Source organism: Ictidomys tridecemlineatus, chromosome 7 (genome assembly GCF_052094955.1).
Source record: "Ictidomys tridecemlineatus isolate mIctTri1 chromosome 7, mIctTri1.hap1, whole genome shotgun sequence".
Lineage (NCBI taxonomy): Eukaryota > Metazoa > Chordata > Mammalia > Rodentia > Sciuridae > Ictidomys > Ictidomys tridecemlineatus.
Window position 1 is genome coordinate 56,021,302 of NC_135483.1, and position 72,089 is coordinate 56,093,390.

General features: G+C 34.7%; 1 protein-coding gene across 3 annotated transcripts; it reads right to left on the reverse strand.

Annotated features, from left to right (window-relative positions):
* Positions 1–1,410: 1,410 nt before the first annotated feature.
* On the reverse strand, positions 1,411–46,865 carry Crispld1 (cysteine rich secretory protein LCCL domain containing 1). Of its 3 annotated transcripts, XM_078017005.1 has the most exons (16): positions 46,709–46,865; positions 46,359–46,552; positions 45,083–45,402; positions 21,886–22,004; positions 21,426–21,558; positions 20,339–20,454; positions 19,565–19,665; positions 17,815–17,955; positions 17,574–17,634; positions 17,399–17,465; positions 17,062–17,192; positions 14,981–15,024; positions 14,813–14,885; positions 9,314–9,389; positions 5,027–5,157; positions 1,411–2,498 (listed from the first exon to the last, which is right to left on the reverse strand). In XM_078017005.1, exons 3-16 carry the CDS (start codon positions 45,338–45,340, stop codon positions 2,447–2,449), a joined length of 1,503 nt encoding a protein of 500 aa, XP_077873131.1. In that variant the 5' UTR covers positions 45,341–45,402; positions 46,359–46,552; positions 46,709–46,865; the 3' UTR covers positions 1,411–2,446. The 3 variants fall into 3 exon arrangements, with proteins under 3 accessions (XP_077873131.1, XP_077873132.1, XP_077873130.1); XM_078017006.1 differs by having other exon boundaries at positions 45,083–45,459; positions 46,359–46,863; XM_078017004.1 differs by having other exon boundaries at positions 46,359–46,856.
* Between the last annotated feature and the right edge of the window lie 25,224 nt (positions 46,866–72,089).

Genomic DNA, 72,089 nt, shown 5'->3' on the forward strand with positions numbered 1-72,089 from the left:
GGCTCCAGTGAGTGACAGTGCATGATGGAGCTCTAACTAGGGACAAATTCAAGAAACTGTGTAACTAACAAAATTGATGGGAAGTCCCTACTGTGGGATAACAAGTGAGAAACAGAAGAATAAATTCATAACACACTATTTTAAAAGGTGGTAAAGCATGTATGTTTTAGAAAAAGTGCTCCCACAAAATCTGCTTTAAGTTTTGAATTTTTAATGTCTAAATCATGAACTTTTGGCTATTTATATTTTGAACCAGCCATCTGCCTGTTGATTCTCCAATAAGAAATTTTGGCTCATTCACAAATTTGCCTTTCTGTGGTCATATGATTCTCTTTTTTTCTTTTTAATTATCCAGCTTGCTTGCTATCCTTGACCCCTGCATATAAATGATCTCCCATTTATCTGCACCTAAACACTGCTCAATTACTCTCTAAAAATTCTTTAAGTATTTATTGTCTTGCCAAATCTTTGATAATTTCAGTCACTGCATATCTTTTGAGCTCTTTTCTTTTACTTTAAGAATACATTTCTCTCATTTTATTCAAAATTTTTTTCTTGTGAGTATACTTCTAAAACGACATGACTGTAGCTAGGCCTGGTGGCGCACACCTGTAATTCTAGTAGCTAGGGAGGCTGAGAGCCAGGAGGACTGCGAGTTCAAAGCCAATCTCAACAACTTAGTGAGGCCTTAAGCAACTCAGTAAGACCCTGTCTCTAAATAAATAAAAATATAAAAAAGAACTAAGGATGTGGCTCAATGGTTAAATGTCTCTGGGTTCAATCATTGATACCAAAAAAAAAAAAAAAAGTGTTTTCTCCTCCACATTTTAAATATACCTAAGTAATTACACTGACTTTGCAACCTTCTATTATTGTGCTTATTTATACTAATACCAAAATTATGGTTTGGATAGGAGTTTCCCCCCCCCAAAAAAAAAAAAAACTTCTGTTAATGCAGAAAAAAGTATTCAGAGGTCAAATGATTAGATTATGGGAGTGTGACCTAATCAGTTCGTCCTAGTTTGAATGGACTGAATAGGTGGCAACTGTACACAGGCAAGAATGTGTCTGGAGGAGGTAGGTCACTGGAAGGGCACATCTTCCCCTCCCCCTCATTTTTTGCTTCCAGAATGAGCCATGAGCAGAGCAGCTTTCCTCTTCTGGGCCCTTCCCCCTTGGGCCCAGAGCAACAGAGAACTCTATGAAATGAGACCTCTGCAACTGTGAGCCCCAAATAAACTTTTCCTCCTCTAAGTTGTTGTTGTCAGGTATTTTGGTCACAGTGAGGCAAAAACTAACTAAAATAGTTAATAACTCGAATTTAGACAACTTCTACCGACTGTGCTCATTAATTGCAATACTACTTCTAAATCAAAGCATGCACCATACAAACAGAACTGAAAACAATACTTTGAAACATTATTAATTTTAATATGTTTATAGGAAATGCACAAATTCACCAGCAGAAAAAATACCAAAAGTAACATTTTACAGATTTTTTAGTCTCAAAGCACAAAACATCTTTCATAGAAACAAATATGTCACCACTATTGGTACCATAATATGACAACATTTATACATAAGGCCATTTGCCACTATGAAGATCAGTAGCAATGATGATGCAATACATTAGTTCATCTTTGTTAAATGTTTTGCTATTATACTTCCTGGCCTGCAGGAGTATTTGCCAGGATATAAAAGACAATGTTGTGACCTCAATTTAAACATTGCACAGGAAGCTATAGCTACCCATGCTTAACCTATATTTATGACATGATCACTAGAAATGTTTTCATACCACTACTTTTACCTTATTCCATTTACTATTAAAACCATTCCCAAGAAACCAAACATTTTAATAGATTCATCTGAATATTAAAGAATTATTTTATACAAAATAGTAAGTGTAATAACATGATTTACTATATTCCTAAACTTAACAAAAGAAAAAAAACTGTTCAGGTATTCAATGGAAAACAAACTTGAGATTTAGTGCAGGTAACAATAGCTGAGGAAAATGTGATAAAAAGATTTCTTTTCATTTTAGAGTTGATTATTTTTAAATGCACCAGATAATTTTCTGAGGACCATTCACATTCAATGTTGAGATTTGTTTTATTAGTGGCATATACAAAGCACCATATAATATAACATATATAATGTAGAACAATCATGACTATGTAATTAACTGTAGAAATAACTGCTAAGAAAATATAGCAATATTTAACACAGGATTTCTAAAACCATTACATATTCATTACTTTTTTCAAAGCTAATGTCCCATGTTTTATTTTATAGATTTTGTCTATCAATTTTTATGCAGTTGGCACTTTTGGGGGGCTGAAAGTAGCTGCTATCTTCTGTACAGTAATGTTACAGTTTTATACAAACTTCAGAAATATGACATTTGGAATAGTCTTTATGATCCCCTTCCAAGTGTTCCATTTCACACAACAGCAAATACTCTGAATGCCTTTCCTCCTGGAGGATTCTGTAAACTGCAGAAATGAAAAAAAATATTGATGTCATCTCTAAACATAATCCTTCTAATAAATCATGCTGTCTTATGACAGTTATATGAATACAGACGGTTAACTTTCTAAGGCCACTATAATTTGTAGCTATTGGAATGTGTGAGTGAGGATGACATAATTCTTTAAATTTTGGTTGTACGCTAGACTGAAAGTTCATTAAAGAAATTGAAGATGTGCAATAGGAGTAATAGTAGTCTCTAGAAAATGTCACAAAGTCTGTATTGAGTTTTCATATTTTATTTCCTTTGATTCTAATAAAACAGAGCTAGGCACTCATCTCTCCACTTTCTTGAGGTAATACGGAGACTCAGTTTACAATTGATTTTTATAGACAAAAGTTAACTCCAAGTCAAAAAGATGTCTGATACTTAAGCAATATTGTAGAGTACTAGGTCAGTATCATTTCTGACAGAATTTAAATTATATTGCTATTGCATAGATTAATTCTTTATAACATCCACATTCTCAAGGAAAATATTAGCAGGAAAATTTAATGGTGAAATCTGAAAAGATTCAAAAATTTCTTCACCAAAATGGGAACATACACACACACACACACACACACACACACACACCACAAAGCATGCAGTGTCATTTTGGAGGTACTTTTAAAACAGAGTTAAAAGTAATGAGAACCATAAATTCTACTCTTTATTAAATTGTTTATTTTTTATTTGGCATCAATGATTAAACTACATTTTGCTTAAATTTCTAGAAATTAAAACATATTGATAAGACCATTAATCATTATTTCATCTTTCAACTAGAAGCTTTTGAAGTTTTTGCTTTTTTACATAGTTCTATTGGCTTAATAATTTTAAAAGATTTTAAAAGCAATAAATGATCAATACAATGAATGCTAAGAAAGAGATAAAGTGTAAGTGCTTTCATGTATTTCTTTATATATATGTAATAAAAGGAAGAATTTTAGGAGTTTTTAAAATTTTTTTTTTAATATTTATTTTTTAGTTTTCGGCGGGCACAACATCTTTGTATGTGGTTCTGAGGATCGAACCCGGGCCGCCCACATGCCAGGCGAGCACGCTACTGCTTGAGCCACATCCCCAGCCCCGGAAGAGAATTTTAAAGTGAGAAAAATGATGCAGAAACCACAAATGTGTATACACACACAAAATATATGGATGGACACACATGCACCAAGTTTTTCACACAAGCAAATGGTCAAGTTCAAGGTTTATCTCTGAGCCCATAGCCTTAGTATGGAGTCTGAGTTCAGGGATTATTAAGTTATGTGACCTTGGGCACGTCAATTATTTAACCAACTTGGAACATCAGTTAACATGTATATACATCAGAGTTTACAGAACTGAATAGACATTATGGGGCTTTTGGTGAAGTTGAGAGAAAATACTTAGAGTATGGTAGTGCCTAGTGTCTGGAATATTCATATCAGATACTCCAAAATTATTATTCTCAATTTTGTTAGAATGTCATTTTATAGCTTCAAGATGAATTTAAGAAATATAAGCAGTGAATGGAATCATATCACTCAGGTTAGCTTATAATGGAAATATTCTATAAACTCAAGAATTCACTTTGCATATCATATCTGATTCTCAAGGCCAGGAGGCAAGTTATTGAGAAATTCCCCTCTCAATAATGGCCTCCTGATATGATCTCATCTGAATATAGATACTAAATGCAGATTTGTCAAGAGGCTGATACCCAGAAGGTTATGTGAAAGACAATCTAGATATCCTGTATGGCATATCCTGTGGTGTTCTTTAGAGTAACTAGTTAATATACAAATCCTCCATTGGTAATTTTGGAAATCCCAGGAAACATCTAAAAGTTAGGGATTTTATTCTGTGTCTATACAAATAAGTGGGACATAACATTACTTCCAAAGTACCAATAATTTCAAAAAATCATTGAGGGTTCATTTATCTTATTATTTATTAACACTTGATAAGGTGAGCCACATGAATTTTTCTCAAATCCCCAAGTATATATAACACTAATGAGCTAAATACTATGAGAAGACCTGAAAGAGTTCGTTTACAACATACAAGGCATCCAAGTTCCAGTGCAAAAGAGAATTTGGTTCTAGGGAAAATCAGACTCATTGTTTTTGTCAAATACTTTGTCAGATAACTGGATTAGAGAAATATTCAGTGCCTTGTTCATCGAGAAAGAATTAAGTATAAAACCTAATCTAGAAAATCCAAAAGAGGATGAAAGAAATTTCCTAATTATAAGAGCAATTAACAAAAGAGTGGTTCTGACTTGTAATCCGATTTTCATGTTGATTTTTATAAGCCTGCAGGAGACAGGCACCTCTGGTACTGCAGATTCTCCCACCCCTGGAAAACCAGTTGTTACACAAGTATGTAAAGGAAACACCCAAGCTGGGTCACCTAATGAAATCATGTGCAAGTGGGTCTGCTGTGAAGCAACCATACATCACAAGGTAGGTACATGAAAACAATTGCACACACTACACATACACATACACACATACTTGTTTTTACCTTTCTGAGAAGATTCCATTCTGAAAAGAAGCCGTGTAAGTCTTCCTTTTGTCCACAGGCATAACATCAACATAACCACCATGATTTCGAACCACTCCAGCATGTACTGCTGCTCTGCAGATACTGGACAGCTGAGGAGGCAAGGAGAAAAATGTGCCACTATTAGGAAAGTACTGCGGAACTTGCCCAGCCTATTCTTCTACTTCTGACATCTGTCTATGCAGCCATTTAGGAGTTCCTGGACAATGTTTGGCATATAAAGGAATATTTCAAAAGGCACAAAGTCAAAGCCAATCCTGAGAAAGTCTGAAGGAAGATCTTGAGGGTGGCTGCCATGGTAACACCCTTCCACCATCTAATCTACAAACACTAGTGCTGTACAAAAAACAGGCTTTTATAGTCAAAGCAATAAAAAAGCAAATTAGGTCCTTTTATCTCCTCAGGGTCCTATTTGTCATTATTAAATTTTACCCTTTGCTGATGCATACTGAAATCAGTCTGCTGAAATGTTCATAGGTTGGATTATCTGTGCCTCATTCATGTTCCCTTTTGACTTCCATATAACCTTAGTTCTATATATCTCTATGGTCCATTTGCCAAAATATGGGCATATATTAAATGGAATTTTTTTCTTATTACATAATACAATTCTATGCAGAAATGTTTTGCCCTACAGAATAACACAAAGTGACCAGATTACAGATTACACTGTTATATTGTGTGCATTTACAAATATGTAGCAATGAATTCCACTATTATGTGTAATTATAATGCATTAACAAAAATATTTGTGACAAAAAAGAAAAATTATAGCTTCTACTTAGATTTGCAACAGTTATTATTACTCTGGTTTGAAGGACCTGACATGAGTATTAGAAAAATGGCTTTGTTTACAATGTACCAGTTACATAATCTGAATTTAATACAATTTCTATGAAGGAGAAAATTACTGTTTCAAGTCTAATAATTTCAAAATTTTTAAATGAATCCTAAAAGTCAAATAATTTCTTTTGGCCTATCACAGTCTTTCCTAGATTTTACTATTGGCTTTAAGCCAAATGTTCTACCAAAATTTGTCGATAGCTGAGTGCAGCCTAAGGAAATCCCATAACAGGAAATGCCTGAACTGTTTCAGTATAGAGCCACCCACCTCAAATCCCCATGGGTCTTTCCCAGTCTCATTGGCATGTTCTGTTCTTATCTCTCTGCACATGTGGGTGATTGAATATGCTTTTTTAAAGTTCACATAAGCGTGTATATCTTACGTGACCTTGCTTTCTCGCTGTGCTCTGAACTCTGTGCCATCAGTCAGTATTTATTAGCTCAAAGAGCCTGCAGCCAGGCTGTTTAATCCTTCTCAGGCTTTTCCTATCTCACAAAAATACCACACATCTGAAACCTTGTGTCCAGACTCTAAGGAGGCATTTTATTGACCATATGAAAGGCCCACACTGAATTCATAATCGTATCCAAATATAGTTCATAACACATGGAAATAGAAACAGTTCTGTACACATATTTTTGCTCTTCTGTTAAAAGGGTAATATCAGCATTTTTTTTCCCCAAGGCAACAAAAGTGCTTAGATGATAACATTCACTAAATCCAAACACTTTTACTATGTTTTGAGACTATTGTTTCGCTTACAGCTCTGCAGTCAGCAGGCATTCCAGCTGAGTTCAAAAGTCAGAAGTTTTTTGTTTTTTTTTTTCATATCCATACTTTGTAAGAATATATTATTTGAAAGAAATAAGAATTTTCTCCATGCATATAGTGGAATTTTGTAATGAATATGATATTAACAATCTGTAATAAACTACAAATAAAAATTCAAGGCAGTAAAATGTGCACGTTCTAACTCTACAGTGTAAAGTAGGAGAGGGCGGAGAGAAAGAGAAAGCCAGAGGGAGGCAATTTGGTTGACTCATGCTCATCTCTCCATATCAACCTTATTTAAAGGGATTATATATATTGTAGGAGCTGGGAACCCTGGAAATTATTGGTTTAATCTGACTCTGCACTCCCCATGTGACTGTAATTTTTATATTGCCAACTTACTCCCTAAAGAACCAAATAATGATACATATTATCTACCCACTTCACTGAGATAGGAAGATAAAATGATCTCAGGATACAAGATCTAACAAACTCTAATTCTAGAAAATGGTGGCTTCAAGGTATAGAATTGAATGGACTATTCTGAAAGACTTTTTTACAGGCATGATTAAAATTAAAAGTTCTGATGCTTAATGGGAAAATCGGAAGAAACAATGCTTCTGGAAGTCTCTGAAGAGCCCAGATAGACACATTCCTACACATTCATTAGTTGTTTGCAGCAAATATTTATGTGTAAGATATTTGCTTAGTGTCTGATGCCACTGTGTGCTCTAGGTTCTGTTAGAGCAGGAACAAGCATAACTTGGCAGATATCGAAGAAGTGATGAAGAAATGATGGACAGCACAGCTGCTGCCCTTGAGGAACTCACAAACTAATAAGACAGGGTAACCAACAGGATACCTAACAAAATAGGTAAAGTGGTAAAGGCAACACAATAGGAGATGAAAGCAGGATGAATTCATGCTTGAATTAGGAGGGCCAGCAAGGTACCTCACAGAGAAAGTAGCAATAATTTGGAATATAAGAAAAAGCCATGATTTTGACAGAAAAAAAATTCAAAAAGGGTGTATTTCAAAGAGATAAGAATATAAACACAAATGTGAGGGCTAGCAAATTCCAGGTATCTGTAGGACATTTAAGCTGCTGACAGTAATAATGCAAATTGCAAATCTAAACCTTGTAAAGCTTAGAATGGGATTTCAAAGCTGAATTTGGGAAAACCTTGGACTCAAATGAATGTTTCAAAAGAGACAAGGTGGTAATATGCATATTTCAGGCTTCTTTACACAATCAGATTCTTGTAGTATTCTATTGAATAAGTACATTCTTACTTTGGATTGTGTAGAGGGGAGTAAGAGGAGGGGTGGGGGGGTTGGCAATGCAAAAGACAGTAGAATGAGATGGATACTATTACCCTATATACATGCATAACTACACTATTGGTGTGACCCTATACTCTGTACAGCCAGAAGAATGAAAAGTTGTGCTCCATTTGTGTACAATGTGTCAAAATGCATTCTACTATCATGCATAACTAATTAGAGCAAACTAAAAAATCAAAACAAGAAGATTCTTAAATTTGTTTTTGTAACTCTTTGGCTTAGAAATCTGTGATGGTTTCTAAATGTCTACAGTATGAAATCTAAACTCATCAGCATGACTTTCAGCGTCTTCACCTGTACATTCCCAGAGCAGATTCCTCTCTCTCTTTCAGACTAATTTGGCTGTGGCCTTTCTTAGCTCTAGTTTTCAAGGTATGACTACGAGCAACACATTTAATCCATGTATTTGTAGATATCATGCACACCACCCAGAATGTTCCATAATCTCCTTTACCAACCAACACTTTAAACCTTGCTCAAAGTACATTTATCCATAAGGAAACCATCATGGTTAATATTCATTGTTCAACCCTCTTAAGTCATCTACTTACAGCATACATGCAATTAGTTTCCTTTTGTACTTTAGGGAATGATCTGATTTGTATTCTAAGCTACTTCTCAAATAGATCTTTTAAAATTTTTCAACTAAGTTTATTAGGGAATAATTTACATAGAGTAAAATTTACCAATTCAACCTTTTCTAAAAAGGCATACAGTTCAGTGACTTTGTCAAACATATAGTCATGTAACCATTAAAATACTTTCTATGTATTTAGCAAATTCTATATGTTTAGCAAATTTGTAATCATCCAATTTATACTTCAGATGTGGATGAATTAAAAGGAAGAAAAAATAAAAATGCATTTTCCTTCCCAATAATGCCTCCAAGGTTATTCCTTTAAGTGCCTGATATAAAATCCATGAAAAAGATATATGCTAGGGAGTGATATGGGCCAAATCATATTGTCATATTGTGTGTATGTAGGAATATGTAACAACAAATCCAATCATTATGTATAACTATAATGCAATAACAAAAACTGTGGTGAAAAGACATATTGGAAAGATATAAATAACAACTTATGTAAAATAAACTATTTTACACTCATATTTGCACATGAATATATTCATTTTTCAGTGATATTATTGAGTAACTGTTCCAAGAGTAAGTCTCTGGGTAAAGAAACTTTTCTTATTCTCTACATAAAGGCACATATATACATTTAAATACATGTATATATTTTTATATAAGCATGAATATTGAGATCTGTATTAATTAAGATACTTACATCAGAGTAAATTCGAGATCCAATTACACGAGCATAATGTGGATTTGCCTGCATACAGTTACGAGGACAATATACTCTGAAAAAATAAACCCATGTAATGTAAGTGGTTTACTTCAGTAATTCTTATTAATAAGAACATAGGCATTCATACACAGAACCAAACTTAACATTGTAAACCCTATTATTGTTTTCTCTCCTGAAGTAGGTCAATTGTACAAGTAGGCAATTGGCACAATTGCTTCTGTTTATTTTATCCACATATAAGTTTCAGCACAAATGTGAGATCTTAAATTTAGTCAGGAAGACATTTAACTTGGGGATTCAAAGCAGAAGAAAACATCAAAAGCACCTCTATGCAGTGGAGAATCTGCTACTCATTGTGTCTGTAGAAAAATGTAGTCAACAGACAACTAGGAAAATCTGAGTCACTGTCATAACATCTCATAGTTCCTTTTCTGTTTACATATTTTGTCTTATATTCAATTCATGGCTTTAATTATCATTTACAAACACCTGATTTCCAAATTTGTATCTGCAGTTGGGACTTCTTTTATTAAAAAATTATAGTTGGGTGAGGTGGCACATGCCTATAATCCCAGAGGCTCAGGAGGCTGAGTCAAGTTCAATGCCAGCCTCAGCAAAAGCAAGGCTCTCTCTATATATATATCTCCTGCCATTTATTCAACCCTCCTGTTAGTTTGAGGTCTAATAAATATCTCAAACTTATTTTGTATGAATAAAAATTCCTAATCTCTACTCCCCAAATCTATTTCTTTGTAGGATTCCCATCACAATACATGGTATTTTCATTATTATAGGAGTCTCAGCCAAAATCTTTATTCTACCCATGGTCTCTTTCTTTATCTCTCACCTTACATTCAACCCAGCCATTTCTATTGGCTACACCTTAGGATATATCTAAGATCAGAGAATCCCTAAGAATCTCAAGCTCAGTGACTCTGGATTCTATCATCTACTGTCAAATTGACTGCAACAGGCTCTCCAGGGATGATCTTGTTCATTACTGGTTCTCTCCAATCTATATCCATATGTACAAGTCCAAACACATCATTTCTCTGCTTCAAGTACTCCAGGGGCTTTCCATTTCATTCAAAGAAATGACAAGATGCTTAGAATGCCCAATAAGCCCTGCATATTCAGTACACCATTAACTTTCTGAGCTAAACACTCCTCTTTTCCTTCCTCACTCTGCCCCAGTCATGATGGTTTGACATGATATTTCTTAAAAAAAAAAAACAATGTGATTCTGCCTTGGGACATTGGGACATAATCATATTCTTCTTTGCATAAAAAGTTCTGTCTCCAGATATCCCATTGCCTGTTTTCTGACTGGATTAGTTCATGTAAAACAAATTTCCCAAAACTTTATTTAAATATAAAGTTCAATTATCAGTGTTTAATCAAAAATATTTTCAAATCTACTCCTAGAGTTCAAGAAACTGTCATATAGCACATTTTTTTAAGATCAATTGCTCTTCTTAGTTTATTCTCTCCCCCTCTCATGTACACACATGCACACACATGCAAGCATGCGTGCCAACACATATTCATGCACTAAAAGGAAATATAAACCAACATTGGGAAAACTACAATTAAGTTTTACATATTAAATGAGATTCTCAATATAACAACTACATGAAAATCACTGGTGGATGGTGGTATCAATGATTTTCAAAATTTTCATTGAAACTACCTTAACCAATTAAGCAGCTCTTCCTCAGGATAGCTTTTAAAAATGGCTCTAGTTCTTATTTCTAAAATATGCATAACACTGTATACTTCAGACTGTACATATTTCATATTTCAATATATAAACCAGAACTATTTAAACAATAAGAAATAAATAAATCTGAGCGTTTTATAACTTTGAATTTAAAAATTGACTGTTATAAAAGACAGTGTTGCGGGACACAATGGCACACGCCTGCAATCCCAGTAGCTGTAGGGCTGAGCCAGACTCAGTAACTTATAGAGGCCCTAAGCAACTCAGTGAGACCCTGTCTCTAAATAAAATACAAAATAGAGCTGGGGATGTGGCTCAGTGGTGGAGTGGCCCTGAGCTCAAAGCTGGTAGCCCCATCTCCCCCCCAAAAAATACAGTGTCTGGGGTTTTAAAGAACGAAGGGTGTCCCATAGACTGGAAAATGAGCTGACTATATTTGGGAACTGTTGGATATTCACTGCCCTCCTACTGGTTGTAAAACTACCTGCTATGCCCTTAAAGTCATGCTGTGTGAACTCTACCTTACTCATATTTAACACTTGGTTTACAGAAGGCCAAGGTCAATAGCTTTGAGGTCAGTTAATATCTACTTAGTTAAGTTCAGGTAAAAGCAGAAAAGACAGGGCAACTTTTTTGCTTATATCCTATATCTATTTTTAACATCTCATTACGTTCTACAGAGAAGGTAGGCAGTGATCTAGTAAACATTCCATTATCTATATTTTGCCTGTAAGCCTTGAATTAAAATGCTAACACATTTTAATGACACTTTTACATCTTAAGTATTCAATAACTTTAAATACCTAATTATTTATAGATAAATGTAAAGCAGGATAAGATTTCTAGTAATACAAATGTGCGTGCGCACACGCGTGCATACACACACACACACACACACACACACACACACACATTCTATAGTTTATTTTAGGTTATTCTGTAGCTATGAAACCTCCCAAGGACATGACTATGCAAGCAGTCCTTCATATCCTTCATTAGCTACTTTATTTATATTATCCTTGCCATTGTTCTCCAGGATATACCCTTAAGTGAAATAAAACTCTAAGGCAGATACATCAATATATAGTTCCCTAAAAGTTATAAACTATTATATCAGTGATACAATTATGACCTAATTTATGAGCTATTAAAAATTTTACATGAGAAAAGATAATCTTGGTTTCACTATTCGATAAAATAAAAAGTTAAAAAGTGTATAAGGAGGTACTTTCCAAACTACATAAGGTAAAAATCATGTATAAATTATTAACTCTATGGTTTTATTATTTGGTGAAAACATAATAAAATTAAAATTTAAAAATTTATATCATTTTCCTTTTTTGGATGCTTCCCTTCCTGGAATAAGACAAGAAGTAGGAAACTCATTAATTAATATTTCACTTGAATGATTTTTCTCTATGGGAAAAATATTGATATGCATACTGTGAGAGAGACAGGATTACCATTTGTTGAGTATTTACTAAAGAAAGGCTTTATAGTCTATGCTTCTTGGAGATTATGCTTATTATTTATTCCTACTCATTTAGCTGCATGGGCCCTAGCATAGTACTGGCAAATGGTGAATAATAAATATTTATAAATGTGTAATTTTGATGCTAAAATTCATCAACTTCACCTATCAATATATCTCTACTTCTTCCTATAAACATATAATCTGTAAGTACAGGACTAGTCTGAAAAAAATCCTGCAAAATTTTCTAAAAATTACATAATGACTTAATCAAATCAGTAAGCTTTGTAATAGCATAACTGGTGAAGCTCTAGAAACAGAAGATTATACTATTATAACAAATTTTTAACATAGCCAGGAAACAAGTAGCACATGCCTATAATCTCACTGGATTGGGAGGTTAACACAGGAGGATCATGAGTTCAAAGCCATCCTCAGCAAAATTGAGGTGCTAAGCAACTCAGTAGGACCCTGTCTCTAAATAAAATATAAAATAAGGCTGGGGATGTGTCTCAGTGGTCAAGTGCCCCTGAGTTCAACCTCCAGTACGCCAAAAAATAAAAATATAAAAAAAATGTTTAACTATATAGTTCATTTGTGGTCAGATGGTGAAAAAGTAAACAAAGAATTTCATACAGTAAGGGATCCTCAAAGTATTCCATCCATTTTGTAATCTGCTGACTTCAATAAAACACATATGTGCTGAAGAATCCAGAAGTCTCAAATCAGTATGCACCAAGTTAGCTGACCAAAAACATTACAACAGTATTCTTGCATTAGAGTAGAAATAAAAAGATTTGGTGTTCAAAAGGAAACAGGTTAGATATTCCTGTGCGAAAGAATTGATACCTTAAATTACATCAATAATTGAGAATCTTCCTTCTGACAGATGAAGTATTTGCTTTCCTGTATCAACAACATAGTCTTCTGTTACTTTGTCAACAACAAGCTCCTTCTTTAACTGAGATATTACTTCAGTTTTAAAAGGGTTTTCCTAAGTAAATAAATTTTACCATATAATTAGATTCCTTAATTTTTTTTTTTGGCGGCGGGGGGGGGGGGTGGGGTTTAGCAGGAATTGAACTCAGGAATGCTTGACCACTGAGCCACATTCCCCAGCCCTATTTTGTATTTTATTTAGAGATAGAGTCTCACTGAGTTGCTTAGTGCCTCACTTTTGCTGAGGCTAGATTTGAACTCATGATCGTCCTACCTCAACCTCTGTCATCAAACTACCGTTATTTCTCTAAATCTCATTATGAGTTTGGGAAGTAGCATATCTATGGTTAAGACAGTACGTGTAGGCACATAGTTTACTTTTCTTCTGTGTTGATGATGGCTTGTGGATGTCCTGTTCCTCTAATAGTGTTCATCTTAGCTTGGTTCAGAAAAGTGAAGACTTTTTCTTCATTATTTTATAGTAGATAAATTTCATTATAATTTTTAAGAACATATTAAAAACAAAAAGAAAAGCAGACATAGGCCTTTTGACTTATGAGTTGCAATTAGATTAATCTAATTTAGAAACTGAATAGCAATGCTAAAACTACATCATTTCAGTGTCTATGAAGGAACATTTTATAGAAAGAATGTTTTTGTATCTCAAAATTCATATGCTGAAGTCCAAAACCCATTGTGACTTTGTGATAGGACCTTTATGAAGGGAATTAAGGTTACAAGATGACATAAGGGAGGGCCCCTTACCAAATATAAGGATTAGTGACCTTCTAAGAAGAGATACAAGGGAGTAAGCCCTTTCTCCAGCCACCGTGTGAGGACACAAAATACATGGTGCTGCCTGACAGCTAGGAAGAGTCCTAATAAGTAACCAAATCATATGGCAACTTGATTTTGGATATCCCAAACCTCTAGAACTGTGAGAAAAACATTTTTGTTGTTTATACCATTTGGTCTATGGCATTTTATTATAATAGCGCAAGCAGACTGATAAAGAACTCTTTTATAGCAAATATGAACATACAAATCACATGCACAATCCTTGTCGCTAAAGAATAGCAGTAAGCACTCTGCAATTTGGAGAAGACATACTAGGAGGGCCAGGAGTGTGTGAAGTTTGTGAAGTCCCATCACTTCTTCCTGCTTAGCAGTTCAAGATCATATGTATATGATCTTATTTTATAGTCAATAAATTCCACTATAATTTGAATCCTGGAGACATAGAATTTCAGGTAAAAACAAACCAAAGCCCCCCCCAAACACACACACACACAAACATACACATGCACATATACATACACACATAAGAAAATTTAGAAAACATTACCTTGGGCAATGTGAAGCAGGCTTATGAAATGGACAGAGCTGTTCCACAGTAGTTTCACAAGTCACTGCCTGAACTGAAGAATAAAAGCACAAAACGATAAGTGACTCTGTTAGAAGTGAAAACCCAACACACAGTAATAAGGAAATGAGATTAAAAAAAAAGTCTCACCTGTTACTTTAGAGACTGTGAAGGAATTAGCAGACTGATATTTGCTAAAGATAAAAAGACAGTAATATCAATCATTTGCTTTTAGACATCATCATAAGTATAACTGCTAGGGTCTTTCAGATCCAGGCACACTTTATTTTTAAAATCTTTTTCATTAAAATACCTATGTAAGTAGAGATATAAGAATACATCACCTAGGCTAAATCCATACTACCTTCACTTCTTAACATTAGAGTGTGGTTTCTTTTCATTATAAATCTCAAAAATAGATAATAACACAAATAATGCACATACTATCTACACATTGGTTTCATATCAAAATTAAAATTCTCATACTAATTCCCAGTTTCCATGGAACCCACAGTAGTAAACACAAGACAGTGTTGTATAAAGACTACCAACAATAAGTCCCTTAAAGGAATGTGCATTAATCAATTTTTATTTATCCTCGTATCTAGTGAAGTGTCTATAGCACATGAATGAATCTTTCCTCATTTTATGGATCATTAAAAATAGGAATATAAAGTTAGGTACACCGTTATATGTCAAAATTTTAATTGCTTATGCATGTCCAGATTTTGAGATAACTACCTGTTGCAGAAGGTAAGGATTTTTGTGATGGTGTGTGTGTGTGTGTGTGTGTGTGTGTGTGTGTGTGTATTTGGTATTAAGGATTGAACTCAAGGCCACTCAGCCACTGAGTCACATCCCCAGCCCTATTTTGTATTTTATTTAGAAACAGGGTCTCACTGAGTGCTTAACTTCTCACTTTTGCTGAGGCTGGCTTTGAACTCAAGATCTTCCTGCCTCAGCCTCCCAAGCTGCTGGGATTACAAGTGTGCACCACTGTAACCAGCCTTGTGATGGTATTTTTAGCATGGATATGATGTGATCACCCTCTGAACATGTTAGCTCAGGATTGAAGGTGCAAATCTTAACAATCTTTAATTTCTTTCAGCTTCAAATTCAATATTTAATATTTATCATCTGCAATGTGACATCCCTCCCAATAACATTATTTGAGTCACAAAGTATATAACCTATCAAATGTAGTACACTTCATATTTCAAGAGAATTTCTACAACAGACAAAAAACTTAAACTTAAGAGAAAATATAAATGTTCTTTAATACAATGTGCAGAGCTTGGCTTAATAAAGCTAATAACTAGTAATTATTTATTGATGTAATTTATAAATTTTTGCTGAATGAATTAGCTAATAAATATTTATACAAATATATTTTACTAAAGAGAGTTTTGCAAGTAGCTAAAACCTACATATCAAGCCTCTGAAAAAAACTGTACACATCAAAGTTCATTCCACAAATTTTAAGGGTTTTTAATAATTTATTTCTATAACTATGAATTCCAGCTTAACCCTACTATGGAGCTTAATTAGATTAAATTGTATAGTTACAAAGAAAGGAAATTACATTTGCTAAGAAAAACATTCTTCTGAGGCTCAACAATTCTTCTGAGGTTCAAAAGACACTACACAAAGATATGTCAAAAGATTATTTCTATTTTCTATAGAAAAAATGAAGAAAAATGTAGTGTTTTAGAATAATAAACTTAGTGGGTATAACATGAAAAACACTGAAAACAGTAATCAGTGCTTCTTATGGTGTTGAACTGTATTTAGACTGACAATGGAAGAACAATATAGTATATTATAGACTTAGCTAAATGTCCTTTACCAAGTTCTCTGATTTAATTCATTAAAAATTACTGTTGCATAAATAAACCATTTTCCTTAAACAGAGCAGAAAGAATATGCAAATTAATTAGTCTTCTCTGGGGTATCACCCGCCATAGCTAAAAAATTCACTGCTATATATTAAACTGTAAATTTATACATTCTTAACAAAACTCTTGCAAATTCAGTTCATGCCATTTATAAGCAAAAAGGTTTCAACTTTGAATTTAGATCCTTTTCCTTCTTCTAATCTATGGACACTATGTAGCTAAAACACGTCTTGAAAATTACCAACTTCTCTCTTCATTAACTAAATGCTTCTACACTTTGCCCTAAAAAAAATGTTTTAGTTCATTTTTACAATTTAAAATCATCTGGGTACTTACCCAATTGTTTGGACACCGTTTCTATTGGACTTGATGAAATAATGTTTTCTTCCTTGTCTGGTGATATCAACCCAACCACCCTCATTGTCTATGATACCATAATGAATGGCAGCTCTACAGATGCTGGATTGCTTGAAGGAAAAAAGAGGAGACACCACGATGTTAAAATATTTAATCTGTGCCTAAGATAAAACTACTTGTTAGTGATATGACTTTAAATTAAATAAATATGTCTAAGAAAAATATACTTAATATAAGTGGCTATATCCCACATGCAAATCTTAAAAATTATAGGGAAGGATTCTATTTCCATAAAATTAACATTTTTGATACCTACCATTTCATAATGTACACTGCCAATGACTTTAGCTTTACTATCCAAACAGCCAGCAGGACATTCATACCTAAATGAAAGTAATGGAAACAAAATTTAGCTTCTCTGTACACCAGTTTGAAATAAAAAGATTTCTTATATATTGTCAGCTGATTTTGAGAATGATAGTAAGTATTACCTATTACAGGTTGTCCCTTTGCACTGGTCTCGTAATCTTACTTCACAAGAAACAATTTGGGCTAAAAAGAAAAGAAAAGAAATCACCAAAATCATCTAGATAATGTAAAAGCTGCTACATTTGTATGTATAATATAATGACGAGTTTTGGTTCATTCCCAAATGAACCAAATTAACAAAATCTACATGGCCCGGCCATCTAGGACAAATTTTAAATTCTTATAGTGATGCAGAGGACTTACACATTTGCTGTGTGCTGATGACCTCATTTCTGTTGCTGTCATCCGATCTTGTCCGGACGTGGGTGTCATGAACTTGTGCCTGCTGTCGCTCAATTTCATTGGTTTCCTCTTCTCGAGGAGGATAATAGCTATCTGACCCTTCTGTCAGAAAGAAAGAGATATTTGAGAAAAAAATCCCAGTTTACGTGAGCAAAAGTTACTAAATAATGAAATGCCTGTATACAATGTTTAGTATTTAAAACTAGAAAAATTAGTACTCTTTTGGCACAGATTTTATCTTAAAGTCATAATATTATGTACTGCACTGAAGTAAATGAAATACACATACGGGACTTTGAGCCCTTGATTCATCTGTGTGATTAAATGGTTAATATTTAGTGGAGTCATTTCTAAACTCTGCTTGTATTTCAGTATGTTATCAGTGTTTGGTTTTCATAATGACATCAGAAAGTATGCATAGGGATTTAATAATGCCAGGTATTAAAAATGTAAGTTTTGCTTTCCCAAATTAAATCATATTTTTAGAATTTTCAGCAGGATTACATTTAGAATTCTCCCACAAGAAAGATTGATGTGCCTAAAGAAGGATTGATATGCCCTTGTTATTTACTACAATATCCATTTCCATGGAAAACATTTTTAAAGAAGGAATTCAGTGTTCAAAAATTTCATCTTGACAATGGGAGATAGTTTCAAGCTTTAAATATAATTTTTTTCTCAGACTGTCCTATATCAAGGCTTATCAGTGGCACATTATAGAGCAGTATATTATTTTCATGTGTGTCCCAGAACTCAAAACCTAGGAAAAATTAAGTCTGAAGGCAGAGGAAAGCCAACTTTAAGAAAAATGATCTTTGGTAAAGAGCAGAGACATAGCAGGTTCATGGGTAGAGTACAAAAAAAACAAAAAAATAAACCAAACAAACAAACCCCCCCCACACACACATACACATACTCATAGTGAAAAGATGGTGCAAATGCTTCCAGGAATTTAAAAAATAATCTGACCTAGATGGGCATTTCTTAACTGCTCATTATAGCTAATGAACATTCACTCATCAAGAGAAAGCAAGACATTTCAACCAATTATCATTAAGAAAAATGTACAAGCAATAAAAAGCGTCCCCTTGGATCCTCAAAAGCATGACTTTCACAAAGCTCTGTCAAATATAATTTGTCTCTGTGTACTATAAATGTGACACCATATTTACATTTACTTTTTTAAAGATTTCAAACGCATTTGAGTGTACTAATATTATAATAGTTTCATAGTACAACAAATGCATTAATATTATAACAGTTTTATAGTACCATTATATATGTTTTTGGATATTTTGGCATAAAGAATTGTACAGCCTATAGTGAAAAGTGAAGAATCAATATGATTCATTGTGTATAAGGTACATGGAGAGTTTTGCAAAAACTCTAAATTCACTAAAAATAAACTTAAATTGTCAAAACCTTAAAAAATTAAAACAGTTATGGAAACAACTCTAGTCAACAATATATCCCAAAACAGCTATGGAAACTAAGTGTACTTTTGTGTAATTAAGTACATTTTTAAATTAATTATTATTATTGTTTTAATGTGTGTGGTGCTGTGGAGTGAACCCAGAGACTCATGCATGCTAAGTAAGGATTCTACCCTGAGCTATATTCCTAGCCCTACTTTTTTATTTTCTAGTACAAATTAATGCAGACTGAATTAAAATATAAATCAAAGTGAATATTACAAAAATATAGCACTTACCTTTGTAGCACAGATTTTCTCTACAGCCCCCTCCAAAACTAGGTGGGCAAGCAGAACAGGGTCGTCCATGTTTGTAAGGGGCATGGCCCCACCAGTTTCCCCTTAAAGAGATGATACACTCCATTAAGAGGTAGTCTAACGGCATGATTTATAAGACATTGCAACATATCACCCTATATGAATCTTCCAAGTAATGATCTTGATGTGTTACCTGTATATATTTTGGTAAGCAGTCCTTTTGGTTACTAGGTTTAAATACAGATTTCTACCTCATTCTTCTGAAAATTATCAAAGTAATTTACTATATTACTGTTAAAGATTTAAATTTTTTTACTGAAAACTAAATATTATAATGGAATATTCACCTATATCCCATATGCTTTAATCAAAATAGCTCACAAATTTAAATTTGTCCCTAAGAATAGTTGTGGAATTTTTTAGAGTATGTTCAAATGGTCTTTATAAAGATAAAAATACATTTTCTCTAATAAAAATTCTAAACATCTATGGAACAGAATAGTTCAATGAGTGAAACTTGAAGACATAAATATATGATTCCGGTCTTCACAAAGATCATATTTTTAATTTTCATAAACGCTTTAAGAACTTATTTTATGACCTATACAACAATAATCACTGTTATATTAGGTAAAGTGAATTAAAACAATGTGATTTACTCAATATATACTGAAAATGAGAAAAAAATCACAAATATAAATTATTTTCATGTTCTTAGAAAAATTTACATCTAAAGGTAATGTTTTGTCTACTCACTTTGGGGAATAATTGCACACCAAATAGACAGCTTTGGGCCATATCTGCCCCCAGATGTTCATGTTATGGCACAAATTAATGGCACAGCCTATTCTGTTACTGGTTGCCCACACCACCTACATTAGAGAAAAGAAAGATTCAGAAAAAGCAGGCTAAGATGAACTAAGACGACATATCCATGAGAAAAATGAATAGAAATTGAACTGGAGAAACCAATATTTATCAACCAACGTGAAATGAGACAATATCAAAAAGTGTATTTATTTTCCCCAAGACTTTGGTTTCTGATGAATTAAACTTTTAAAAGGAATCTAAAGGTAAATAATTCTTTCTTGAATAAAATGTCAGCATTTATGAAATATAAACTTATTAAATAATTCAAAATTTAATATCTTCACAAACCTGTCTGCCATATTAACATGTCTATGAACTGAATTTTAGATCTTAAACAGAAAGCACTCAGAAAAAAATTGAAGTGTTGAGATTTCTTATATGACAGGATCTTTTCATTGTACCACTGGTAATTAGGAAGTTCCAAGTTGATCTTATATCTTATCACATGGCAAAGACATATAGGTTTCATCTCACTGGTAGATTATTAGTCTCACTGATAATAGGTTGCAGGAATTCTAGAAACTGAAATCAGTGGTGAGTTTTGTCTAGTCAAATCTGCCTATTATTTTATTTAGAAGTTTAGAACACATTCAATACCAAATATGAACATAAAATATAAAAAATATACATAAATTCTATGAACCTATAAAATTAATTGTTACTGGTAAAACTTTGACATTAAAGATAGTAAACTGCTCCCCATATGCATTTATTAAGGCCATATTAAAAGATGTTTCATATGAAAAATCATAGAAATAATGTCTTTTTAAGTCTTTTGGACTTTTTGTGATAATTAGTTTTATTATTTAAAGAAATTTATAAGGTTTTTTCATGTAATCAGTAATGATGTGAGTTTTTAAAACAACAACCATTTCAAATAACATAATAAAGACACATACTCAGGAAACTCTGTTCTCCTCCTGTTGCTTAATTAAATTTGAAAAAAATGGAGAGAAACATACCCCAAACATACCTGCGTATAATGAGTACATACAGGGCCAGAACATCTGAATGGACAATACGGGTTACATTCATGTTCATATGGGTAGCTAAAGTCTCTCACTTCATCATACCATGCTTGCACATGAAACGTTGGGGGTCTATACCTATTAGAAGCAAATAACCACAAAGAATAAGTAAAGTTGGAAAAATTTCAAAACAAAATAAGGCAAAATAGATATATAAAACTTGGTAGAAAGATAGTTCTGTGTAAGTTGCACATTTTAAGCACTTCTGTCCATTATATTGTATCAATTATTTAAAACAAGCCTAAAAACCTACTGACAATTCTGGTATGATATTTCATTTTTGTTATTTATGATATTTTATTCTTTTAAGCATCAAGGCTTTGAAAGTCTGCAATGATAAATTAATAAGTATTTCATTTCTAGCACTTATGTTTTTGAAAACAAAAATTCACATTTTTAAGCTACCTTCCCCAATGTGCTCCCAAGTTTTGTCCGATGGATGGCAGCAGGCTTGCAGGTCCATGCTCCCACAAACAAGTTTCAGCCCAGGATTCTGCAGATCTTTCCAGCTCCACATCCCATGTCTACAATTCAAAACAGAAATAAAATAAAGTTACAAGAATATAGTGTGCATATAGAGAGTGTGGACATTTCTTAGGCTTATAGCATTCGTTAGTCAGTCCTTAGGATTTCTTCCTTCTCTACAAAGTCAACATCTTGGTCTTATCATCTTGATTTTCTTATCTAGACTTTTGTATTAGTCGACTAATTAATCTCCTTGACTATGTATTTCCTCCAGCCAATTTGTCTTACAAATGTTGAGAGCTACTAAAGTGATCACAAATATATTTTTCTGCTTAAACACACCCAATAAATTCCCATACACATAAAACCCATGGTCTTTGTTCCTTATGATGACATGCTATTCCTTACTGGTATTGTTTCCTTCACCTTAAACTTCAGTTATTGGTCATATGCACCCCTACTCTTTTTTTCCTATCCTACCTTACATAACACAGTCTCCTTGATACCTTTTCAATTCTTTTAGAAATTGAAGCTCTCAAAGACTCTTTATTTAGCACCTATGACACTGTAGTATTAATGTCTAATTGCATGTCTGATCATTTTCCTGAGACATAAAGTTGTCACAAGGCAGTTTACCTCATGCATTTTCTGAGTCTGTCAATAAATGCTGGTTGAAAACATGAATGAATAATAAATTTGATTCCTATAAAATATATATGATTTTTATACATTAAATTAAATGACAACCAATTCATTTTAAAATAATCTATAAGGAAATTATTAAAATTATAAAATGATTACAGAAATAACTTTTCAAGCTCTGGGTTTAGAATTCAACTTCGTATTAATTTGAAAAATAGGTAATGTGCTAAGCATGATAGTAAAGGCACTAAGTCAGGTAGAAAGGGGTTTGATCTTGGCACTACCTCTTCAGTGTTATGAAGACAGGGAAAGAGTTCAGGGAAGAGAACATGAGCACAACTAAAGAACTAGCAAGGAGATTTCAGAGAGTAGATGAACTGAAATGACATTTAGGAATCTAAATTCCTCAAAGTTGATGGGAGACTGAAAGTAAGTGGTAAAGAAAAAGAAGAGGTGAAGACTGACATGTTATGAGAAAGGAAAAAGGGAAAGAGAAATAGAATTATGTGTCTGTGGATTTCCCTGGCAGAATCTCAGCAGGCAGTACAAGGACTATATATCTGCCAAGTAGAGCACAGAAATACATAATTGGAGTTCTGGAGTTCTATGTGAAGAATTATACAGTTATTCATCCAAAAATTAATTTATTCAGGAAAAAAGATGTAGAATGATAAGCATAATTAAAAAAATTATAGGGTTACCAAAATCAAAAAGGAGGAAGAGCAATTAAGATTGTACATTGTGTCAGAAAAATGATCAGAAAATTGAGAGAATCTAAAAAGGACTAGATTACAGGAATGACAGAACAAGAGACTTAAGGAATCAAGAATGGGCAATGAGGCCCAGTGCCATATAAAGGTTGAGAAATATGAGGTTTGCTAAGTACCCATTCAGGATTAAGAGCAATTTAAGATCAGTGATGGGGAGAAATCTTAATAAGTTAAGTGGAAAGAAAGTGGAGAAAAGCAAGTATGGGTGAATTAATGCTTTGCACAGAAGGAAGAGAGGTGAGGTTGAAGTTGAAGAAGGGAGGATGTCAGGGTGTGGGGAGAATTTGTTACTTTGATTTTAAAAAATGAAAGAAACCATGGAGACAGACACACACACACACCAGAGTGAGGAAAAGTCTCATAATTCATTCATATAATTTTCCCTAGATAATAATTCTTCCCTTTATGTTATGAAAACATAAAGAAAATCATGTTTCAAAGTCACAAAGTAAAATATAATCAAAGTTAGAATAAGTTATATTCCTATTATTGCACACTTTTATTAACCAGAAAAATACACAGGGACATATGTTTACATGCAGCTAAAATCTTAGGAGCTGTAAGACTTTCATAAAAACTTAAATTTTACTGTTAATTAATGTCAAATATTCAAGAAAACCAGTTTTATGACAAATATGAGAAATGTATGCTACAAATAAATATCTATCAGACATGTACTTTTTGCTAATATGGGCATACTATTCATTAACTTGTAACTACTAATTAATTTGTTTGACTTAACTTTATAATTACATATTTTAACTATTATATAAAGACATAATGCAAGTTGCTATAGTTATCTGTCTAAACAAAATTTAGGTTAAAACTAACGAATTCGGCTAAAGTCCCAGAAAATGGGCAAAATGCTGATTTTCCTTTTGTTTCTAGAATGTTGAAGAAATAATCACCTCTCATGTTTCCAAGTAGAACTAAGAAATAGGTTGTCCTTAAGGAACAAATTGTCCATAATGATGGAAATCAGGGACTTGAATCTTGTTAAGTCATACTACAAAACTACACTTATCCTAAGGTGTCCAATCCAGCAACCGCCTGTCAGGAACAGACAGGAATTGGAGGAAGATCACACACAGATACAGATGGCTAGGGAAAAAATGCCTAGTGATGTTTTAAAATGCTCTCCCCACACAAGGTATAGATGAATTCCCCCCTCTTTCCTTCAGTCTGAGATGCATAGTGACTTCTAATAAACAGAATGAGGTTGTAAGACTTCTAAGGCTAGGTTAGGAAACAGAGCTTCGATCTGCTTTTGGTTTATATTTATTTTCAATTTTAAGAAACATCTTGAATACCTGAGCCAATAATTTAAAAGTTGGGCCACAGCAAAGAGATAGCTGGAAAGACAATGTGGAGAGACAACACAGAGATGGAGATCAAGAACAGCTTGCTCCATTAAGGAATTTGGAGCCTGACCCCACAATATGTAGATCGGAGCCAATTTTTTCTTCTATCAGATGCAGAGTCTCTGATTTGATATCAAGCTCTTTGATCCATTTTGAGTTAACTTTTGTGCATGGCGAGAAAAGGGGATTCAGTTTCATTTTGTTGTATATGGATTTCCAGTTTTCCCAGCACCATTTGTTGAAGATGCTATCCTTCCTCCATTGCATGCCTTTAGCCCCTTTATCAAATATAAGAAAGTTGTAATTTTGTGGATTGGTCTCTGTGTCCTCTATTCTGTACCATTGGTCCACCCACCTGTTTTGGTACCATTACCATGCTGTTTTTGTTACTATTGCTCTGTAGTATAGTTTGAAATCTGGTATTGCTATACCGCCTGATTCACACTTCCTGCTTAGACTTGCTTTTGCTATTCTGGGTCTTTTATTTTTCCACATGAATTTCATCCAGCTTTGTGAGCTCCAGCCAAGCCCTCAGGTGATGGTGGTCCAGGTCATGGAAACATGTAGGACCCCAAAGGAGCACCACCAGATGACCTGCATTAGAGTCCTGAAGACCATCATTTGAGGTCATTTTGCTCTTGTTTCATATGATTCTATAATCAATTTTTTTGGATAAAATTGAAGATAGTCCCTTTTTAGAGAAGATATACAACTAGCTTCAAATTAATAAATTTGTAAATTTTGATAGTTTGTTTATATATACTATATAGAATTTAAAATCAAATCTAAAATATTTCATTCATATGCTTTTGGCTAATTTTTTTTATTTGTAAAATGTCAGCTGAAATTTGGTTACTCAGAAAGACAACTTTGAGGACTAAATTCATTTATTGTGTATACACAATGTGTAAGTTGCTTCTAAGTTGCAACTTCAATTTTTGGTTAGCCCACTGAAAATAGGAGGAAAATATATTGAATAAACTATAATATCACCAATAAGGTCATTATTATTTTAACATAAGGGCTGAGGCAGAGAGGGCATACAGCAAAATTCAGTCCTTTAAATAATTTCTTTTAAATTGTCACTAATTAATATTTATTAAATATTGATAAAGAATGTAATCAAAAATAGGTATTTAGGTCAGATTCAATAATACAAATCAAAAAGATTATTAGAACACAAGGTACTGGAAATATAACACTTCTGGAAGAAATACTGTCATGACATGATGACAATATGGTATGTGTATATTTTCATTCTACAACAAGTTATTTCAGGTTTTAAGATTATCAATAATTCATTGTACCCATTCTGTTTAAAATGAAGGTTGGTCTTTAAGAATTGCTATTTAAATTCAGGTTTGAAAATTAAATCAAGATGGCCTAAGGGACTTTGGTTTTGTTTCTTTCCCTCTCTGAACTATTCACCCAGCATTCAAGTCAAACTACACTAAAATTACCATTTTATAAAATGGATCCCGAGGTATATAGAAATGAAAACACCTTTGTTTTCCAGCAACATTTATATGTTGTTCCTTCTTAGAACATAGTAATGTCTTCAATGAAGTTTTATTAATAAAAGAAACATTGAGAATACTATTGACATTCTTCATTTCATTAGTATTTTTTTCCTGGTTTTTGTTTCTGTAGTATTGGGGATTGAACCTAGAGTTTGCATAATACTATTGACATTCTTCATTTCATTAGTATTTTTTTTCCTGGTTTTTGTTTCTGTAGTATTGGGGATTGAACCTAGAGTTTGCATACTCTAGGCAAGTGCTCTACCACTGAGCTACACTCCCAGCTTACCATTTTTAAGCCAGTCCAATATGGCGGCTTACTTATTCCAAGTATGTGTGTGTACAAATTTAAATCTTAACAAAAGACTTTGAATACATAATGACTTTTGTATTAAAATATTATATTTGTAGAAAGTAGAAATTCATAGTTATCTGGACTAACATTAAACTTTGACCACTATCCTTTGTGAAATATGAATGAATATGAGCAGTTCATATTCCCACCAGGTTATCTGCTATCTTGCTCAAATAGAGTATTCAATAGTAGTTGGAAATCATTCAAGAAGATGGCTTTAGTAGAGGTAATACTACAAGCTTACCATTAAGTTATATCACTGTATATTAGGCAAAAAGACTCCTTGGAAATTTAGTGTTTTCTCTGTCTTAAGTATGGAGAAGTTTTCTCTTTAACAGTTTTAAGTATTTTCAAGTATATCTTCTTGAGCATAGTAAATTTATAGCTATTTTCAGATTTATATAATTTGGAAATTGATGTTTTGGGAATTCACTCTTCATAGCTTCAAATTTTTTATTGCACTATGTCATACAAGAGTTTAAGATGAATGTTGATTAGTCACTACGATCTGTTTGGAGATGAGCATTATCTCATGACTAAGTCTTTGCAATTGGTAGTTGCTATGGTTTGAATATGAGTAGTTGTCCTCCAAAAATACATATATGACAACTTGGTGCCCAGAGCAGCTCTGTTAAGAGGGGCTGTGAAACTTTTAGGAGATGGGGCCTTATGAGAGGTTCTTAAGTCATTGGGGGTCATACCCTCATAGGACTGTGGGCTGTACTTATCTTCTCTGCTTGATATGTGATTGCCTGTTTCATGATGTGCTCCCACCATTGCTATGGGCTGCCCTCAACAAAGGCCCAAAGCAATGGGGTAACCTAATCCTAAATTTGAGCCTCAAAAACTGTGAGCTAAATAAACCTTTTGCCTTTATCAATTGCCTCAAGTATTTTGTTTTAGTAATGTAAAGCTAACACAGTATTAAAACTAAAGTGGAAGACAGAGCATATTCCACATAAAAGTTAAACATCCACTTCATACAGAATATGTTATAATTGATAATTGAAAAACTGTAAATAGCATAAAAATATATAAGACTAAATTTGTTATGTTTTCACAAAAGTGATATATCATTAATGTAATTCCAAGATAAATGTGAAAAAAAAATCATAATTGGTTCTTAAGTATCATCCTATTAGGTAACCTAATGAAATGACAAACACAAGCCCATGACATAATTTACAACTTAATGTGGACTTTTAAAATATGCATTGCTTTCTAGCAAAATAATAATCTAACATAAGCACAGTGGCATTAAAAAAGCAGTAATGCTGGACATCTGGATCTATGTTGGATGCTCTGGCCTTGCCTTCCCACCACTGAAAATTTCAAGTAACATGATAAAACTATTTTCTAAAGCTGTTTGAGCATTTGGACTAAACTCTGAAAAATGAATTCCACGGTCAAGGGTGATGTGTTTTTCTCTCATATGTGGAAGCTAGAAAGGAAAAGGGGGAAAAGATAAGTCTTTGATCTCATAAAAGTAGAAAGGAGACCAGTAGAATAGAAAAAGAGGTCAAGTGGGGGAAGAAAGGGAGGAAAACAGGGATATATTCAATATAGCAGAATGATATATACTCAATATAGTAGAGTAATATTGACCAGATTACATGGTTCTATCATTGGCACATATGTATAATTATAATACACCAATACAATATAGGAAAAATTAACAAATAATAAAAATCAAAAAATGATTATGGAAGGGGTGGAAATACTTCAATTTAAGGAAAACTAATTAACTTCACAAACATCCTGCATTGGAGACCCATGACATACTTAATTTGGAAAACCACTCCTGTATCTCCAATACTACCCACCCCGTTTCTGAGCATACTGTCAGAACCAATGAGAGCAGCTTTCTGTGAGGCTAAAATGTCCCTTCCGGAGGGCTGTGTGTTCTGGACAAATACCTCAAGGGCATGAGTAACACACTTTCCTTCTATTTTCTTGTGTAGGCTGAGACCAAGGTAAAAATTACTCAACCATAAGTAATTAAATACCCCATAAATTAGATACTATTAAAATTGTACCTTTTCATCTCTATCCCTTTGATTATGTCAAATTTGGTTTCTGTTTTTCTTATCTGTAACATCAGAGAAATGAAAAATATCTTTTTCCTTCCTTTTAGCTTTAAATGCTATTATTTGGACTTACATTCCCTTGGAGATGCCCTGTAGTACTCTGCAGCACCCATAAGAACATACTAACAGTAAAATAATACTTCTGCTGACAATAAAGAGATTCTCTTAACTAAGGGGCAAAAGCAGTTTTGTGACTTCCAAGATCACATAACCAAGTAGGCTTCAGATGTTCTAATTATGAGTAATTATTAAAGCAGAGCACAATTGTTTCTGAGCCACTTGTATTAACACTGTTCAAAAAAAAAAAATATATATATATATATATCAAAAGGTACAAATTTCCAATTAAGGGAATAAGAAGATATTTTTAATCAAGATGTTAAAACTAGGCCTCTCTTTAGCCTTGTTCTGAAAACACAATGGTAATATATTTGAAATAAGACACAGTCCTCTTTGTGTAATTTTTCTGACAGTTAACAGGAACACAGTGATTTTTGTGTCAACTCATGAACATCAAAGTAATTTAAATATATATATATATAAAATATATTATATATAATAATCTTTTATAATAACACCTTTACAAGATTATTCTTGCTATCTCACCACTTCTAAAACACAGGTTCTTAAATTAATCATCTTACTTCAAAAATTAAATACCTCCTCAAATCACTTGTTCTTTCTTATTTAAATCAGAAACTGCAATAAAAATAATCTGATGAAATGTGTTGTCCATGTGATCCTTTCTTTAACTGGATCACCCAGATATCCCAACAATTCATTATTCTATGGAAGCAACATCAGACAGTTTAAAAGTCATCGGATTCAAATTCCAAATACAACTCTTCATTCTAAGTCTTTCAGGTAACTTTCTTTTCTTCCAAACAGACATCAGTGAAATAAATAAATAAATAATTCTGTGCTGAAAAGACATCTGATATTTTAGTTAGCAAGTCACCTGGTATTAAAAAAGCACTATGGAAAAGAGCTGCAATTTGCCCCTGGCCATTTGAGGTTACTGCAGGTATTCAACTGCTCTGTTTCACCTGTCCTGAGAAGACTTTGTAGTTGTGGGGAAAATGCACAAGGCTCAGGTTTCAAAGGAAGCACTTAAGTCACCAGCACAGAGGCACTGCCAGCTTCTAAGAGAGCAGGATCACCTCAAGGCCATGCACACACTGAGGTCTCCAGGAAACTGCAGAGACTGTGAGGCAGGCCAGGCAAGGTTTCTTTAAAATTGACTCTAAAACAAAGCCACATCACTAAAAGAAAAGTATGTAACCCATGAGAGAAATGCCTAAAATTAATTAATTTCTGATATGGAAATCTGAATTCCAATTAAACACCCATGTTTTAATATTATACTAATAATATACATATACATATTTATTTCTGGGAGAGGGGGGAGTTTACAGGGGATTGAACTCAGGGGCCTCAACCAGTGAGCCACATCCCCAGCCCTATTTTGTATTTTATTTAGAGACAGCATCTCACTGAATTGCTTAGTGCCTCGCTTTTGCTGAGGCTGGCTTTGAACTCACCATCCTGCCTCACCATCCTGAGCCACTTGGATTATAGGCACATACCACTGGGTCCACAGGTACTATATTTAATATTGTAACAGATGAATAATATAGGGCAGACTGTCCTCATGGTGCAATAGAGCCATTAATTTGAAACAACACTTACATTACATTTTGTCCAGCATTTCTATTAATTAACCTCATCTCATTGCACCATTGAGGCCCTTGTGACCCAACCATTCTCAACATGGGCCCTTTATAGCTGCTCTAATAAACTTTTACTATGGCTCCTAATATAAAATTTGGCTTAGAATAGATCACAAATAAACACTTATTGATTATTTCTAGTCTCACATTTGGCCTGGGACTGAGCAATAGCTTAGGTCAGATGTACCAGAACCTGAGTTCCCAACCTTAGATAACCATGCTTAGAAACCACTAGGGAATTCTGTCAAAATATAGATTATGACTCAGTTGATCAGGAGAGAAATGCTAAGTCTAACCTGGTGCCAGGACTGTGCTGAGAAGCCATGCTTTCAGTAGTAAGGTTCTAACACCTGTCCATTCATATTTCTTGGTCACACCAGAGAAAACCACAGGTTATCTTCAACAGGACTGTTCTCTCTATCCTCTCTTCCTTAACTACTTAAGCCTTATCCTTTCTCTTCTTGGAAAGTCCCTTCTCTTGGAACCAACTGCAACCACAAAACTCCCTTTATCTCACCCTCCTCTAAATCTTTTTTAAACATATAAGTTACCTATTACTATATGTTATGGCTTGTATGTGCTGTGGTTTAGATTGCGAGTGTCCCCCAAAGGCTCATGTATTATAGGCACGGTCCCCATGAAGCAACATTCAGAAGTGGATGTCTGGAGATAGGACAGGATTGTGAAGGCTCTCATCTCACCAGTGGATTAATCCATTGACAGATTCATAATTTGAGGATTTTATTGGGAGGTGATGGTATATAGAAAGTGAAGCCTAGTAGGAGGAAGTAGGTCAGTGTGGACATGTCCTGGAAGGATATATCATGTCTCACGTCTCCTTTTCCCACGCCCTCTCACACACTCTCTTTTTCTCCTCTCACTGTCTGTCTATCTGTCTCTTTCACTCTCTTGCTCTCTGCTTCATGGCCACCATGAGCTGAACAGTTTTTCTCTGCCACTCCCTTCCACCATGATATTTTTGCATTGAAGTCAGCACACAATGGCCTGAATCCTCTGAAACCATGAGCCAATATAAATCTTTCCTCCGGTCAGTTGATTTTCTCAAGTATTTATCACATTAATTAAAAGCTGACTACCACACTACATATTCTCCTAATTCTCTCTATTGCTTTGAGTCTTACCAAACCAGAATTTTAACTCAAAATTTGTGCCTTATACTTTTTTCCATGGCACCTATGTGCCTGAGACTGGGCAATAACTTAGGTCAGATACACAAGAACCTAAGTTCCCAGCCTCAGACGTACATGATGATTTAAATTTAGGTGGAAGGACGTCCGTTACATAAGGGTGAGTCCCTATCAGTTGAAGTTGAAATTTTCTGTAAATGTCATGACTTTTTATAGACTTTCTGATAAAGGCTACAGTAATGCCATTACTCTGTTCATTGTCACGTAAAGAGAAGAGTCGTTTACTCTTCAGGACTAAGCTCTCAAGATCTGAGGAGACCTCAGCATTCAGTTTTTAATATTCCATATATTTTATATTTTAATATCAAAATAATAGTAACAGGGTTTGAAACTAATTAAAACTTGCTTTAATTTACTGCACTTAGAGATGCCTACTTTAAAAACAAACATTAACATGAAAATTTTGTAAAAGAAAAAGTTGGTGGACAGATAGAAACAGACACTACAATTTAACATCAAATTTCCCACTTAAATCAATGACTAATATAAGAAACATTAAATGCATGTTACATATTTTGAAACGCCAGTATAACACTATTCATTTTACCTCTCTCACTGTATTGAGAATTCTGTGTTATTATCAATGATTCTTGCCTCAGGAATGACAGGTTGCTATGCTTCCAGAGAAAGCCATGCAAACTCTATGGTCTTCTGTTTTCTTGACTGCCAAGAAGCTGAAAGTTATTTTAATAACAATAGCATTTCTATCAGATTCTTCACTTTACTGGAGAATCTGCCTACAGCATCCTCTTCCTGACATTTAAAACAATGATTATCATGATGGTAAATATGCACATACAGCTTTCCAAAGTCTTTTTCTGAAAACCTGAGAAATAAACTTTATGTTATTCTTCATTTGTCCCCATACAGCCATCTCAGCCCCCGATGTCATGTACTATGTTTAAAAAGACTCAACTACCTAGAGTCCTCTCAGGCTCTCTGGCTTCTGGATTGTTTTGGCCAATGAAAGACACGGATGACAAATCAGGGCAATTTAAGTACTGATTATGCCTTCTGAGTCCTCTCCTCTCTGCCTGTCCATGGTGATGGTGTTCTCTCACACAGTCCAGTTCCAGGTTTTAGTCCCACTAGGTTGTGGCTCCACCACTCAAGGCTGGACATCCAACCAACTCCTGTACATCTCTCACCTTAACCCAGTCCACACTCTGCCTATAGACATCTCTTTATTATTCTTTTTCTGTAGAGCACATATTAATGTATCATTTGTTTACTGAGAAACAAATATCTGAGTATAAAAGGATCTCAAAATTTTATCAGCAAACTAACATATTATTTGACACATACCAGATCTTAATAAATGTTTTCTTCCTATTACTCTAAGAATCACAAGACTCTAAGAATCTGCTGTAATTAATATAAACTTTTAATTTTCATTTGGAACCTTGTTGATATTCACATGACCAAGGATGAATTTCAAACCCATTTTTTTTTCATCAGTGTTGGGGATCAAACTCAGGGCCTCTTGCATGCCAGGCAAGTACTCTGCTGTAAGCTATGCCCTCAGCTCCCTAAATCCAAAGTTTTGAATGATCTAAACACAGGATAATCACTGCCATCTAAAGTTCAAATGAAAGAATAATCACAGAATATGAATTAAAGTTTAGAGTAAGTTATTCCTAGCATTGCTTTGAATCTCTTAATAGTCAAATAATTGGAGACCTTGCTAACATTAAATTCCCAAGATTACATTTCTTCTAAAGCTTCTAACTTCAGGAAATAAATGATACAACAACATGTGCTCTACAGAAAAACTAAATAAAAGAGTTTAGGTGATACCAATACTATCTATCTATCTATCTATCTATCTATCTATCTATCTATCTATATACACACATACACAGAAATACATGTTTGTATATATACATGCATATGTATCTATATATGCTAAGACAAATATTTTTAAAATATGAAGAAACCTAAAGTTTTGAAATAATTTGTATTGGTTTACGGAAACCAAACTAAATGCTGCCAAACTACTCCCAATGAAATCTTTCTTTACAGGTAAGCAGAGAAAAAATTAATAGTGATATGCTGTTGCTCAAGTCTGCCATGAGTATCACTCAATAGAACAAGGTTCTCCATTGTTTGGGAAAATATCCCTTTGAATATCTACAAAATAGAGACCCAGATCAGTTCACACAGATCACATCTCCGACACTCTCCCCTTCAAAGCTGCACTCATATTTCCCTACCAATAACTACAGATAAAGTTCTCACCATCCAAATGCTCTCTACTACAGACCCTACTACATGATCACTATAACCTCTTCCAAATACCATTTCAAAATATACCTCTTCTAATATACCTCCCCTGGCCACTCCTTCGTTCTGAATTTGTTATGCTTACGCAGTTTAAACGATACTAATGTTTTCTTCTTACCACATGGTGGTTTATATTTTGAAGACAGTTCTCAGTGGAAAGCCCTGGCATTGTGATCATTCTATCTTCAGGAAGATTCCCCTCCCTGCCTTAAGAGAGGTTCTGACCACCCCACATCACATGACAGAGATGTCAGTGACCCATTGCAGCTCTGAAAAATCACAAAATCCATGAGAATTTAAAAACCTGTCATGCTTACTAAAGAAGTTTTTCCCTCTAATCAAAAAACTGCTGCACTTAAAAATGGAAAATTAAGTAAAACATAACCTCTCTACTTCACTGGGAAGAATGCCTTTGCAATTTTCTAAGGGAACTAACTTGTCAAAACAGAATCAAATCCTTTGCATTCAGTCCACTTTAAATTGTTGAAAAATCTAGTCATCTTTGTATTCATTCATCACAGTGTTTCTCCTTCCAACTAGCATAATACTGAGCTTAGAGCACCTGTGAGCTGCTCAGCTGGGGATTACAAAGATTACTACAGCACAGTCTCTAACCACAAAGGAATGCAAGGACAGGGGGGAGGGGAGACATATGGAGAAGAAGCAGAGGCACGTCTAGGAGGTTATGGAAACCAGAACTGGGGTGGAGACAGCATCTGACTCTGGAGGGAAGGTTTATTCAAAAGCTGGTTATGAGGAAAAGTAGAAATTCCTTAAAGGGAAAGAATCTGCAGGGATGAATGAGCTTGATCAGCATAAAAACCCCAAAGGCATACAGAATGAGTACAAAGATGTCCCCATGTAATAGGGACATTGTTTTTATTGTTTTGGTTTTACTCACTTTGTTCACAAAAATCTCAGCATAAGAGACCTCTTAGTCTTTTCTTCACAGACAAGATCTGATGTCCTTACTCCATCTTCATTCAAGAGCCACCCCAGTGCCTTATCATGTCAGTCTTTGGGTGACTGCTCGTTAATGTAGGGTTTGCAAAGCTCTCCCTTTGCAACATAAAAGGGAGCACTCATAACAGTAATTCCATGTTCTTGACCGGTCTCACCTAGTAGCTGACTATCCTATGGTCTAGTTTCCACTCCATCCACACCTGCCCTCTCTGAAATTCGCCTTCCTCCCTTCTCACTCATATGCCTTTGAAATGTCTCCTGTCACTGGCAGCTCTTTCACGATCCAGTAGAGCAGGGTCATTGCCTAATTTTGATGTTTCATTTCCTATTCCTCAGATGGAGCTCAACAGAAGGGCGACATACTGGACATGCTGTCCAAGCCTCTTCATTTCTGAAGTCTAAATACTTAGGAGGGTAGGAAAGGGGCTTCTCTTCTCCTGCATCAGTTGTTACACTTGCTATATTATAAAAAGAGAGAAGGAGAAAGAAATTATTGAGAGGGAAAATTGAAGAAACTGAATTCTGGAGTCAGCTATTCATGTCTGCTTTTAAACTTTGCTTCCTGCAGGAGGCAGAAAGCTTTCCTTCTACTTCATATGGGGATCCCAGCAGTTACCATAATCACCTGGAACCTTGTTAGGAATGTAGGATATGAGATCCACCCCTAGATCTACTAGGTCAATATCTGCATTTTAACAAGAACCCAGGAAAGTCCATGCACATTAAAATTTGAGGGAAATGGAATAAAGTACCCCTATTTCTACCCCACAAACCATACCTCATTGGTTTTTTAATGAAAAATACTTTCTACCCTTAATATCCTGGTAACTGATTTCAAAATATGTTTTGGTTAAATGTGTAAAATATAAAGCATCCGCTGCTTTATGCAAAAGAGACTGTGTTGGTTTTCATATTTTGCCTTTGAAGTTGATGAGCCACTAATACAGGCTATCTGTTGTCTTTCCCCCAATAAGCTACATGTAGGTAGTTGACATAGTAATACCTTATTGATTCTATTAATCAGTAGAGACTAAAGAAAACCAGTAAGATTCACAAGATCACAGCGTTAGGTTCCTCTTTCGCCAGTTAGTAACCCATGAATGCAAGTTACGTAGTTGGGTCAACCATACCTAATTGTATTTTTTAGAATTCCTATACAACTATCTATATTTAGCATTCAGTTTTCAATGTAAACCTCAAATATACTATCTGGTCTGTGTGTCCTGATCTGTATTGTCTGATATCCAGATACTTTAAAAATGGATCCCCTCCTATGATGACTTAAATTATCTCTTTTTTGCCTAGTCAAGCAGTGACACTATGGGCAGTGGCTAGATAGAGTGGTCTGAATGATGGCAAAATAGAGAAGGCACCATTATTTACCATCTCTGATTTTTTTTTTGGTAACATCATGACATACTAGTAAACTTCTCCCATATCTAATAGACTTCTGGACTTAAAGTAATGAGAGAAAAGGGAACTTGAAGTATCTCAACACCTCCCATATGTCTGACTCTATAAGTTCCCTTACTCAGAATCTCCAGAATCACTATTTCATAATAGTGATAATAGTCCTATCTTTAAACCCCTTTCTTTCCCTCCCACTCAATCCCAGCTGATGATTTTGCTTCATAGTTCACTGGAAGTAATAAAAGCATTCATATAAAAATTTCCTTTTCTTTATCAAACACACCAAATGACCTACTTCTGTGTCAACAGCCTCAGCCTTTGCTGTTTGAATAAATGAACTGACTTGTAGTTCTATTTTCTCTCTCCCACACCAAGGGCTTTCTCAACTTGTTTGTATCCACTGACCTATAAATACGTTCACAAAAAATCAAAACAAAGCTTTTTCATATGCCTCTATAGCTATAGTCTCCCATTTCTCCAATTTCCTTCACAGCAATGGTATCTTGAGTAGGTAAGTTACTTCATTTGCATATACTCTAATCTCTTCTTACTCCTCACCAGGGCTTTTGGGCACACCTCACCCCTGAAATCCCGTAAGAAGGTTACCAACAGCCTCCATATTGACAAAATTAACTTATCTTCATATCTTACAGCTTTTTCAGCAATACTGAAAAAAGTGACCTCTCCTTTGTCAATCTTTCCTCTCCTGGCTTTGTGACACCAACTTATTCTGTTTTTCCCTCCAAGTTTGCCAGCCACTTGTTCTCAACGTCTTTGTTGGCTTCTCCTTTCTGCTCGATCTTTTCATAGTACCATGCCCCTGGGCTCAATCTAAGGTGTTGACCCCTGTAAATAAGCCTTCTTCTAAAATGATGTTGCTCAGCAAGTTGAGTTCGGATAGCTCCTAACAATATCTATATGATCCCCACACTCTTATCTAAATTATTTTCATCTCTTCACTGACCTTAAAATGCAACAGAGGATGGCTCAGAACCTCAAACTAAACTTAGCCAAAATAAAACTCCTGATTTCACCTTCACCTTCTCCTGCTGTTTCTCCTCCTGTCTCATCAAATGCTTCAACTATTCACCAAGGGGCTTTTAAAACCTCAGAACAGGAGCTGGGGGTACAACTCAATTGGCAAAATGCTTGCCTTGTATACATAAGGCCCTGGGTTCAATCCTTAGCACACACACACACACACACACACACACACACACACACACACACACACACATAAGGCCCTGGGTTCAATCCTTAGCACACACACACACACAAAAACAAAACAAAACAAAACTCAGATCATTCTATATTCTTTCTTAAACCTCACTGTTTACAAAACTAGTCAACAATATTATTACCAAACATTCACTGAAAGCACATACCTCTCTCCATCTTTATCAGTCTCACCCTGGCCCAAGTCACCACTATCTTTTCCCTAGAATATAGTGATGGATTCCTAACTCAGTGAAAGGCTGACAGAGACTGACACTGGCAATAAGGCTACATCAGTTCCTTAAAAGAAACTGTCCAGTGGCTTACCATACTAGGAATAAAATCCAACCAGACCCAAAAGTTCTCTGGTCCATGCTTGTGTATCTAGTTCATCTTCACTTCCCCTGTTACTGAAGAACATTCAGTCACATTGACCTTCTTTATGAAGCTCCAAAAGATTACTTAAAGACTTTGTGTTCGGTATGTTTCTTCTGCCTAGAATAATAGTCTGTGTATCTCTGCTTAGCTGACTCCTTGTAATTCAGTTCTCATTCTAAAAGCCAGCAACTCAAAGAAACCCTCCCCGACTATTCAACAGGACTAGTCAACAGATGCTTAAATCATGTCCAATTATTTGGTTGTATGAATTCCTAAAAGGAATATCTAAGAGAATACAACCTGAATGATAACAAAGAATGAATGATCCTGAACTATCACTCTTAACCGTGATTATATATAGCTACAAATAAATATTTTCAATCTTTCATAAAGGACTTCAGTAAAGATAACAAAAAATGCAAGGAAATTGCATTTTCATATGACTGCCTGTAAATTTGAGATCTGTTCCCTCTTGAATTTCCTTTTTAAAACTAAGTTGAAAAATCACAGTTAGCAGAGCATTAGCAATACATTGTCCTGTTCTGAATCTCATGCTAAAGTTCTCATCTTCTATTATGCAGGGAACAAGGTAAATGGCTGGGTTTAGGGATTGGGGAGGAGATAAATTAGGAAAACAGCAGACTTCTTTTTTCAAGGAAGTTAAAAGGCAAGGTAAGTTCTACCACCTTAAACTTTTAGGATTGTGGTGATAACATGAGTATCAAGTAACTGGTGATATTTGGAATCTCTGTAACCACTCTGGAAGACCCTGCAAGTTGACAGATTCAGAAACTTCTCCATTAATATTTAAACCAGAATGGATAATGCCCTCAGTTTTCAAAAGCCTGAAGCCTAGGCATACAGAGATTTAGATCTTGTACTAGATGCAGAAAATCCCAGCCTACTAGCAGCAAAGTCAATTGCGTAATCTGGCAACAAGGCTTCCTTGAATTTTTCAGGATCAATGTTGTGATTACAAAAAGGTTTACATTCACACTCTTGCTGCTTTTCAACACCTTCACAGCTGCCACCACATTCCTAGCCACCTCACTCTGATTACTGCAGTCACTGTGTCTCTCTTCCCATCATCGCCCCTCTGTTCACCACTTAAATATGATTTTCAACAAATCCAAACAGTCCTGAGTAAGTATAAGATAAGCTCCTCCTCTATTCAAATCTCAAAAAAATTTTTTTAATCACTAAAAGGGAGAATCTCTATAATGACCTGTATTTTTCCTTGCTAACTAGTTCTTCAACCTCGTTTTCTACACTTCCCCAGCTTTATCAGCCACATTGCCAGGTCTGGACACTCAGGGGCTTCACATCTATTCCTTGCTAGGAAGAACGCTTGCTGAGTTCAGTGCTGGGTCTCAAACAGTGCATGGTAAACACAAACATATATTGAACAAAAGAATTAAATTATTACAATTGCAGAATTTTGTGGTATTCTTCTAACTCTGATTTTTTCATTGTAATTCCATGCCATGTCTTGCCTGTCTAAAGCCCTACTTCAGTTGCTTACCTTTAGTAACTCCCAGAACTCCAGGGAGTTCCTCTACAGTTATTATAAAGTTCAGTAGAATTGGGCTATAAGGTCACTTTATTTCAAAAGAAAACAATTTTAAAGTGTCAATGCATTTTTTAAATACAATTTTCATAAACTTTAAAATCTTATAAATGAAGATACTTAAATCAAAATGTTATTTGCTTTAAATATATATATATATATATAATAAAACATATATATATGTTTTATTATTTTAAGCATTACTGAAATGAAATAACACTTTGGGAAAATCAAAGAAGCTATTTCATCTGGATATGGTGGCGCATGTCTGTAATCCCGTGGCTTAGGAGGCTGAGACAGGAGGATGGTGAGTTCAAAGCCAGCCTCAGCAAAAAGCAAGGTACTGAGCAACTCAGACCCATCTCTAAATAAAATACAAAATAGGTCTGGGAATGTGGCTCAGTGATCAAGTGCCTCTGAGTTCAATCCCCAGGATAAAAAAAAAAAAAGCTATTTTAAATTTAGAATAAAGAAATTTTAGTTACTTTAAATAATAATATTCTATGAAACATAAAGGAGATTTCATGTACCTTTAAGTGCATGTAGGTACTGCATAAAGTTAAAAATATTTAAGTTTTGAAAATAACCAGAGAAGCACTATTCACAGAAAACTATTGCATTAGGAATCAAGAATTACAATGAAACTTTCATTGTGATAAACTGAGGATACTATTTTAGAGTAAGAAATGTGTAAACACCGAGTTATGGGTCAATGAGTCTAAAGCCATCACGTGTTCATCTGCATTTATTTTAGATATATGTTGCTGAGGGCAAATAAGAGATTTATGATAGCAAACAGCAACCCACAGCTAGAGATTTTTGCACATCATTTGTACATCCCAGATTAGCATTACCCTGTTCAAAAAACAAGGCTGCCCCATGTTAAGTTTCTGGAATTATGTGCTATGAAACACATAAGGAAAAAACCCAATTTCCAATTTTAATCATGGCCTTAGAAAGAATGCAAGGGACACACTGGAACCAAGCCACTGTTTGCCTCATCACACACCGCACATTGAAAGCACCACTGGGTTCACAGCCTCCGGTTGCTTAGCAAAAGGAGAGGCCTTCAGTGGTATTTTGTTCACATTTGGAATACAGTCCTGCCAAGCTTCTGCCCATATCCTCACCCACATTTGAGATGAGAGTAAACACATCCAGCCATCAACTCTCCCAGATGGCTGCCAACAGGTCTCAGGAAGACATGGAAACAGTAGTAATAGCGGGAAATGGTTTATATAATTGGGCAGTGTGTCGTTTTTAGGTCAAGCGCTTGATTGCTAAGGCACATTCTAGACATAGCTGCACTTTGTACAATAGTAAATGATTTTAGATTTTAGTTGATCTATATAATGTTTTAAGAGAACACACGTTAAAAATGTGTTAACAAGATGCAAATACTCATTACTACTTTTTGCTATTTAAGTTCCAGGACACTTGATAATTTTTAGCATCCCCTGAGTATCTGAAAAAACAAATTTTGAGGGGTTCTGAATTATCTGAAGTATTTATGCCTTCTTCTCAAGTTGTTTCTATTTTCCATTCAGTGTCTCTGGTGTTGGTAATATTCTTTCTTCCAGAACTTTAATTATTTAATAATAATTTTAATTCTTATTACCTGACCTCCTTAGCTATCCCACATATAATCTTACTTGTTCTTTTATCCATCCCTTCATTCAACACATATTTACTGAGCATTCAATTAACAAACACTTACAGAATACCTCTTCTATGCACCAAGCATTGGATGCTAAAGATAAATAAGGTATGATCCCTAATGTTCTGGGAAAGGAAAACAGAGAGGCAAATATTTTATTGCAATGAAACTTAAATACTATTAACAGGCTACAATGAAGTGCTTTAGGAGCAGGGTAAGGAAATCAATACACCAAAGAAAACATCAGAGGAAAGAATGTTTCAACTTAGTCTTGAGGGATAAATAGGAGTTTGCTAGGAGAAGACAAGAGTATAGGTGAGTGACCAGCACATATTTGTTTAAGGAAAATGTCAGTTTTCCTAAAAGGGAGGAGGGTGGATTAAGTCAGAAGTAAATTAAGAACAGATTGGTATGCTAGAAAGGTGGAAAACTCTACTATCCATGTAGATGTGAGGCAATGAGCAAATGAAATACAAGAGGATAAAATAGAAGAGATTCTGAGACAAATTCAGAAATATTCCTGAGACAAACTCTACTGAACTGGGCAAGTAGCTAGTATTCGTGTTTGTGTGTGGAAAGGGGTGGCAGGACTTGAGGAGGGGTCCAATTACCTGCTAGTTCATTTGTTTCTTGGGACTGAGCAGACAGACATCAGTGACATTCACTGAGAAAGATGTCAGGAAGGAATGCAGGTGGGCAAATGAGAGTGAAGGAAAAGGTAGTTAGTTTCCTTTTCAGACATCATTTGCTTGAAATCTCTGTGGAAGAATATCACACAGAGATCATGCAAGGGACAGGAAGACAAATGAGAAGATGTGCACAAAGAGAGCGCTCAGATGGAGACATGGAACACGAAGCCATGAATATCAGAGGGTATTTAAAGTCAGGGAGAAAAGTCACTGTAGAAGGAAGAAGGACGAAAAACAAAATCCTGGGAAACAAATTTTAAGGATGAGCAGGAAACAAGGACATAGGAATGTACAAGCCAAACAATGAGGTCACACAGCTCATGGACAGAAAGGCTTGAAGAAAGCAAACCTGTTCAAGAGACTCCAATGTGTCCTCTCACAGCAACCTGTGGGCTTTATATTTTTTCACCGATTTTACCAATGAAAGAAACAATATCCATAATGGTTGCCAACCATCAGAGTTAATACCAGCAACCAGCAGAGAAAAAAAATATGACCCTATTTAGTTCCAAAGCCAGTATTTTTTCCTTTAAAACCCACTGCATCTTCAGCAAGAGTTTCCTTTGATGACTAAAAGGATTCCATTTCTCAATGTGCCCTAAATTAAATATAGAAAATCTCTCTTCAGGATTACTGGTTCCTGTCATCAATAACTCACTTCTCCCCTTCCTGATTCTGCCACATGTGTGTGATTTCATCAGTCGATGTGCTTCTAGTTCCTGATAATCAGCCTGACAATCCTTGCGTCCTGCATGTGTCTGATCCTCTTCTCATTGACATATGCTCTCCAATCTCTTATAGAATTCGTGATGCTGACCACCTTCACAAAACACCAAGCAGCTCATCATTCTAACTCACAGTTAGAACATTCCACCACTCTGTGCTGCCCTAGTATTGTCCATAAACAAAGGATGTTGTGTTCTGACTTACTAGAAAAGTTTCAGGTATTTCTATTCCTTCTTCTCAATCAACCTGTAAGTTTTGCAAGGGAAGATGCAGCTTTCCAGAGTCAATGTTTAACCCTCCAAGTTAAATGAGGATAAGACTAGGGTGGGGATGTGATGCTAATAAGTGTGGATGTGGCTTGGCTACCCTGGCACTAAAATAAGCATTAATTGTAAATAAGGTAACTGGTTATTCAAACATGGAATAAGAAATGACATACATGGTATACATGGCCAAAAGTGGTGGCATCTATCATAGGACATGGCAGATTTTATGAAAATAGCTCTTTGGCCAATTTTTAATAGTATTTTCTCAGAATAAATACATTCTCAATAACAATTTGAATCAATTGTATTTTACAAGATTGATCCATATCTATACTTACACTATCATAAAATACATAAATCAACAGTATTTCCAACAAGTAATATTTTTAAACTTCCCCCTGAATGTGGATTCTAAAAATTCTGTATTCCAGTATTACAGTGAAGCACTGAACTCCTCTGAAGCCTGGTTAAAGGCCAAGACACAGTTCCAGTACTAATAGTATCTAAGGGCAACACAACATAAACCCTGGCTGGTTTCTGAATCTACATTTCAAGGACAGAATGAAACCAATGAAACTAAAAAGAAACTCATATAAACATCCCAGACCAGACATCATACAATAGACAGTTATTTTTTTTGGAAGTCAGACATGAAAGGGAATCACAGAACTGTTCTTTCATGATTTCCATAAATTTCTTAAATCACACACAAATATTTTCAGATTTCCTTTTGTGGGTTTGAACTCCCCAAGTTCTTCTTTATTTTAAAGAAAAAGCTACTGAATACCTAGCCACATGGAATAAGCATACAGTGGCCTACTTGGAAAGGTTCCCTAATTGGGAGCCTATTTGAAGGTTGGTAGATGAAGAAGTCACTCTGTCTTTCACTCTGGACACACACTTTAAGATACACAAGAAGAAGAAATAGGAAACGTTCGAGATGTTATATCCTGCACTGAATTTTGAGAAGAGTTAATGATTTCTTTAGATGATATTTTAAAACATATGAGGAAGAAATAAAATTAGTTGTACATGACATAGCAACACTTACTGAGATCTTGTGAAACACCAGTTAATGAGCTAAACATTGCACAGGTTATCTACCTCATTTAATCCTCACAACAACCGTCTAAGATTAGTACATGCATTATACATAAGGAAATGAAGTAGAGAGAAACTGCTCCACATCACACAACTAGTGGGGGTCAGTGCCAAAATTTAAATCCACACAGCCTGACTCCTGGCCCCCAATTCTCAAGTTCTCGAGTACCTTCTTTGGGGTAAAATATTTTGTCCAGTAAAAATCAAAACAATATAATGCAATATTTTCTAATGGGTAATGGAAACTTAGACTTCTCTATTTCTTGAAAGTTATCTAAATGAAGAATACCCAAGACAACTAATGTAAATGTAGAAAAAAGGAAAAACCAGAATGCATTAAAAATAACCACACCCTGAAAGGTATGCAAAGGAGAAATATTATTTCTAATGTTCCTTAAAGAATCTTTGGTGTCACCAACTTCTATTTACTATCAGCCTTTGCTAGTGTACAGCTAATTCATAGAAGTAATATCATGAATATTTGATGTTTTCTAAATACGGACAGTATACTCATACAGAAGTAATTTAGTTTCCCAAACTTGTTAATTTATGCTGAGTAAATATAAGGTTATCCTTGATAACCTTGTTATCAAGGATAACCTTATATTTTTATTTAATACTTTGGATACTTTAATATTGTGGATATTTTTATTTAATACTTTGCCCAGCTTTATTTTCATACTTGAAAGTTCACAAAAAATGAATCCAGGGAAGGGGAAAGTCATTGCTGAAGCACTGTAACATATAAAGCAACCATAGAAATATGCACTTTACAATGTCAAAGGCCCATTAGAAATAAATATATATATGGAATCCAGAAAGCTTCTTCAGAATCATTATCTTGGAACTTTCCACAACCACCATTCATAAGGTTCTATCAGATATTAGGATGTCATTATTCTATTAAGTCACTTAAAAGCCAATGTCCCTGCTGTCCAGGAGTATAGAGACTTTCAGGTAAGAGTAGAATTTGGAGCACTTAGTTACATTTGAAGGTACTTAATTCTCTGAAATTCAAAGAGCTCTTAGAAATAAGAGGAACACTAATAAGGAATGTGCAGAGGAAGATATCCTTGAACAAAAGCTTTTTTTAATTTCATACAGGACAATGGTAAAAGATTAAAGAAAAGTATGAATAAATCTAACCATGATGGCTGAAAGCATCAATAAACATTTCTTTTGTATTTACCACTTGAAAAACATCCTTACCATATACTCCATATTTGAAGCTGTTGGATACACCTGACTCCGTAATTTATTATGAAGGTCCAAGATACTTTGCATGTCATTGTCTGTGATGGCCCTTTTGCCTCTTTGCTTGGCCGTCCACCACTCACCATCCTCATCCATGTATTTTTCCAACAGTTTCTCCAATAAAGTGGCATTAGGAACCACCATGGCTGGAATTGCTCTAGCCATGAATAGCACTGTGGTTACTCTCAGCCACTCTTGCACGGTACACTTCATAATGAATGACCTCAGGATTTCCCCGGGAAAATCTCCAAGACAGGCTCTTCCACTCCTTTTGGCTATAACGACATGTCACGTGATTAAGATGAACTGTACCAGTAGATATTATTAATACTCTAATAACAAAAGCAAAACAGTAGTTACAAAGAGTATGTGCCAGTTTGTCTATATAAAACCTGCATTTTCTGAAATGAGTTATCTACTTTCCTAAATTAATTATCTCCAATCCATTTATTTTAAACAGTGCACCATTTCTATAAAATAGAGAATTATATTTTCCAAGATAACCACGAGGTCAAAAACGAATGGGAAAAGTAGTTCAGGAGAGTCTAAGCTTGAAAAAAAATTTCTTAAATACAAGACTTTAAACTTCTACACATTACATAGCCCCTGAAAAAGGTGTTATCTATCTAGAATGTTTATTTCCATCTGGAGGTTCAGTGTTCCTCTTTGGTGACTTGTAAGGTATTTTTTGTTTTTAAATTAAGGCATTATTTGATTCCAGTGTCTCATTTCTTGTTAAGAGGCATTCATAATGTCGTCACATTTCTGAAATTGAGGGTGAATGTTTTAAAGAAGTATAAAATGCAATTCATACTTGTATCCGTCGGCACCTAGAGAGGACCCAATGAATGGTTAGGGTCACTGGGGAAAGTCTCTTATCCACGCACAGGTCAAGAACTCGATCACTCTTTCTTGGAAGGTATGTGCCTAACCTGTACCTCATCCAAGAAAGCCAGCAACTTCAGAGATTTTCCTCCCTTACACTAAAGGCGCACACTTAACCCAATGGAGAGCGTGCGCCTGGGGAGGTGGTGAAACCAAAAAGTCACAAGAACAAGATCCCGCTCATCTCCACCGCCACTGCTTTCTCAGTAGCCCACCTATCCTCCATGCCGGACCATTCTTAACAAGTTGGCTTTTTATTATTCTTACTTAGAGTTAAAAAGAAAAGGGGAGCTTGGAAAAGGTAGCAGTATGACCAGTGAATGATGCGTTTTAGAAACGCCCTTACCTCTCCAGTGTGAAGTTTCCTACAGGAGCTGAGCCCAGCAGGACGGCCGGCCTCAGCAGCCGCCTCCAGTCTTCACACTCCACTGCAAACACACAGCCCTGTTGGGGAGAGACCCAGACACAGCGAGTCCCTGAGCAAGGAGGGCGATGACTACAGGGGGACGCGAGCCTCTGACTCCTCGGTTCCTTTCAAACCTGGAAGAAGTAGCAGGCAAAGCGCTTCAAGTTAGAGCAAGAGCTTTGGGGCGGAAAGAGAGCGGCTTCTTTAGCTTGCCACGGTGGGAGCCCAAGCGTCTCTAAGCGTTATCTGCAGGAGCAAGGGGCGGGGACACCAGCAGGGCTCACAGCGACCTCGCGCTCCTGCCGGCTGCAGTCTGGGCGCGCAGAGCCAGGCGCCAAGCGCTTCCGCCGCTCCCTCGAGCTCACGGGCATTTATTGCGGTCCCTGCGCGCGCACGTGACGTGGGCGCTCCTCCTCGCCCACCCCACCTCCACCTCACCCGGCCCTGGCCCAAAGCCCGCTGCAGCGCTGCAGCGGCCCGCCCCGCTTCTCCTGGCGCGGGGAAGTCAGGGCGCCCAGCCTCTGTGGGCGAGCTTTGGACCTCAGAGACCAAGGAGGGGAACGGACTGAATCCTGGGAGGTGTGTGTGTGAGGAGGTCCCCTAATTCCTCCCGCCCCTTTGGACTCCTCTACTTTGAAAGATCCTCTTAGTTCCTTTCTGATGAGATTCTAAAATGCTTCAATAGCCTTTACAGAAACGTAGCTGCCCTGCCTGAGAACAGCGGGTAGACGTGGGGGGTTATCCACACCTTAAATGGAGACACAAAGGAGAACTGGGGGAGGGATGGGGAAAGGAAGACTTTTTTTTTTTTTTTTTCATTTTCTGCAGGGGTCAGCATCTGTTTCAGGAGCTAGTATCTAGAAGAGAGAAGTTATTCTTTTTGGCTCCATTAAGTCTTTATGAGGTCCAGATGGAGAATGGGTTTCATAAAATGATGGAGCTATGGGTGGTTAAGGTTGCCTGACAACTGAGAGCCACAATTCACCCATCATATATGCAGCACTGTCTTCCCACGGTGACCGCAGAATTTTTTTTTCTTCCTATTAATGTATATACTTATGGAGTTAATATAAAGGGTACCAGCAGTTAATTTAAACAGTACTAGGTTGACACAAATTCAAACTTCAGTCCTACAATAGACAATGAAAGAGTCTCCCTGTTGTCTATGTTGTAATTTAGAGTAAGAACATTAATAGGTTACAATCCATAATGTTACAGGCTCACCCTGCTGAATACAGTGATTTCTACAGGCACGATTTTTGTTTGTTTGTTTGTTTTTGAGTGCAAAATCAGTTTGTAACTTTTATTCTTTTAAATTTATTTATTTATTTATTTTTGCATTACAATTCTTAATACACCATCCCATTACTTTTGGAAAGAGGGGTGGTACTGCAGATAAAATCTAGAGCCTTGCATATACTAGGCAAGCACTCTTAGTGAACTGCCTCTCTAGCTCTAATTCGCTTACCGTTGCTTCCATTTTGTATTGAGTTATAATCTCAATGTCTAAATACTGGAGTACCCAGCATATGATTAAAGTAAAACATTCTAGTAACTCATACCTCAATGGCTGCTTGTCTTCACCATCCAACTACACTTCTTTTTAAATTAAATTTGAAAAGCTCAGCTTTAAGCCTCATGAGACTTTGCTTCTTACAGGAAGAAAGAGGAAGCATCATTTATCTGAAGGGTGAGAAAGGTGTCAGGTTCTGGTGTACATAAGTCTTCCATAGGTATAATTTCACAATTTTATAGCAACTTAAGGACAAAAGGACTGTTAAATGCATACTTTTCAAATGATTATTTTTAGTTCTTATGCACTAGGTTCAGAAAACTTGATATCCTCCTACAAACTGATGGAAGATCCCCAAAGTCCATGGTTTAAAAAAAAATAATCATTTGTAAAAGCAATCATTTGTTACAGCAGTAAAAGAACCTGTTTCTATACTACAACTTTTACATGGCATTGAAAATAAAACAAGTATTGAGTAAAAAGCATTAAAAGTAATAATATTACTTGAAGTACTTTCAAAGAAAACTCAAATTGGGAAAAAGGAAATTAAGATAATATGGAAATTAAGTTAAATGCAGTAGAATCCTTGAAAATTTCAGTTTTAAACCTTTCCACACAATGGACAAATCTGACTCAAAAATGCTTACATTAAAGAAAATAAAATTTAGTTTTAAGATTTTAATTCCAAACTTTCTCCAGGCAAGAGAAAAAAAAAGACCCTTTTAACTCAATGTTTTCATTGGCTTTCAATTGGGGTAATACAGGTCATATTTTAATATAAAAGAATGATTTTATATAATTCCCATGTTAAACATTAACATTTCAGTGATAAATCTTGTTATTCCTGATGTTATTTTGAAAAGAAAAATCATCAATTAAATATTTTTTTAAAAAAATTAACTTAGCTATGATAAATTTTCTATGAAAGTTGATGCATAACAGTTGTTTGCCTTAGTACAAAATTAATTCCTTAAGGAAAATAAATGTGCTCCCAATTATATAGTTATTTGACATAGTTTCAAATTTTTGTTTTGATAAACACATAATAATTTTGGGTTATTTTACACAGTTTATAAGAATGCTTAAATGGTGGATATTTTTAGGACATAGTAAACTGAGTAAAACACAAATTAATATTTTCTATTTCAGAAATTCAATTTATATTTGTCTGCAATTCTGTCATTTCCTTTTTATGTAAATATATGATGTAGAATTGTCATATGGACAATTGTCATATGGACAATGAAACTGTTATGTATTATTTTGTAGTAAACTTACCAAAAAAAGAAAAAGAAAAAAGAAAGAAAAGTCAAATACAATGTTGTCAAGTACTCAAAGGGAACACTGTGCACTTTTTACTCATTGTTGAGGAATCTGTGTAGACAGAATAAATTCTCTTCTCCACACCCAATTCATGTCAAAATGGCTCTCTGGTCTGTGGCTAAACTACTACATGTAAAGACCAGCTACTTTTAGCATTACTTCTTTTTTTGTGGTAAATATTGTTGGTTGTCTGATCAATAACCAGCTTTCTATCCCTTTATTCCTGCCAAGCCCACAGCCTCAAATATACTCAGGGTGTCCACATTTTTATACACCATCAAGCTGACATCCTCAGGAGGTGCATGTTGATTAGCCAAAGCCAGGCATCTATCCTGGCTACTAGCAACTAATTCTCCATGAATAGATCATACAACCCTGGTCACTGAAAGGAAGGAAGACATCTACTTGGAAGTAAGGAGAAGTGTTGGCAAGAGTTTTCTTTTCTGATAAAAAGAAATGGAGTTTCTTTATCCATTTATCTATTGAAGAGTATCTAGGTTGCTTCCACATTTTAGCTATTGTGAATTGAGCTGCTATAAACATTGATGTGGCTGCATTACTATAGTATGCTGATTCTAAGTCCTTTGGGTATAGAAATAGGAGTAGGAGTAGGATAACTGGGTCAAATAGATGAATGGCTAAAGTAACTGTGATATATATATATATATATATATATATATATATATATATATATATATCTCACATATACATACAATGGAATATTACTCAGCATTAAAAGAGAATAAAATTATGGTATATGCAGGTAGATGGTTGAAGTTGAAAAATATTATGCTAAGTGAAGTAAACCAATCCCCCAAAACCAAAGGCTGAATGTTCTCTCTCATAGGTAGACACTGATCCATAATGGCAGGGAGTGGGGTGGGGCATGGGAAAAACGGAGGAACTTTGGGCAAAGGTGAGGAAGGGGAGGGGAGGAAGTATAGGGGCAGGAAAGATGGTGGAATGAGATGTTCATTAGTACCGTAGGTGCTACATCATGTACAATTAGAGAAATGAAAAGTTGTCCTGCAATTGTGTGTATACAATGAGTCAAAATGCATTCTGCTGTCATATGTACCTAATTAAAAAATAAATAATAAATAAACAAACAAATAAATAAATAAAAAGAAATGCAAAAAGAGAAAGTATCTCTTTAGATGCTTATATATAAGTTTGTGAAATTTAAAGATGCAGTATACCAAGAAGAGAGATAACCTGAAGGTAGAGACATATCACCCTGCTCAAACATGAAAGCAGACGTAGCCTGAATCTCTATGACATTAACCCATCATGGGTACACCTTCCCTCCATGTTCTTGTTGTAAGAGCTAATGAACATCTGAAGCATGTTGATTTCAGAATTCAGTTACTTGCAGCATAAAGCATTCTAGCAGAATGCATTTCTACAGAGATGATTTCTTCCTCTGTCAACGTCATATTTTCTTCATGCTGTTATGTGCACAGTTAGATGTTATTTTTAAATATGTGTTTTTTCCTATGTGTGTTTTCTAATTTCTGCACTTACAAAAGTGAGCATATAATCAATTTTCATTGTATATAGTTTTATGACATCAAGACTTTTCTCTCACCACATAGTTGGTAAGTCCATCTCTACAAGGAGAATAAAACCCTCATGGTAGTTAGTTTGGGAGGAGGTAGCAGTGTAGCACAATATATTAAGACATAGAATGTTAACTAAGCTACTTAAATTCATGGGGTCTTGAGTATGATACTTGACCTCTGTAAGCCTTAGATTCTTCGTTTTTAAAGGGAAATAGCCATCTCACATTGTTACTTTGTGTATTAGGATGAGTTAATATGTGGAAGCACTTAAAACAATAACATAAGTAGAAAGTACTCAATAATGAAAAAGTATTACTACAATCAAAACTAAAGAGAGACTTTGTATTTGCTATTTTATAAAGTCAATGGGCTTTAATCAAAGTGTTGTGTAATTTTAAGCATTAGAGAGAGAAGATGGGAAGGGAGGGGAGGGGGGATTGTAGAGGATAGGAAAGGTAGCAGAATACAACAGTTACTAATATGGCATTATGTAAAAATGTGGATGTGTAACCAAAGTGATTCTGCAATCTGTATTTGGGGTAAAAATGGGAGTTCATAACCCACTTGAATCTAATGTATGAAATATGATATGTCAAGAGCTTTGTAATGTTTTGAACAACCAATAAAAAAAACTTTTGAATAGAAGTAACTGGCTATACACATAATTCTTAACAAATCTTTAAAATTTTTGGTCATGTGCAGTGAATTTATTCTCACAACCAAAACAGTTTTCAATTCTGCATATTGTAGGACACAGTTTTCATTTCTATTAAAAGCAGTCATTTTAAGATATATGAATGTATATAATATGCAATATTTTAGAATGTTCTATTTATATTACATGACAAAATTTTAACACACAAAGGCTTTCTATTTTAATTGCAAATGCATAGTTGATTATTAAAAGCTCATTATTGAAATGTTGCACACATGCAGTAAAGTGAAAAAATCTTAAGTATGCAGTTAATGAAATTTTTCAAATTTAACACACCTCTATAAAGACCACTCAGTTACAGGTAGAGAACATAACCATCTCTCCAGAACCTTCCTTCATGCCTCCTTCCTCTCCAAAGATAACTTATAATCTTATTTTTGAAAACCAGTTTTGCTTACTTTAAATCTTTATATAAGTGAAATCACAGAGCAAGTAATTCTGTGACCAGGGATGTAGCTCAGTTAATAGAGTACCTGTCTGGAATGTACAAGATCCCAGGTTCAATCCCCAGTATTATGTGTGCACCCACATACACACACACACACAAAAAAAAAATAGAGCAGATGACTCCATTGTATAACTTTTGTGTTTAGAGTTTTTCATTCAATATATTTGTAAGATATATCCATTTTGTTTTATATAACAGTAATTTATTATTTTTGTTTGATGACCATACCACAAGTTATTTATTCATTATGTTGTTGAATATTAAGGTTGTTAAACATAATTAAACACAATGTTTCTACAACCATTGTTATATTGTGTCTTTTGGCACACACATTTATGCTTTTTAATATTGGCTATATAGTTAGGAGGAGAACAGCTGGATGCTAAAATATGCTTATTTAGAACTTGAGTAGATAAAGTGAGTTGTATAGCTTTTTCTTATTGACTTGTATGAAATTTTTGCAAGTGCTAGGTACATGTACTTTATTATTATTCCTCTCCATTTTTTGCCTTTTACTCTGTCTCTTAACAGAATATCTATCCAAATTTCAAGAAACTTCAATTTATTAAGCTTTCTCATTATAGTTAGTGCTGTGTCAGATCTGTCAGAGAAGCATTTGACTATCCAAAAGTAATGAAAAAAAGTACACATTTTTATCTTCTAATTCTATTATTTTACATTGTAATGTAATGAATCCATTTGTAATGAATTTTTTGTTATAATGTAACCAAAAAATATTTAACATTACAATGATCACATTAAAAAGTCTACATTACTTGCCATCATCATTGTAAAACTCTTCATGAATTATTTTTCTGCTTAAAGTCAAATTTGAGAATTCAAAGATAGAAAAAAAATCATTGGTATTTGCAATTAGAGATATAATGATGCTTCATCAATTGAATTATTTTTAAAAAATGTGAGTGCTGAGACCTACGTTGATGCTACAAGCTGGAAACTCAACCTATTTCTTAGTGTGTAGAGAAGTAACAACTTTAAACTTATTTTTAGATTTCAAAAAAAAATATTTTATTATCTTTTTTGCAGTTTGGCTGGTTTTCAATCACGAAATGCAAAGATTATGTTAAATATTATTTTAAATATTAAATAAATATAAATATTGTGTTAAATATTATTTAAGTTATCTTCTACCAGTCATGCACCCCTCTATGCACTGGAAATAGAAAATAAAAATCAGTAATTTCTATGTCTTTCTGAGCCTTTTCTTGATACTGTTTCCAGTGCTGAAAGTCTTTTTGATTCATGCTTTCCTGACTTACCCATATTCAAAGCATCCTCCTCCTCAAAGATTTTACTGTTGCAGCCAGTCTTTTTCTGTTATTTCATTTTTCTCTAAATCCAATCACATTTCGTATTGTGAATGACAGATCTTCACGTTTGTATTCCTCCAGCAATGCTAAAAGCTCCTTGAAAAAAGATATCATGTTCATATGACCTTTGTATTGCTTACAATGTATGTTAAATGCACAAATCTGGATTTTTTGAATGCTGCATATTTATCAGAAAAGTGCAAGTATGTCTGGATGGGCAGGAGAACTAGAATCTATAAAATGAACAAAGCACACCATGCTGGAGATGGTGGTCACCTAGAGCTATTTCATTTGAAGAAAACATCCCATGCTGAAGTACACATTAATATCATAAATGTGCACTAGTGAAGACAGGCAATTCAGTTTATTTTAAAAAGTAAAACCTATGTGCAAAATAAATACTGTCTACAATATCTCCAGATCCACTACCATTAGCTCCTTTTCAGTAGTTAAGCAATTTAAGGAGTACTGGCCTAAGCCATTTATTTGGGTTAAAATATATGTTTTTAAGTCCTTTGGGTATAGACCGAGGAGAGAGAAAGCTGGGTCAAATGGTGGTTCCATTCCCAATTTTCCAAGGAATCTCCATACTGCTTTCCATATTGGCTGCACCAATTTGCCATTCCACCAGCAGTGTATGAGTCTATCTTTTCCCCACATCCTCGCCATCACTTATTGTTGTTTGTCTTCATAATAGCTACCATTCTGACTAGAGTGAGGTGAGTAGTTTTGATTTGCATTTTTCTAATTGCTAGAGATGATGAACATTTTTCATATATTTGTTGATTGATTGTATATCCTCTTCTGTGAATCGTCTGTTCAGGTCATTGGCCCATATATTGACTGGGTTTTTTTGGTGTTTAGCTTTTTGAGTTCTTTATATATCTTAGAGATTAGTGCTCTATCTGACATGTGAGGAGTAAAAAATTGCTCCCAAGATGTAGGCTCTCTATTTACCTCACAGATTGTTTCTTTTGCTGAGAAGAAGTGTTTTAGTTTGAATTCATCCCATTTATTGGTTCTTGATTTTAATTCTTGTGCTATAGGACTCTTATTAAGGAAGTTGGGGCCTAATCTGATGTAATGAAGATTAGGGCCTACTTTATCTTCTATTAGATGCAGAATCTCTGGTTTAATTCCTAGGTCCTTGGTCCACTTTGAGTTGAACCAACCTAAATGCCTTTCAGTAGATGAATGGATTAAAAAAACATGGCATATATACACAATGGAATATTACTTAGCAATAAAAGAGAATAAAATCATGGCATTTGCAGGTAAATAGGTGGAATTGGAGAAGATAATGCTAAGTGAAGTTAACCAATCCCCCCTCCCCCGCAAAAAAACAAATGCCAAATGCTTTCTCTGATATAAGGTGACTGACTCATAGTGGGGTAGGGAGGGGGAGCAGGGAGGAAGAGATGAACTCTAGATAAGACAGAGGGGTGAAAGGGAAGGGAGGGGGCAGAGGGTTAGCAATGATGGTAGAATGTGATGGACATCATTATCCAAATTACATGTATAAAGACAGGAATTTGGGTGTGAACATACTTTATACACAACCAGATATATGAAAAATTGTGCTTATATTATGTGTAATATGAATTGTGATGCATTTCGCTGTCATTTATTTTTTTTAAAAAGTCAATAAAAAATATACATACTTCTCTAAAAAGAGAGAGAGAAAGGAATAGTCTTTTTTTCCTAAATCTTTTTTTTCTATATGTTCTTCCTAACCATTCATAAGAAAATGTTTCCTATTGACAGAAGAATCAAATTATATTTCAGAATGATGCTCTATTTCATTGATTTTTTAATGTATCTTTTATCAGCTGATAGCTAATAATGCCACACATCTCTTCATGGCTGATATGAAGATCTGCCATTTGCTTAGTGTTAATTTCTGCAGATTTTAAGTCATAACAAAAGCCATAGATAGAAAACTGAAAAGAGCTATTCAGTGATATGAAATTCTCCGTCCAGGTTAAAGAACTGTTATGTTTAGGGGCCATGGTTGTAGCTCAGTGGTAGAGCACTTGCCTGGCATGTGTGAGGCTCTGGGTTGAATCCTCAGCACTAGATAAAAATAAAAACATGTGTCCATCTACAACTAAAAACTTTGTTTAAAAAAAGTAAAAGAATTATTTTTTAATTTCTCCCAATCCAAATACCATGAACAATTGGTAATAATAAAACCTTTTAAAATTTAAGGAGTGTTTCTAAAATACGTTCAAGGTGGCAAGAGAAATCTAGCAGCGGCTCTATCTTTTGATGATCACTTTTCTTTCTGGACCCACAGAAGGACTTGACAATGTGCTTGGGTTAGAGGTTGCCTGTCAGGTTTACCAAGAAGGGCAGCTGAAAGGCAGACATTGTAAAAGGAAAAGTACTCACCCTTTCATGTGCAGAATTAATGTCAGACGGGCTTTTCATCCCAATATAAGGAAGATGAAAGCTTTCTCAACTGTCATTAGTTAGCCTATGAAGAAATAGTTGGAAGAAAACCCCTGCAGCTCACTTTTAGTGATGATTTTAAAGAATGATATTTAACAAAAGTGAAAGAGAATTCCTAGTGTCTAGCAAATATATATCCTCTCCAATTAAAAATTGTATGTGTGCATGTTCATGTAGTACTTGAACCTTAAACTCATTCTTTAATAGATAGCAGGGGAGAGATTAAGAAAATTTAATTTTAACTAGATAGGTTGCAGGGAAAACATGGAAAATGTGGAAGAAAATGGACAACTTTATATTTGCAATGTTACCTCTAACTATCCTCCTGAGGAAAAGCCCAAGAATTAACACAGACTTTAGAAATTCTTTGGTTCTAAAAGAATGAAATAACTACAAAATAAAAGCTTTGGTAACTAATGATTTTATAAACAGGTAATAAGCACATGAATAAATAGAAAATATGCTTAAACACACTCTCACACATGAATCTGAAATGGTTTTTAACTCAATGCTCTGCAGCTATGTAGTTTGCAGAACGTGCCCTTTACTTCTGCTTTCATCTTACTTCATGTTGTACCCTTTATTTGGATACCCATTCTCACTATTTCTCTGCCTCTTAAATATTCCTAACTTTGTGCTGTTTGCCCAAATTCTTCCCCAAATTATAACACCTCTCTTAATTGCTGCACGTATCTCTCTTTCTTTTCCTTTTCTTTGCATCTACAATCTGATTTCTCCCATGAAACCTAACTATTTAGAAGTATTCTACCTATACTCTAAAATCTATATAAACCTGAAAACACTCAATGAAAGCCAAAGTTAACTGTAAAACTATGGGTTTTTATTCACTTTTTAAATTTTGTATTTATTTATTTATTCATTTATTTTTATTTGTTCTTTTCAGATATACTTGGCAGTAGAGTGTATTTTGGCATAGTATACATACATGAAGTATAACTTATTCTAATTAGGATTTCATTCTTGTGGTTGTACATGATGCGGAGTTTCAATGGTTGTGTATTCATATATAAAGATAGGAAAGTTATGTCTCACTCATTCTATTTTCTTTCCTAATCCCATCCCCCTTCCTTTCTTTTTATTCCCCTTCCCTCCCCCATCTTTTATTGTGTGTTAGCATCCACATATCAGAGAAAATATTTATCCTTTGATTTTGTGGAACTGGCTTATTTTAACCATCATGATAGTCTCCAGTTCCATCCATTTACCAACAAAAGTCATTCTTTTTATGGTTGAGTAAAAAAGTAATTCTTTTTATGAGTATTCCATTGTGTATAGATAATACATTTTTGTTATCCATTCATCTGTTGAAGGGCACCTAGGTTGGTTCCATAGCTTAGCTGTTGTTTCTTGAGCTGCTATGAACATTGACGTAGCCCATTACTATATTATGCTGATTTTAAAAGTCTTTTGGGTATATGCCAAAGAGTGGGATAAGTGTGTCAAATCGTCTATCCATTCAAAGTTTTCTGAGGAATCTCCATACTGCTTTCCAGAGTGGTTGCACCAATTTGAAGTCCCACCAGTATATATGAGTGTACCCTTTTCGCCACATTTTCGCCAACATTTATAGTTTCTTGTATTCTTAATAATTATCATTCTGACTGGAGTGAGATGGAACCTCAGTATAGTTGCAATACGCATTTCTCTAATTGCTAGAGATTAAAACCATGTTTTTTAGACCTAAGAAAATCCAGGCTTTCATTGGAATTTTATATTATACAGCGGGTCCAGATATTAGGAATTTTAAAAATAGAAATTATTTTAATGAACATAAATATTTTATTTATTTATTTATTTAGTTAGTTATTGGTGGTACAGGGGATTGAACCCAGGGCTTTGTGCATGCAAGGCAAGCACTCTACCAACTGAGCTATATCCCAGTCCTAGAATAAATATTTTAGCAATCTAAACACATAATAAGCACAATTAGGTGTAACATGTACTTGCTAGAATTTATGGGTAAAATATGTTTTTTTAAGGAAGTAGCTTTAAAGCATTCATGAAATAATTCATAGATTGAATTATTTGCCTACAAATCTTCTTTATCTTGCCATTGACTTCGCAAGGGGCAGGGCTCAGCCTTGTAACTTGCTTTGCATTATAGAATGTGGGCAGAAGGGATGGATTGTCTATCAAACTAATTCCTTTGGGGACAGGGAAGTTTCCATTTGTGTACTTGGAATTTCTTTTTGTCATGAGAAGCACATTTCCAGGTAGCTATGGCTCTTTTAGATTGTTTGTGTCTGAATTGACCTAAACCCTAGAGTCCAGCCTATTCTACCTGAGGTCAGCCAAGACGATTTGGATCCCTGAATACCATTTCTCTAAGCTCCTAAGAGTTTAATGCTGTCTGCCTTACAAAATAGCTCAGTCCAAGGCTAACTGATAAATACTATATTTAATGTATCAAACTTATATTGCCTTTGTAAAATAAATATTATTGGGGTTCAGAGAGATTAACTGAACAGAATTTGATGACAAATCTTTTCTTCAGAGCAAATGTCTTTACCAGAATGTCTCCATCCCTGCCCCACCTGCCTCCCCCACACTGTTCTATTTTTTAAGGTGCAAGTGAAAAATCTTTTGTAAATGCAAAAAGGACATTGGAAGTAAGGAGAAGTGGAGAAGTAGCCAACGAATACAAAACCTGTATGCCAAGCATTCTGTTTCAATGTTTTTAAATTGTACTCATGGATAAATATTCTCACCAGTGACTTGTCAATTGAGAATGTTTCTTCTTTTCTTTCTTTTAATTTTTTGTTCTTTCATTCTTTCTCTATAAGTCTTTACAAATGTTGATTGGTGTCTCTTACCAAAATAAATACAAATAATTATACCTATGTGATCCAACTTTTACGATAACAGGAAGATGGTGGGTAAAAAGTTGTATCATGCTACACCATAATTATCTAAGACTAAAGATTGTTCTTCATTGGAAGAATTCTATCACTTTCATAATGAATTTCTTGATTTAAAAATTATATGTGTTGGAGCTGGGGATGTGGCTCAAGTGGTAATGTGCTCCCCTGGCATGCACAGGGCGCTGGGTTCGATCCTCAGCACCACATAACATAAAAAATAAAGATGTTGTGTCCACCAAAAACTGAAAAAAAAAATTAAAAAATTCTCTCTCTCTCTCTCTCTCTCTCTCTCTCTCTCTCTCTTTAAAAAAATCATATGTGTTAAGTCAATTCTAAGCTATTGTTACACAGTATTTTAAGAAAGAAGACATATTAAGGGAAGAAAAAAAAAACAACCTTGAAAGAATGGTTCAATGGTTCAATGAGCAGGATTCTTGCATTTAGAAGAGTCTGGGGGTGCAAAAGACATATTCACTTGTATGAAGAAACAAACAACAGGAATTATATAGTGTCAAATCCACGTGAGACATATTTCTTGATATAGAAAAGACAAAATGAAGTACAAAGACTTTCTGCATTCAAGAATATTATATAAAGGAAGTTATGTTCTGAAAAGTAGGGTCAAGTTTGTGCCAGGAAGGAAGAAGTAGGTGTATGTGTTTTGAGACCTGAAGAGTGGCTAACATCCAGATGGCAGACAGCACGGCTGGAGGAGGAATCAGAAGAATTCAAGACACGTTTCCCTGCTTGCCAAAGCAGTAGTCGATCCAAGTTTATTCAAGATTTAATACTTCAAATTGAGGTGAAACTGTAACTTTAATTATACATTGGGAATATGTGAAAATTAAGATTGCCTGTAGTTATAAAAAGAACATCTGGAAAGGAACATGTAAGAAAAATGATTACCTCTGCAAATCCCATAAGATGGATTCAATTTCTCTTTTAAATTAATAGCTTATCTGTTCATAACAATTCAGCTCACAGACCATCCATTAACAAGAAGAAGCACCGGTCCCACATGTTGAACAAATTGCCTTTACTTTATCAAGCCAAATTTCCTGTTCCACTTCTGGCCTCTCACAATTTGTTTGAAGTCTGCCCTTGGCTCCCTTTGTTAACCTCAAGGATAGGAATAGAATTAGAGGAATGCAAACATGAAGAAAAATAATTTAAAGCTATACAGTGTACTCTCTCTTTTCCTTTTGACTATTCTATCCACTATTCCGCCTTTTCACTATCTTCTTTAAAAGACAATGTCTTGATTCTGACCCTCCATGTTAATTTTAATATTAACAGGTTTAGACCTTAAATCCTCATTTAACTAAGAATTGTTTTCTGGACTCTTTTCTTTTAGCTATTTCATTTGGGCAAATCTCCTTTGCAATTGATCTTCATTTAGTGGCATAAACCTGGCATCATTGTGCCACTGTGACCCTTGAAGGGAGAATACAATGTCCTTATACAGAAGTAGCTCTGTCTTGGCATTGATGAATACTTGGTAATGATGACTTACTGATTCATAAGTCTTCATGACTTTGGTTGTTTTCCATTGGTAATCAACAGCATGAAAATACCTACAGAGAGTTTCAACAGACCTCTGAAAATGTATTTTATTCATCTTTTAACCTTTACTTATTTATCCATTTTATAATAAGATGGTAAATACCTTTGGGTGATTATAAAAATGAGCAATTCCAAATTATTACTGGCATAATCATAGATGAAAAAGACACATTTAAAAGTAATTTTTCTTTATTCATGCTTATTTAAAAGTAAGTTCAGGTAAAAGAAATGAGTATTCACCACTGTGTTTATGTATATACTATTGATAAAACACTGTTAATTTTTAAAAATTAAATTTTTCACTAATTTTAAGAACCTCCTGTCAGGAAATTTTAGTTTGACTTGGTCTGTTCTCAAATGTTAGAATCATGACCTTTCATGACTATGAGAGAATAGTAAAAGCTAAAGGTCAGTTTAGTCTTGAGGTTTAACCAATGAAGATAATATCTCCAAAGACAAAACATGTTCAGGATATCTACTTCATTACTATGCCCATTTAATTAAATATGGTATACTCAAAGGCCATCATGCCTGCAAAGGACAACTCTCCACATTGGTTCCATAGTCTGAGGAACTATTTCCATCTATTTTGCCAACTTCACTAACACAATTTTCTTTTTAGCTCATGTGCTATTTCTAGATTTCCAATACAAGAAATAACTTTTACTTCTGGACTCCACACTGATAAAGTCACAGTTTAACCACTATAACTTAATGAATTAAAAAAATGAAGAACTCAGCACACATGGAGATTTTCTATGGCCTTTTCTGTGTTTTTTATGGTCAAATCATTCACTTTCTAAATGGAGGAATACATTTACAAATGAAATCCAACCTATCAACTTTGTATTTATTGCATCTAAAAGTTGAATGTTTAAAATCATAATTAAAGAAACTTCTGTTTTATTTGGCTTCCAATTAAATGGTTTTACCATTTTAAATTAAATCTGAGATTCAACTTTAGATATGTCAGATGAAGTTCTCAGGCAAGTCTTGATAGAATGATGGCCTTTTGACTACTATAAAGACCAGATACCTCACCTTCCACAAGTGCTTATAGAAAATGATAAGGGTTATAGCAATCACTGGGGAAATATAGCTTTTGATAAGATTAATGTCTAACTCTAAAACTTGAGCCAATGGGTTTTACTTCATTGCTCTGTGTAGGCAAGAGGTTTTCCAATACATATCAATTATTTTTTATTCACCTTAGTTCATGACAGTAGAGATTTCATAATGTATTGGAGCATTTTAATTCTTTTCATATATCAAATACATACTCTTTTTACCTTCTGAGTCCAAAACAAGACAAAGTGCATCCATGCAAACATCAGCTCTCTCCCTTTCTAGGATTGTTCTGGATGGGATGTGAAGATGTGGAATGATTCTGTGAGTTCAAAAAAATTCCAGAATTTTGAATTCTAGATAAAGTAGAAAACAAGTTGTGTCATGAAATAAATAAAAAAGCAGACAACTTGTATGACTCTTCTTATTCTGATCAAGTCATAAAAAAAGGTCAACTATTAGGAAAAGCAGTGCCTTCTACCATTGTTGGAGAACTGTGGCCAACAAAGCTTGGTGGAATTTGTTTTAGTTAGAGGCACTTCCAGTAGATATTTTATGATTATAACCCCTCTAAATTTATCTTTTTTCAGAAATCATCCTTTTAACTGAGCACCATGACTAGTGATGTGGTAGCTATGATGGATCATTTTCAGGTGTCCTTTTAAAAATATTTTATTGCCCACTAAAGTGCTTGTCAGATTAAGAAAAGCCACTAAGTTGATAGGGAGTCAGTCTTTATAGTCTTTAGGAAACTATCTCATGATAGTTTCACCCAGAGTGATGTGTCTACAACCCTCAAGTATGATCTGAAGGAAAAACAGTCAGTGGTATCCACATGGTTGGCTGTAGAACCTCTTGTTAGTTATGTTCCACTAAAAACATCCTATCTATCTGTCATTAAACATGCTTGTTGGTTCAGGGATTGGCTACCTGACCAATGTATCAGCACAATATAAACATACATGTATTTGAAAACTTGATATATAATAGTTGTGGCATTTGTAGAAAGAAGTGGACTGGACCATTCAACAAATGGTGCTATAAGATATTGTCTTCATCGTGGAAAGATGAACTGATATATTTATTTCGTACCACAAGAACAATGCTGTTTCCATTAAATATCCTTATTATGGGAATGGGGCTTAAACTTATAGAATTTAAATATAGGTGGAATATCTTTTTAATACCAAGCAAAGAAAGAATTTCTTGCACAAGACAGAAAAAAAGCATAATACTCAAAAGAAAACTTGATCTATTTAGCTATGAAAAAATTAGTATAATTTGTTTAATTTAAAAAGTAAATACAGTTAAATGACAAATCACAGATTTTTATGCAGAATAAGCAAGTAATCTCAAAAATAATTTAGAGGAAACCCAAATGACCCAATCTAATAAGGGCAAAAGCTCAAAAAAAAACAGAGTGAGAAAACTTAATAGCTAATAAACTTATTAAATGTTTTGCCTTGTTAGTAATGAAAGAAATGAAAATTAAGATAATGGAGGATGTTATTAATCTATATATTGACAATATCAATTTGTGAGGGGAAGTATTCAGGGGCATTTGACCATTGAACCACAACCCCATCCCTATTTTGTATTTTATTTAGAGACAGGGTCTCATCGAATTGCTTAGTGCCTTGTTGTTGCTGAGAATGGCTTTAAACTCACAATCCTCCTGCATCAGCCTCCTGAGCTGATGGGATTATAGGTGTATACCACTGCACCTGGTTGTGATATCAATTTTTGACCAGAAGGTAGAAAAGATGAATTTTCACACTGACATTATTGAGACATGCTACAGACCAAGAACTCTGCTAAGAACATGTCAATACTGATATAAATTTATGTATGGGTAAATAAATGATTAAAAAATGCATGGGAAGGACACATCATCTTGAAATAGAATTTACTTTTAAGAAGGATGATAGAGAGAAAGAAAAATGCAATAAGGGAAGATAGATACCAAGAAGATTGTCAGCATCTGTGACCCTTTAACTTGAGACACAGAAACAGAGAGGTGGAGAGATCCAGTCCAAGAGGATAGCCTTTACATTGGGTGTTTTTTGCCTTTTTTCCCCTCATCTTGTAGCACTCTCCTCCCAGAGGTCTTGTTCTTAGTATTGCTATAAATGCTCACAGCAAATTGAGGAAATGGTTATTATTCCACTTAACATGCAATGAAACAGAAACTGAGAGGCACCAATAGATTTGTTCAAAGCTAGCAACTGAGAGAGTCAGCCAGACCTGATACACTCCAAGAAATTTTCTGGAAAGGCCTCCTACTTGTTTTATCAGAAGGAAGACGGTGGTGGGAAGTCTGAGGAGGAGGCCTACTCGAGTCATGAACATCATGAACTCACAAAGTCCCATAAGCTCACTGAGGCTTGCAGAGTCTTTATTTGCTCATTTTAAGAAACGGTCCAGTAACACCTCCAGCAGAGAGGTGTCATGATGGTCAAATGTGATATATATAATTTGGTTTATGCAAGGCTACAAATTGTTTTAGAAGAAAAAGCAATTTCTTCTGATTAGGGACTAGCAATCCTAAAGTCACCATTTCTTCTTAGTACAGTGTCTTGAACCTAATAAGCATTCAATTAAAATTTGTTGACAGTATATTGACCTTGCCATGCAGGAGACTAGAAGTCCACCAGAAATGCCAGCTCTTGATCAAAGTCCCATGTAAATACATTAGCCTGTCCTGTGGTTTGACTATGGTCTGACGGTGTCCCCACAAAGATTCATGTGTTAAATAGTTGGTCCTCAGGGTTAGTGCTACTGGAAGGAGGTGAGACCTAAAAGAGGTGGGGCTGAGTAAGAGGTCCTTGGTCATTGGCAGTGATTTCTCGGAAGATAGCTCTCATGAAACCCCTTGAGTTCTCATGGGAAAGATGATATAAAAGGAACAAGCCTCGCCTCTCCCATTCTTTCTCTCTGTTTCCTGGCTCAAGATATAACTGCTTGCCCAGACAAGCACTCTGACCACAGATGTCCACCATCTGCCATCTTCCAGGGACACCGAGCTGATTCAGACACCATGCCCCTGGACTTTCAAAACTGTGAGCTAAATTAACCTCTTTTCTTTTTATAAAGCCTCTGTCAGGTATGTTGTTAGAGTGACAAAAAGTTGACCAGTACACTTTGAAAAGGACTAATACACCCTGCAAAGGAGTACAAGCTGATTTAGAAAAATAATACATTTATTGATTACTACAAGAAACACTTCTATAATACCTGTTCTTTTATTCTTTGAATGAATAGTATTTGTGACATTTTTATATGACAACAATAATAATTGTAATAATTCCCAAGCAGAGAATAGAAAGATATTTCATTTTTTTTTTGTCCAGCAAGGTTGATCAAATGAGCCATTTCTAATGCAGACAGCTGGCAATAATCTACTATACCTAGAAGAAATGTGAATTATGTAAATATATCCCTGTAATTCTAAACTCGATCGATAACTTACCAACTCATCTCTTGTATACCTAACAACCTCTTGAGTACTTCAACATTGCTGGACAAGATGATATTGTGATGGAGGGGGAGACAGAATAGAAATAATCAAGAGTTCTTTTTTAAAAAATAAGTATTTTTTAGTTGTTGTTGGACACAATACCTTTATTTATTTATTTGCATATGATGGTGAGGATCAAACCCAGGGCATCGCACAAGCTAGGTGAGTGCTCTACCACTGAGCCACAACTCCAGCCCCAAGAATTAGAATTCTTAATGGCTGCTATCGAAACCCAATATTTTGCAAATTTTATAAAAACTAAAGTGAAATAATACATTGCTAGTGCCTTTCCTGGGGTCCTGAAAAGGGTGAAGACAAGCCACAGGTCCTGAATTTTTATCTTCATCAACAGCATCAGGGGTATCTGCCTCTTCTATCTGTTCTCTGAACAGGGATTTCCCCTCTACCTGTCTCCTACCTGTCAAAATAAGTCAAGGAGTCAAAATAGGGTACTAATGAACAGGTAGGGAGAGAAGGAACATCCCTCCCACTTCTGTTGGTTCCTATTGGTAATATTAATTGTCAAGCTTGCCTGAAAACTGGAGAATTTCAACTCTCCTCTTTAGTGGAAACTGTGGAAGAGAACACCACCTTCCTGCCAAAGCTCATATTCTTCCAATGTTAAAGAAATTAAAATCCGAATGCTGTTTCACTGATGTCTAAAGTCATACAGCTTGACAGAAGTGGTTTCTGTTATCTTTGGAGAGAATTTCTTTCCTTCCTGACAATGTATTAGGTATGTGGGAAGATGCTTCAGTCCTCTGAGGCTAAAAAATGTCTGGCTGACACCATTAAAGCTCAGTTACGAAAACTGGGCACCAAAGGGGAGAGATGAACACAATACCTGGCATTCAGTCGCCCGTTGGGTCACCATTAACACAGGACCTTCCTGTGTGCTACATGGAACCCTGGCAGCTTCAAGAATTACTGCACCCTGGTTTAGCATCGTGGAGCCACAGAACATACATGTTATTAGAGACACATGGTACATTTGGCACAGAGGAAAATAGGCCTCAGCGTGAAGCCCAGCTCTTTTGCCTTTCCATCTAGGCCACAAGGAAGAGGCAACTGAGTTCAAATAGGGACAGCTTCACAAAGAAGGCAACTTAAAAAAAAAAAAAAGTCTTAAAACCACACCACAACCATCCTCACACTAACCTGGCCCTGTGGAGCCCTAATTCCAGTAACACCCTTGGATTGCATCCACTCTTCCCAAGGCTCTCTCCCAAAACTGAGTGAGCTGAGCAGTGCCTTTTTGCTCAAGAGACACTGAAAAATAGCATTCAGCAATATGGGAGAGTACTCAGCAATATGGTTCTTATAGGTAGATGAGCCAGTGAACTGCTATGTAGAGCACAGTAGCCCTTCCTGAGTCACCGGTCTAGGCTGTGAGTACATGCATAGCATACCTCAGTTACCAAAATTTACCTTCCCTCAGTATAGCCTAAGCAAAAAGTTTGTTCTGTGTTTAAATGTAGCAGGTGCACCTTATGTTACATCTGTATATCCATTGTTTTCATATTTCATATATTTTCCTTAGTTCTAATATTTTTATATTGGCAATTCATTATTTAAAAGACATATGGAGAGAAATGTAACTATCTCAATCCGCATTGCATCTATTATGGACAACATTCTAGGCATGGCACTGACTCACCAGTATGAAAGAAATATTTTCCAGTTTAAGTTGCAAAATAATTATTGACACATTTTGGGGCAAACTCATCTAAGATAGCATGCTATATATCATAATTGTTTAAAGAAAAGAAAAAGTATCTGTCATATTATCCCTTGCCTCCAGTCTCCAAAAAAATCCAAACAATTTTATATTGGCCTTTAGTCAATTTATATATGCTATATTTATTCAGATATTGTAAAAGCAAGAGGGAAAACAGTAAGAAAAAATCTTCTGTCACTCAATCCTGTAATGGGCAAATGGTCAAAATGGCATGAATGCAATGGAAAAAAGAAATTGGTACAAGGAACTACCTTGAAGTCATTATACTGTCTAATTAGCATTCTCTTTTTGCCATGGTTCCATCCTAACTATATCAACAGCTCATTTAATTCCTTCAGGAAAGAGAGGTAATTAAAAAGTAATTTGTTCCATAAATATTTATTCACCTTACTTAATATAACTTAAGAATCTTAATTTCCTTTACCTTTTATTTAGATAAATACAAAATAAAACCTTAAAGTGCCAAAACACTCACATAAAACTGTAGCTAGTTTTCCAAGGTCTTATGTTTATACAAATTAAAGAAAAGTAGCTAGATCAAGTATTTAAATAGAGACTAGATAGATTGCTCCCTCTTCTGGTAAACTGATATATTTTAAAACACAAAGTACATATTAATAAATGTGAGGTATTTGGATTCCAATCAGGTTTAATCATACAAAGAATCAAGTGTCATTACAAACTGTTCAATATAAATTGTAGTTAATTAACAGAGCCCCCAAACTGAATGTTAGAGGATAACTTTTAAGAATAGGATCTTTGAGAACTCAAGGTAAGATCTCTTGCCTCTGGTAAGAAGTGAAAAGTTTCTAGCCTAGACACACCAGAAGCATTTCTCCAAACACTGCTCTTAAAGATAATTACAATTCAGATTGAGAGCTGAGATAACTGGGAAGCACTATATGGGAAGAGAGGATTACTGAAGTACACATATGCTTCTCTAATTCTTTTTTTTAAGTTAAAAAGAAGATGTCACCAAAACACACTTATTCCTGAATTTTTATTTAATTTGTCTCTTGCTCAGCAGGGCAGATTAGGCTTGGATAGTCTAATGTGTCACAATCAAAGGAAAGAAAAACCAGACACTTTGGAAGAAACAATGAAAATAAACTTTTTGCTACTGTTACTTCTTTCTTTGTCTTTGATTTAGTTATTACTGAAGATCACTCATATGAATGAATTGTGTCTAAAGTGAATTTATAAATCAGTTATTGGGATTTTTTCCCCCAGAGAATTAAGGCTATCAAGGGGGGTTAGTTTCTTAAAAGTCGAATACACGTATGAAGTAGTAGATAAAAGAATTGATCATAGCTGGGCATGTTGGCACAAGCATCTAATTCCAGACTCAGGAGGTTGAGGAAGAATCACAAGTTCGAGGCCAGCCTCAGCAATTTAGGAAAACTCTGTCTCAAAATAAAAAAGAAAAAGGGATGGGGATGTGGTTCAGAGGTAAAATACCCTTGGGTTTCATCCCTAGGACAAAATAACAACAACAACAAAAAAAAAATCAGAAACAAAGAAAATAGGTAATCTACTTCTCTACTGGTGTAGTCGTTCAGAAACGTTGCCTACATAGTGGACTTTGGAAGAGAAATTGTGGTGGCCCTAAGGATTCAGTCTGTGAAGAAACCATTTACTCATCCAGTTAAAAGTGTACTACATGCTGCATAATAGGCGAGATGCTGAGAGAATAATAGGAGAAAGCCTGTGTCATGTGGCAGAAGACCAGAAACTGGGGGGAAAGGTGATCAAAGTGACAGCCCATAAAGAACAGTGTATAAAACCTTTTGTCTCCCCCAACCCTTGCTGTAAAATACCGAGAAAGTTGGCGCCCTCTAGAGGACCATTTTTGAAATAGGTTAGGGTTTGGGATGGGGGAAATTTTTTAGTCTCATGGTTTATCTGGGGAGTGAAGATCTTGGCCAGTGAGGAGGGAGATGCTAATGTTATCTAATAACAGTGGGATCTCAAACTATTTTTCTAAACAAAACACCTTCTTCTTTTGGGGTATTAATTTCTTTAGTTACATCGATCCCATCTACACATTAATTAGTCTTTGAAGTCTGATTTCATAACCCTAGCACTATGTGTGACCTTGTTTCTTAGAAAAAAAAAAAAAGAAAAAAAGACACTTATGTGAGATTGCAAAATACGTCTTAAGCTATTATTTTTAAAACATCAGATATAAAAATGTGAGTAACGAAAACATCCCACTGAATGTTTGAAAGAAGATTTTAAAACATAGCCCACAAATGAGCAGTTCACATTGTCATTGTGCCTGTTCTACCAATACATTATGTTTCCGATGAAACAAATAAAGCTGTTGAGATTAAAAGAATATTCTCCAAAGAAACACCCTTTTAAAGTTGGCAAAATATATCATGCTACTATGATTTTAAGAAAAAGCTTGAAAATTGTAAATACAATGACCAGAATATTCCCCCCAAATATCACATTGATAGAATAAAGTTCTAGCTGACAATTATGGAATAGCACAGATAATAACAAATTATAGTGAACTCTATATGCACACTAATAAACAAAATATAATTGTTGGACAGATGACACTACAATAAAGAAAGAAATGCAAAGGATACAATTTCTATGCCCCTTTTATGATGTTTTGTGCAATATTTAATATTATGCAGATTTTTATCCAATAAAAATTAAACATCAAAATTAAAATATAAAATTGTATGACACAGGTTTTTAATGTATTCAAAAAGATCAATTTCTCCTAAATTTATAATGATATGCAGATTTCCTTATAGTGAATAACATTATCATCAGTTTATCAACAAATTTAACTTTCTTTAAAAATTTACTACAGGGATACAGACACATCAATGTTTATAGCAGCACAATTAACAATAGCTAAACTGTGGAACCAACCTAGATGCCCTTCAGTAGATGAATGGGTAAAGAAAATGTGGCATATATACACAATGGAATATTATTCAGCATTAAAAGAGAATAAAATCATGGTATTTGCAGGTAAATGGATGGAGTTGGAGAATATAATGCTAAGTGAAATTAGCCAATCCTAAAAACCAAATGCCGAATGTCTTCTCAGATTTAAGGATGCTGATCCATAACATGCTGTGGGGAGAAATGGGCGGTGGGGGGGGGGGGGAGGATTAAAGGAACTCTAGATAGGGCAAAGAGGAAAAGGGGAGGGAGGGAAAGAGATGGGGCATAGCGATGGAAAAGATGGTGGAATGCGATCATCATCATTACCCTAAGTACATGTAAGAAGATATGAAGGATGTGACTCTACTTTGTGTACCAGAGATATGAAAAATTGTGTTCTATATGTTTAATATGAATTGTAATGCACTCTGTTGTTATATATAACAAATCAAAAATTTTTTAAAAAATGGTTAAAAATGGGAATACTTACATTTGGAGAGAAAAGAAAGTTAGTTTCTGTCAAATTTTAAAGAAAAACATGAAATACTTTATTACTCAAAAGCAAAAATAAAATTATCTGTCATTCTTTCATCCATGTCTTAATTCAAAATATTACTGATCATTTACTATGTACCAAAGAAGTAGTATATTTTAATATATTATAGTAGTATATTTTAATATATTTTTATATTTTATATTTTAATATTGCTTATAGTATTCTCAATGACATTTACATGAAATACATTGCTTTACTTTTACTTTTTTTTAATTTCCTTGCTGACCTAGAATTTTTAGCTACTTTTTTTTTTTGTAGGCTGTTATATAAGTTTATAAGTATTGGTTAGAAAATGATTTGTTCTCATTTGGAGACTCTTAAGAAGATAAGCTAATGGATCTTAAAAAGTCCATTTGAACTTAAATAGGAAATTAGTACACTAATTTGAAACAGAGATGATACTTACTAGCCAACTTTTACAGAAATGGTTAACTGAGCTAAAAACCTTGAGAGCAAGGTTGACTTATTGAATATCTGGTAAACATAGTGGAGGCTTTCATACACTTTCAGAAATAAGGTAATTATTGTAGCATTTTAATTTTTAATGCAAGTTTTACGTAGGAAAAGTTTTTCACAAAAGTAGTGTAGCTACTGAAACCATAATACCTCTGGCAGGTATATACAAGAGTGGGGACTTCAGACCCATTCTTTTATGTAAATGAAATATTAAAATATCAGAGACAAGTTAAATTTCATTAATGAAGTGAATAAATGAAATATTTCATATTTCTGCCAATTTAATATCTTTCATGTAAGTAACCTATTTTGTTAAATTTTCTTATGTAAAACATTTATTCTTGTATTATCTATTGCTTTTTTCATTTTTATCTGGTATTGTCCTGGTGGATTTGCAGCATCACTTTGGGTAGACTCTTTTACCATTTTACCTTTGTTCCAACCTACTGTGGTTTGGGTAAGTGTCACTTAAAGGTCCATGTGCTAAAGGCTTTGCCCTCAGTTAACAGTGCTATTGGGAAATGATACAAATTTAAAGGGGTGGGGTCTGATGGGAGGTCTTCTGGTTACTGGAGGCCTGCTCTTGAATGGGAAAGGGGGACACTGGTTCCTTCCTCCTCTCTGTTTTGCTTCACAGCTATGAAGTGAGTAGTTGTGCTGTGCCCCTGGTCAGAGACCTAAAATCAATGGCAAATCATAGACTGAAATCTGCTAAAACTGTGAGTCAAAATGAATGGTTTCTATTATTAAGTTGATTATAGGAATGGAAAGTTGACTACTAGAATCTACTGTCTGTTTCCTATCAAATACTGAAGGTAGAGTTTTTAGGTTATTTTTAGGAATGAGAGACTGAATATGGTGAATATGGTCTTGATATATGTTGTGATTTTAGATAAAAAAGTATTTGCTGTTATATCTATCAAAAGTCTATCTCATAAAGTCAGAAAGCAGTTTGATGTTTAAATTAGAAAACAAGCTTGTTTGAAAAAACATTGTACTTCCTTATTTCTCCCCTTTAACAATTAGTAATCTTTCTCAGAACAAAAATCTTCGACTAAGCTATTTACATCATTCTCTCACTATGTAAAGTTCACTCTGGCTTGTGATTATTTGTTTTAATCCTTTTACTTTTCTTTTTATTGTCTTTATTTTCCTCATTACAAATATTTTCTTACAAATACTTTCAACAATCATATGATCACTTCATTTTACCTTTCAGTATTTTCAATTCAGAATACCTAGACAGAAAAAACATAGTTGTATTATAAATTATTCCCTTTTATTTCTCCTTTCTATTTTAATGATGATACCATATTAATTTTAACCATTAAGCACTCAAGTTAAAATTAAGTGGTATGGGATATTAATCAACAACAAAAATGATTAAAAATAAATCAGTTTACACAAACACATCTAGAAGAGATGAACAACTTTGTTAATTTCTCACCAAAAACTTTCTTCATTTTATGTGTAGTTATATCTCTGGAAAATTCAGTGTATATTAGAATCACACAAAAAATTCTTGTTTTATCAAAAGAATGTATAAACATCACATGATTTCACCCATGTGAAAGTCTAGTAAGACACTTGAAAGATATGTACCACATAACCTAAAAAAATTCTTTACTGAGAAAAATGGTC

Excerpts from the sequence above, each read along its gene's own strand:
- Crispld1 (XM_078017005.1), bottom strand. The coding sequence starts at position 45,340 with ATGAAGTGTACCGTGCAAGAGTGGCTGAGAGTAACCACAGTGCTATTC. Across the intron at positions 19,666-20,338 it reads GTGTGCAATTATTCCCCAAA|GGGAAACTGGTGGGGCCATG; the intron begins GTGAGTAGACAA and ends CATCTCTTTAAG. Across the intron at positions 17,193-17,398 it reads GCAGTGTACATTATGAAATG|CAATCCAGCATCTGTAGAGC; the intron begins GTAGGTATCAAA and ends TTTTCCTTCAAG.